This window comes from Zingiber officinale, chromosome 1A, assembly GCF_018446385.1.
Source record: "Zingiber officinale cultivar Zhangliang chromosome 1A, Zo_v1.1, whole genome shotgun sequence".
Taxonomy (NCBI): domain Eukaryota; kingdom Viridiplantae; phylum Streptophyta; class Magnoliopsida; order Zingiberales; family Zingiberaceae; genus Zingiber; species Zingiber officinale.
This window is the reverse complement of record NC_055987.1, coordinates 90,066,219-90,138,307: the sequence shown is the minus strand read 5'-3', so window position 1 is coordinate 90,138,307 and position 72,089 is coordinate 90,066,219. Positions and strand designations below refer to the sequence as shown.

The 72,089-nt window shown below is 38.7% G+C and overlaps 1 protein-coding gene across 1 annotated transcript; it reads left to right on the top strand.

The window, feature by feature from the left end:
• Nucleotides 1-41,264: 41,264 nt before the first annotated feature.
• On the top strand, nt 41,265-71,505 carry LOC122026825 (probable xyloglucan glycosyltransferase 6). Its single transcript, XM_042585535.1, has 6 exons — nt 41,265-42,083; nt 69,167-69,475; nt 69,829-70,119; nt 70,207-70,320; nt 70,409-71,035; nt 71,110-71,505. Exons 1-6 carry the CDS (start codon nt 41,340-41,342, stop codon nt 71,152-71,154), a joined length of 2,130 nt encoding a protein of 709 aa, XP_042441469.1. The 5' UTR covers nt 41,265-41,339; the 3' UTR covers nt 71,155-71,505.
• Nucleotides 71,506-72,089: the final 584 nt, after the last annotated feature.

Below are 72,089 nucleotides of genomic sequence, written 5' to 3'. Positions count from 1 at the left end.
CTTTCACTGATTTGTAACTACAACCAATACTATCTAGTATGCCTAGTGAGATCAAGTTCTTCCTTAGCTCTGGTATATATCTGACATCACATAGGGTTCTGAGCAAACATCTTGATTCTGGCATTCCCTATATCAATAACTTTGCATGACACATCATTTTCCATCAATACTAAACCAGAATCCACTATCCTATAGGTGTCAAACCAATTCTTATTTGGAGTCATGTGATATGAACATACAGAGTCTAAAATCCAAATATTTGTCAGCTGCTCTGAACTTGACATAACTAATAACATATCTCCATCACCGCTCTCTGAATTTTCCTCTTCAACTATGTTTACAAATTTTGCCGAACTACCTTTGTTCTCTATAACATGTTTCTTTATCTCTGGACAATCTCTCTTGATATAACCTTTGCCTCCATATTTATAGCACGTGATCACCTTCTTTCTTCTCGACTTAGAACAAGCCTTGTTGTTGTTACTCAATCCATATCGAGATTTGCTCCTACCACGCTCTTGGTTGATATTTACGACAAATTCTCCCTGAGAAACTTCATCGCTTGTTTTCTTCCTTTGGTGAAAACCTAGCAACGCACCTGTGATCTTCTCCAATTTAAGAGTTTTCTTACCCCACATCAAAGTAGTAACAAAATTATCGTATGTAGGAGATGAAGGTAGAGAATTTGACAGCATCAGTGCCTTATCTTCATCTTTGTTCTTCACATCAATCTGCCTTAGATCACTCACAATCAGGTTGAATACGTCGATGTGCTAGCTTAAATCGATTCTTTCTATCATCTTCAGCCCAAACAATTTCTACTTGAGAAAAAGCTTGTTTGTTAATGACTTTGATATGTACCAACTTTCTAACTTTAGTCAAACTACCACCGGTGACTCCTCATCCATGACATGGTATATCACATCATTCGTAAGACAAAGCCTGATTATTACCACTGCCTTCTCCTGAAATTCTTCCTAATCTAGTCTCTCCATGCTTTTTAATTTCCTTTCGACTAGCACCTTCACAATGTCTTGTTGCCCCAACAAGTCCTTGACCCTTCTTTACCATAATCTGAAGTTCCTAGTTCCATCAAACTTCACCATATTACACTGCGTAGAAGTCATCCCTAACATGTTAAAGAAATCTGTCAAAACCTGTAGCTCTAATATTAATTGTTGCTCAAAGAGAGGGGCAGCACCTCTCAATCTCTAATGCGGAAGAAGAGGAAGAGAGAAAGAGATCATGCGGAGCAACGAGGTAAAGATGCACAAGAAAGGAGCAAACACGAGGAAGGAGAAGAAGAAGAGGAAGAAGAGTTACCGTAGTTCGACAGCGTGCCTACTCCACAAAAAAGGCCAAAGCTTTATTAGAATTATCTCTACACAATTGAATCATATTCAATGATTCTTGTGATTATATAATAGGTTTACAATGATTCCTATAAATAGTGCCTAAATCCCAGACCCGATAAAATCATAACAGATTTCTATTATGAAAAATCACAATAGAATTTTGTTATGAAAAATTATAACAGAATTTTATTATGAAAAATCTTAATAGATTTTTCTTTCATGACATCCCTCACATTGGCCTTCATCTAAATATGAGTCACCCATCAACAAAAGCATACCTTTATGAATCCTGATTCATTATCGTTTCTCAGAGGTTCTTGGGTCCAGTGATCAGCTCCTTGATCTTTGCATGTAGTTGGGCTACTGTTTCCCCTTTTCCATCCAGAGGTTCATCATTTGATTTCTGAGCAAGTCTTGTCTCTCTAGCTTAGCTTATGAGGTCTCTTTGTGAAGCTCCGAGAACTTCACCCAGAACTCTTTAGCGGAATAGTAGGCATCAATCCGATTGACTTCTTATGAACGTAATATGGTTAGCAGATGAAATTCTACCTTTCCGTTAGCCATGAAGTTAGTCTACTCCTTTTTGCTCCACAGTTGTTCTTCTTTCTCTTCTCCATGCTAATCTCTAGGTGCAACGAAGCCATATTTAATAGTTAACAAAATTTTGAAATTAGTTTTAAAAAATACCTCTATTTTATTTTTTTTTAAATCATGAAATTTCCCTCGAACTTTAGTGGATGAATACTTGCGCTAGCCATCTCCTTATTGCTTTAGTTGGTGATTAGTCCTAAAGTGAACATGGCTCTAATATCAATTGTTGGTCGGCTAGAGGAGGAGTGAATAGCCTGCAATAAAAGTTAGCACCTTCTCTTGCTATTTGAACTTAGCAAGGACAAACATGCAATTAAATAAAAATAAATAACATAAAAAGAAATTAAGAGACTCGAAAGGTTTACTTGGTTACAACCGGAGAGGTTGTTAATCCAAAGTAGTTGAAAGGCTCCACTAGAATATCTCCTTTGACGAAGGTGGAGTGGCATCTTACAAACGTTGAAAGCATAGACTTAAAAACAAAAACAAATCCGAGTACAGAGTGTGTGTTGTAATGAACTTTGAATATCATGGCTCTATTTATAGTCCACTGGTTGTAACTAATGTTTGCTGATGTGGTACATTCCTTACACCTGAACCCTATTTAGGCGCCTAGACATAGTTGACTCAATCCACTCTACAACGACTCTTCGTCAATGACTTATCGGTTTCCTAGCGCCTGGACCCTATCCGAGCGTCTGGACCTTGTCCGGGCGCCTGAATCCTATCCGAGCACCTGGATGTAGCTAACGTGGACTCCAGTATCGATCCTCACTACAACGGCTCGATGATCTAGCTGAAACATCCCGGGCTCCTAGACTTGGTTCGGGTGCCTAGAGTTCAGACGCTAGACTCAGTCAACTTCCAAGTTGATCGATTTTCCATCTGGTCGCTTGGGTGATTCTCTGGCCTTCTAGAATTGAGCTCACCCGAACTCAACTTTGGCCTTCTTCTCTAGCAGTCTTCCTTCCCAACTTCTCATCTCTCGAAAGCGTTGTGCGCGTTCTTCTCATCCGTCAATGTACTCTTCTGCAGTTCCACGTCTCTCGGATGCACTGAGTTCGTCGACTCGCTTCCCGTGGCATCCTTCTAGCTCGTTGCATCTTTTGCTCGACTTCTTATATTCTTAAGTTCTTGTACATTTAGATACAAGGCATAAAATTATAGAACATAATTAACTCGATTAATCATATTAAAACTTACTTAAGATAATTATATTGATATGATTCATTATTTTTCTCAACCCCACCCTCACCCCACCACACATACAAAATAATAATAATAATAATAATAATAATAAATAAATAAATAAATAAATGCTTTAATGAGCAAAGTCAAACTTGAGTACCCAATATAAGTTGTGTTCAATCGAGTTAGCCAATATTGCTTTGATACCCACTTCTTACAGATTTGTTAGCCTTATCTTGTGAGATCTCTCTCCCTTTATCTCAAGCCCTTTTCATTAAATTTTGCTCATTTACTTTCAGTAATCATGTTTCATTGTCAAAGATACAAGGAGTATGGTTTAAATTAAAATTATAAATTAAATTAGACTTATAGCAATTTGAATTGATAATTTCATATAGTCAAATAGGGAAGGAAAAAATATTTGAGATGACTGAACTGATTGAAAATTGGAATACTTTGTATGGTTGAATGTCGACTATCTGCCAATTACTGAATGTACTGTTGAGTGCTGACTATAACTATTAAATTCAAGTGTCGACTATAAGTCGTCGATTGTCGAGTCATTGACTGTCGAGTCATCAACTGCTAAGTCGCTAATTGTCGAGTTCTTAACTACTAAATCGTCAAATACTGAGTCAGTAACTATCAAGTTGTCGAATGTCGAGTTGTTGACTGTCGAGTTAGAAGAAAGAGTTGTCGAGACATGCGTGGTACAACTTTCTTAAAATAGATTCATCTTCCTCTGATTATGCTTTGAGATTATGTTGGATGTCTATTTTCTATAATACAACGACAGAATCATGTACACAACAAAGTATTGATTGTTTATGGTGAACTAAGAGATACTTGATTGCTACCATAAAAAAAACGCCAAGCAAAAAATGCACAGAGAGAAGTTCAGGGGGAAAGAAGGTGGAGGACAATCTCTGCTTCTAGCTTTCTCTTTTGCTCTTGGTCACAACCTCCTTATATAAGAGTTTAGATTCTTGCAGTATTCAATAGTTAAATTAAAACCATTTACTATCCAGTAACTTGTCCATGTCAAACATCTAGAGGTTACAGATTCTTCATTAATCATTGATTAATATATCTGCTATATTTAAGTAATAAGCAAAAATATTTAAATGGTAAAATGTTAATTTATTCACTTAGGTAAATTTTATCTCAACTGGTTCGATATTCAATATGTATAGATTGTACTCATATACAAGTCAACTTAATTTAATGTAAATTCGGATTTTAAATTTGTACTCCTCTCCCCCAATTGATATTTTAATAGGAATTCTATTTATTTGAAATGGAAGATCAAGGTCATCAGAAGGTTTACATGATATAGTGGATTGAGTCAAGTGAAGTATTTGTTCTTCGTAAGGGTGTAATCGAGTCGAGCTGAACCGAACTCTTGGATGTTTGAGTTTGGCTCATTTATAATCGAGCCGAGCTCGAGCTTTAGTTAACGAATATATTCATGGCTCACAAGCTTATTCGAGCTTTTATCGAACCTAAACGAGCTTAATAAATATAAATTATAAATTTAAATATTCATTAAAAATTAAATTATATATTTATAAAAATTATAATATTCTTGTTAAAATTTATAATTTTATTCTAATAAATAAATTTAATATATTTGTCTATGTTTTTCAAAAGTAAAGTGTAAAATCTATAAATTCAATATCAAAACTATTATTCTTTTATTTAAAAGTTGATTCATGAGCTTAATGAACATGTTCACGAGCTAACGAGCCGAATATTGTGAAGCTTGAGCTTGGTTTGTTTATCTTAACGAGTCTCATTAAATAAGCTCAAACGAACTTTTATCAAATCAAGCTTCGAATAGCTCATGAGCGGCTTGATTCATTTACACTCCTAGTTTTTTTATAGAAAGATGATATAAGGATGAATTCAATCAATTATAAAATTTAGAGTTGACTGTTTTAGTGTAAAACAATTGATTTCATGTTAAAGTAAAGTTGAGTTAAAGGCTATAAATAGGGAAAGAGTTGGAGCTCGAGGAGACTACTGGAAGTATTTATACTCAACATCTAAAGCTCCATTTTTTATTTATTATAGTCTTTATTTTTTAAAGCTTCATATTTGTATTCTTTCGTCTGTGTGCTTATTATCTTTATCCTAGTAGGAAGATGTGTAAGAGATTTCTTGGACTCACCAAAGAATCATAGACTGTATAATAGGAATTAAAGGTTTCGAACATAGTAAAATTGAGCATTTGCTTTACTTGATTAGTTTTTATTATTGTTTTACATTTCTACGACATAGTTGATACGGTGAAAAATATGGATCCTTAAAATCGGGTCAAAATTAAGAAAATTAAGTAGCGTGACAGTTAAAATCAGAAAGAAATTGACACTTGGTGCCGACTCAGTCATATATATTATGATCGAGTGATCTAGCCAATCGAACATTGAGTCCCTTAGAGTCGACGAAACCCCCGAGCTATATCAATAATATTCAAAGCTTAGTCAGGTAAGTGCTCTAGCCAATTGGATCATATATCCAATCGAACATGCTGGACACATGACCTGACCGGATTAGACTCTTTACACAAATATAAGAGTCGAGCATAGGACAAATCCTTAAGAGTAACATCCATCCTTTATCCGACTTGATCGCGCCTGCAAATAAGAGCCGATCGGATTGCAAAAAGGACTTGGTCGACCTGACCTATCTATTAAGCAAATAGGTGGCCAACATACTCAACGGCTTAATATTCTTTCTTGGCATTTTGTATAATGACTATTAGGGAATCAAAGGAATATTCCTTGTATTATATTATTTATGTGAGGAAGCTAGGAAGCTTCTACATTGCAAACCACAAAAAATTATGGGCTCATTTTCAAAAAGTTATCAAGGTGACAGAAGGGTTTGTTGGATCGAAAGCGTTAGAGGGGGGTGAATAGCGCTCGTGGCTTTCACTTTTCGTTTGTTTCGAAAATCTCAAAGTAAATACGCAGCGGAATAGAAATAAAGACAAACGCAAAGAACAAAGGCACCAAGATTTTTTACTTGGTTCGGAGCCTGTGACAACTCCTATTCCAACGCCCGTACGTAAGAGTACTTTCGATGGGCAAATACTAATCAATCGAAAGATTACAAGGGATTACAATTGAAGTACAAAAGAAACTTGAAATGAAAACAATACCGATGACTCTTGAAAGAAATTCTTCTAAAAGGATTGGCATCATGGAGGCTTTTTCTGAGCAACTCGAAGAATCAAGAGTTGATCGTTGAGTTGTTCTGCAGCTTCTAGTCGAGGCTCCTTAAATAGGTTATTCCGGGTGCCCGGAACCCCTCCGAGCGCCTAGACCACATGGCTCGGCCACTCCACATGTGCCACGTCAGCTTCCCGATAGATTTTGGGTTCGGAGGCGCCCGGACCAACTCTGAGCGTCCGAACCAGCTGGTCGCGCCCGGACCAGCTGGGGGTGCCCGGACCCTGGGCGCTCAGATCCCTTCCGGGCGCCCGAACCTGCTTTCTCCAGCAACTTTATTTTCTACAAAACAAAGTTAGTCCAGACATAAAACAATATAGAATATAAGAAATGTGACAGCCTCCGACTGTCCGATTCTGACTTTGAATTTCGTAGAAACTTTAGGTCGAACCGACGCTTAATGTTCCCTCACCGGGGAACGTGTCCTCACCTACTCCACTCAGGAGAGTATACCTGTTGTCAGTCCAGTCCTCCAGACCGACTGGACTTTTGTTCAGCGCCCGAGTCTTCAGGTCTTTCTGTTGGACTCCCGCTCTGCGACCCGTCCAGTCTTTCACCTGGTTTGCGACACCAAGATTTTCCACCTAGAGTATCCGACTCTAGGACTTTTGCCCCAAGACCTCGATTCGCCAAGGCTTTCCGCCTAGGGTTACCACCCCCTAAGACCTAGGGTTACCACCCCCTAGGGTTTTCCTGCATACCTAACTACAGCTAGGACTTTTGCCTAAGTTACCTTAGGACTTTTCCTACAAGCTCATTCAGCATATTAGATCACAAATAATCTTAACTTTGAATCCTTTGTCATTATCAAAATTCAGATTCGATCGTCGGATGCTTCCCACACCAACAATCTCTCCCTTTTTGATTATGGCAACAAAAATTTAGAGTTAAGTAAAAAGACATAAAGAAATAAAGAAATAATGCTGTAAAGATTTTCAATGACAGTACAAGTAAAAATATGTAAAGTTTCCTCTGAATGCAAAACTCCCCCTTAATTAAAGCTAGAATTTTCATATTTGAATTAGAAAGAATAATTTCCAGATTTGAATTTTCATATACTCTCCCCCTTTGTCATACATCAAAAATTAGCAAAAAGAAGGTATAAAGAAGAATTTAGCTTTAAAAGTATATAGCTAATAACTAGTTTTTGAGAGATATTTTAGTTTAGCTTTTTAGAAGGTTTTGAAAGAACATAGCTTTTATAAATTTAGTTTTAAAAATTTAGCCTTAGAAAGAAAAAAAAAAGTTAGCTTTTAGAATACACAAAAACTGTTAATTAAAACTAAGAAGAATTTTAATAGAAGGTTGAACAAAAACATAAAATATTTTGATAAAACTTAACTTTTTAGAATAGTTTTTCTTGTAGACTTTTTAGCTAAGTGAATGAAACAAACTTTATCAAAAGTTGAGTAGGGCGCTTAGTTATTTAAAAAATAATTTGATTTTTGAGAAAAGAACTTTTCCTTAAAAAAAATTCAAGAACTAAGTTTGGAAAGAAGTTTTTAGCTAATTAAAAGTTACTTTGAGAATAAAAATTAGTGTAAAATTTTTGAGAAAAAAATTAGTCTTAGTGAAATTTGAAAAAAAAAACTTAGCTTAACAACTTGTAAAACTTTAGCTAAGGCCACTTTCACTTAGAATCAAAAAGAGTAAGTCAATTTTAAAGAAAAAATTGGTTCTCTTTTCCAAAAATCCTAAAGTCCAAGCATGAGAAAAATTAAAACTAAATACTTAATTTCTTTAGCCAAATGTCTAACCATTAGCTACTAGCTGTTTACCTAGAGGGCAACAACTTTCACTTGGTCAGTCAAGTTAAGTCAATGATCCAGTTAGACTTGACTGAGATAGGATAACTTAACTTGATTAATGTAAATTGGTATTTATTGCCCAGACTTATGTCGATGCACAGACATAAGCATTCTTAAGTTCAGGCAGTACCCTATGCATCTCACACCATTCTAAGTGTTTTCATACACAAGCAAGCTAAACTTAGTGTACTTGTGAGATGCTCTGGCTGAAATCTAGGGGTACATGATTTCTAGAGGGTAAATTCCTAGACTAAGTCTAAATTTTTGAAAACTAATAAAATTGGGATTTTGAAAACTATTTTTCCTAGAATTTTTAAGGACAACTTTAAAAGCAAACTGATTTAAAAACATAGTAAGCAGAAATAAGTTCTATTCTATACTAAGCACATCCCTATTTGTCTTCTAAGTGCACTGAACTCAAGTTCAAGTAAGGGCTTTATGAATATGTCAGCCAAGTTTGATTTGGACTCAACATAGTTAAGTACAACATCACCCTTAGCTACGTAATCCCTTACAAAATGATGTTTTACTTCTATATGTTTAGTTCTTGAGTGATGAATTGGGTTCTTGGTTAGATTAATTGAATTAAATAGTTACGTCAATTAATTAAATTAAGTTAATTAAATATTTAAGTTACTTAATTAGATTAAGTCAATTTGATCAAGTTAGTTAATTAAGTTAATTTGATTAAGTTAGCTAATTAAGTTAATTTGATAAGTTTAATTAAGTTAAAAATTAAGTTAAGTTTAATTTATTTGATAAGTTAATTAAATAGTTAAGTTAATTAATTACATTAAGTGAATTAAATAGTTATGTCAATTAATTTGAAAAGTTAATTAAATAGTTAAGTTAATTAATTAGATAAAGATAAATTACGTTGATTAAATTGAATTAAGATTTAAATTAGGTTTAATTAAATTCAACTAAGTTTAATCTAGATACATCTCATCCGATTCTAAGTTATCAATCAGGAAACCTTATGTATTTTTGTGAGATGGTTATCTTTAATTTAGATTATGTCTAAGGAATAATTTATATTTGAATTAGACTTAGGTTTTTCAATTAGTCAATTAAATAGACATTTCAAGGATCGGCTCCTAGGCTGTGGCGAGGCACTAGGCCTTCTTGGAGATGGGATCATCCACCACTTCTAAACAGAGTCTTTCAAAGAAATTATATATATTTGATTTTCTTTTTGAAATCCCTAGGTTTAACTAATCAAGTGTAAATTACGCCTAGGTCCTTAATCTAGCCTAATCTAAGCATGCATAAAAATAAAGCAGAAAATAACAATCATCAAATAATTCTATTTATTTATAAAGATAGTTTTTCTATTGGCTCCTCCTGGATCATAGCCTCGATATGGTCTATCAAGGTAATGTACTTAATCCTTAGGGACCCAATACTGACCAAGTCCAACTTGATTAACCAAGTTAGACTTAGGTACCCATACTTAGACTACCTTTCTATTTGGTCTGTTAACAAGTGACATATATGAACGGTATTTTCTTTTTATTCTGAATTCTAGTCCAGATCGATTGTATACGGCCTTCTGTTTTCCAAGAATCAAGTCAAGATTCTTAGAACCCAGTGTAAATCATTCCAACGCAATCTTCAAATCCTTGACTTGAGTTTTCAGGCTGGAATTCTCTTCCTCAAGCTTTTGGACTTGAGTTGAGGTTCCAGCCTGAATCGGGTCAGTCAAGGATTCAGAGATAGTCACTTCTTTAAGGGTTGTTACTGTTAGCTAGAGCCCTAGAGCCAATCATTTGATGATTGTATTTTGGACTTATTGTATCATATTCTATATAAATAAAGGCATTTGATTTTTGGTTATTATACTTACTTGTATTGGTGCCAAATAAACTAAGTATAATAACGTCCTTGAGTAGAAGGTTCTTACCTATATCAATCGATTGGTTGAATCGATAGTGAGATGATATAGAGAACACTACTCTTAATCATTCCTAGTCGAGTATTGACATTCAGGGACAATGTTAATGCAATAAGACTAGCATGTAGGTCAACTCGATGACTTGATCTCACAAGTCATGGATATAGAGATATCAAGTTGACACATAGATATACATTAGAGAATGTATACTGAATGACACGCCATGAGAAAGTATCATGGATCGTTATATGAGTGTCATATACTTTCTCATGTGGCTATTAGTATGACTACTAGTCCTTAGACCTAAAGTCACCATGGATCCCTACATAAGGAGTTATGTACTTTGGTTTCGTCAAACGTCACCCGTAACTGGGTGGACTATAAAGGTGATTACTGGGTATGTAATGAATTATGCAGAGGGATGTGAGTGATGTAGATGGGATCTATCCCTCCTATATGACGGGAGTGACATCGATATTCTTGATAGAGTGAGACCACGAAGTGCATGGCCATGCCCAAATGAGTCAATATAGGATATTGAGCTCATTTGATTTAGTGAGTCTACTTGGAGTTCAAGATTTAGATTGATTAGAGGATGACACGTTCTATGCCTCACATTGATCAATCTAGATGTCTAGGATAGAAGGACACTTGTCATATTTTGTGAGGAGTCACAATTAGTAGTCACAAGGTGAAGTTGGTGTAACAACCACCCTTCTTACTACTACTACTCTCTAAGGATGACCGTTACTTAACTACTAACTCTACTTAACCGGTATTATTAAAAATCACATGGAAACCCTATCGAAAAATTCCGGCAGAGTCTCCCCTGTAACGGTGACCTTAAACTGACATACATAACATAATATACACAGCCACAGGCGGCTGGAACACATATCAAACACACAAAAGGAATAACATCACCACACAGTTTAATGAAATCAAATCATGCAAGTAATAAATAGCGGAAACAAAATAAAAACATACAATTAACTAACAGCGGAAGACTAAATGATTTATCTAATACATTCTTAATAAATGGCAATCTTAATAAATTCTTAAACTAAGTCCCAAGGCTTCCATAGTCCTGGCATCACACACCATCTGCGCCACCTTGTCGCCTTCCTTGCTATAACTTTTCTTTTCCTTTATCTGCAGTAAGAGGAAGTGCAGTCTATAAGCAAAATTTGCTTAGTAAGCGCTTTCTAACTCACAAAATCACGAATGTGCATGTATACGAAAAGAACTAGAAACTATATGCTCTAAAAAGAAATAAAGCATAAACATAACTACTCATGTCAAACTAATAGCGAAGAAAAGCTAAGAAATCTACTCATGTAATTCTAATAGTTAATCATGCTACTCATCTAATAGGTAAACATGAAAACTACTCATCTACTAGATAAACATGGTAGAATAAAGAACTAAACTTACTGATTTTTAGAACCATATGAAACTTATTTCATTTGTTCTAACTTAATCTTTAATACTTTATGTTTATGTAAAACTCATTTTACTTGTTCAAAAACTTATACTTATAATACTTAGAAATAATAATCATCTTCTTCTTGGGCCCGGCAACTGTGCTTTTACTTTTGTAACGACCCGACCCATTTGGCGACCCTATGGTCGTCGACCGTCGACCGTCGGCCGAGCCATTACTACTAGGTTATCTAAACCTAGGGGCGACTATGGGAGCCCAGCCCAAGGACAGAGAGTCCAGTACAGTGCCACTGATAAAAGTAAAATACTTGTTATCTTTTAATACTTCTATATAATGCCTCGGCATTTTCCTTTGCACTTTATGTGCCAAAATCCCTAAAGTCTTGACTTTGGGATCCACTTAAGGCCTTGGCCTTTTTCTTTCTTTTTTTTATCTTTCTTATACTTGTTAATACTTCTAAAAGAATACTTCTTTAAAAGAAACTGAAATGTTTAAGCAAAATCTAACTTTGAAATGCTTAACCCAAAAATCTGCCTACTATGTTAATAAAATTCTGCATATTAAAATCTGCATACTATACTTATAAAAATCTGCATGCTATGCTTATAAAAAATCTGCACATGTTCAGCTAAGGGTAAATGAATTCTGCACACTAATACTTAATAAAAATCTGCACACTAAAATACTGCATATTAAGCTAACACAATTCTGCATATTAAGCTCTAAAGAAACTAGAAACTGATTGTATTAGAAGGAAGGCTACTCATGCACATCTAATAACATAAGAAACTAGAAATCTGCTCATGTTATTCCAATAGCAAAGGAACTAGAAATCTAAATCTGCACATGTTCATGTTATTTACTAAATCTAAATAGCAAAGGAACTGAATGAATATATAAATGCACACTTGAATGAATCTGTTCATGCCTACTTCTACTTGAATGAATGTAAATGCTCACTTGAATAAATCTGCTCATGTTATTCCAATAGCAAAGGAACTAGAAATCTAAATCTGCACATAAAATCCGAAGAGCACTACAAGAAAACACTACAATTCAGGAAGTTGCAATGCATCCTCAGCATCAAACGTGACAAAGCCAAATCCACGAGATCGACTCGAAAACTTATCAAGAACAATCTTGGCCTTAGTAAGATGGCCAAACTTCTGAAATGCTTCCTTCAAACTTCCATCAGTTGTTGACCATGAAAGTCTACCAACAAAGCAGCGATACTCATCTACTTCTGACATTTTCTCTAGAGCATAGGTACATTTGTAAAATCATTTAATTGAAACATAAATCCATTGATTCATCTTGGTTTCAAGGTTACCATCAATATATGTCGCTAGAAGATCAGACAATGGGGACAAGATTCAAGATCTTTATATCATTCTTGACACGAAGCATTAATTTATCTTAAGGCAGGAAAGATAATCAACAGAAATACACTGTGACAAAAGCAATCTTATCTATGGAGGCTATCCCAATTAAATAAAATCACTCCGTTGAAATACTAAACTAATCTGAAGCCATGTCTGATTATGAACAAAATAAAAAGATGAGTAACTTTTCTCCTACCAAAAACAAGTGAGAAAGAAGGAAACTTTTGGCTACATTGATACGCTTACAATGGGCACAAAACACATGTAGCCCAATCACCGGAAGGTACATCACAAGGGAAGTTAGTCAAGATTATCCATTTGATAGAAAACAAACAGAGCTATGATTATAATGGAAATATACAGAACTTGTTCTCCATCTTTGCATCCTAAAATTCGCTACGAGACTATGCAGGAAAACGCAGAACGGAGCAAGAACACCAAAAGAATCTAAATCGCGATACATTTAATCATACGACAATAAACCAGCAATTCGACCGGAGCTACTCTACTGTAGGTGAGGAAGCGCTTACCTATCCTTGGACTCAAAACCGGGAAGAGGAAGGGTTCTAGGGTTCGGATAACTCGATCTCTTGGTCTCTTCTTGTGCTCACAGCTTCCTTCTTGACAAGAGGAGCTCGATGGTGAGAAGACTTCACAAAGAGGGGCGCTTGCCGGCCGCCGGAGACGCCGGAGAAAACCCTAATCTCGGCTTCGGTTTCGCTCGGGCAAAAATCGCCGCGCACGCGAGAGGAGGAAGAGAAAAGCTAGGTTACGGGTAATTCGAATTATCCCACCCTAAGTTCCTCTTTTTATAACCTTAATATTCTGTTAATTAACTAATTCTTAAATAAATTTGCTACCAATTCTAAACAGAAAAATCTGTTTGCCCACCTGGTGAACCGGGTTTTGACCGAGTCAAAGGTCGTGGGTTCAATTTTTGGCTTGGATATTTTTTTGTCGAAACTTTCTTCGTTTAGTAAAAATACCAAACGACCTCCAAAAATTGCATAAAAATATTCTATAAATTCCTAAAAATCTCTAGAATTTTTCTAAAGTATTTCTAGATTTTATTAAGGTCTTTTAGGACTCCAAATCATGAAATTTGGGGTGTTACAATCCTCCCTGCCTTATAAAAAGTTCGTCCTCGAACTTAGACTAATTCTGGATATTTCTATCTTATACTATCCTTTACTTAGTGGTACTTCTTTGTGTCTTAATCTCTTAACTTCCCGGTCCTCTAGTATTCATCTCGCATCGTACCCATTAGTGGTCTTTGGAAGACTTGATATCTTCTCTATCCTTTCTAAACACACTTAGGTATATAGATAAAAGAGAAATAAAACTAAAATTATTTCTATTCTTTCTAAGCATATGTATCAAAACATAGAAAATTAAAACATAAATTTTCTTCTTTCCTAAGCACATATAAGCAGATACTCTATACTGCAAATAATAAAGAAAGCATAAAAGAAAATTAAATACTTTCTTACTTGAAGACGGCAATGATGGTGCTGATGTGTGATGCTGGAGAATGGGAACTGCTCTGATACCAACTGTAACAACCACCCTTCTTACTACTACTACTCTCTAAGGATGACCGTTATTTAACTACTAATTCTACTTAACCGGTATGATTAAAAATCACATGGAAACCCTACCGAAAAATTCCGGCAGATTCTCCCCTGTACCGGTGACCTTAAACTGACATACATAACATAATATACACAGCCACAGGCGGCTGGAACACATATCAAACACACAAAAGGAATAACATCACCACGCAGTTTAATGAAATCAAATCATGCAAGTAATAAATAGCGGAAACAAAATAAAAACATACAATTAACTAACAGCGGAAGACTAAATGATTTATCTAATACATTCTTAATAAATGGCAATCTTAATAAATTCTTAAACTAAGTCCCAAGGCTTCCATAGTCCTGGCATCACACACCATCTGCGCCACCTTGTCGCCTTCCTTGCTATAACTTTTCTTTTCCTTTATCTGCAGTAAGAGGAAGTGCAGTCTATAAGCAAAATTTGCTTAGTAAGCGCTTTCTAACTCACAAAATCACGAATGTGCATGTATACGAAAAGAACTAGAAACTATATGCTCTAAAAAGAAATAAAGCATAAACATAACTGCTCATGTCAAACTAATAGCGAAGAAAAGCTAAGGAATCTACTCATGTAATTCTAATAGTTAATCATGCTACTCATCTAATAGGTAAACATGAAAACTACTCATCTACTAGATAAACATGGTAGAATAAAGAACTAAACTTACTGATTTTTAGAACCATATGAAACTTATTTCATTTGTTCTAACTTAATCTTTAATACTTTATGTTTATGTAAAACTCGTTTTACTTATTCAAAAACTTATACTTATAATACTTTAAAATAATAATCATCTTCTTCTTGGGCCCGGCAACTGTGCTTTTACTTTTGTAACGACCCGACCCATTTGGCGGCCCATTTGGCGACCCTATGGTCGTCGACCGTCGACCGTTGGCCGAGCCGTTACTACTAGGTTATCTAAACCTAGGGACGACTATGGGAGCCCAGCCCAAGGACAGAGAGTCCAGTACAGTGCCACTGATAAAAGTAAAATACTTGTTATCTTTTAATACTTCTATATAATGCCTCGGCATTTTCTTTAGCACCTTGTGTGCCAAAATCCCTAAAGTCTTGACTTTGGGATCCACTTAAGGCCTTGTCCTTTTTCTTTCTTTTCTTTATCTTTCTTATACTTGTTAATACTTCTAAAAGAATACTTCTTTAAAAGAAACTGAAATGTTTAAGCAAAATCTAACTTTGAAATGCTTAACCCAAAAATCTGCCTACTATGCTAATAAAATTCTGCATATTCAAATCTGCATACTATACTTATAAAAATCTGCATGCTATGCTTATAAAAAATCTGCACATGTTCAGCTAAGGGTAAACGAATTCTGCACACTAATACTTAATAAAAATCTGCACACTAAAATGCTGCATATTAAGCTGACACAATTCTGCATATTAAGCTCTAAAGAAACTAGAAACTGATTGTATTAGAAGGAAGGCTACTCATGCACATCTAATAACATAAGAAACTAGAAATCTGCTCATGTTATTCCAATAGCAAAGGAACTAGAAATCTAAATCTGCACATGTTCATGTTATTTACTAAATCTAAATAGCAAAGGAACTGAATGAATATATAAATGCACACTTGAATGAATCTGTTCATGCCTACTTCTACTTGAATGAATGTAAATGCTCACTTGAATAAATCTGCTCATGTTATTCCAATAGCAAAGGAACTAGAAATCTAAATCTGCACATAAAATTCGAAGAGCACTACAAGAAAACACTACAATTCAGGAAGTTGCAATGCATCCTCAGCATCAAACGTGACAAAGCCAAACCCACGAGATCGACTCGAAAACTTATCAAGAACAATCTTGGCCTTAGTAAGATGGCCAAACTTCTGAAATGCTTCCTTCAAACTTCCATCAGTTGTTGACCATGAAAGTCTACCAACAAAGCAGCGATACTCATCTACTTCTGACATTTTCTCTAGAGCATAGGTACATTTGTAAAATCAGTTAATTGAAACATAAATCCATTGATTCATCTTGGTTTCAAGGTTACCATCAATATATGTCACTAGAAGATCAGACAATGGGGACAAGATTCAAGATCTTTATCTCATTCTTGACATGAAGCATTAATTTATCTTAAGGCAGGAAAGATAATCAACAGAAATACACTGTGACAAAAGCAATCTTATCTATGGAGGCTATCCCAATTAAATAAAATCACTCCGTTAAAATACTAAACTAATCTGAAGCCATGTCTGATTATGAACGAAATAAAAAGATGAGTAACTTTTCTCCTACCAAAAACAAGTGAGAAAGAAGGAAACTTTTGGCTACATTGATACGCTTACAATGGGCACAAAACACATGTAGCCCAATCACCGGAAGGTACATCACAAGGGAAGTTAATCAAGATTATCCATTTGATAGAAAACAAATAGAGCTATGATTATATTGGAAATATACAGAACTTGTTCTCCATCTTTGCATCATAAAATTCGCTACGAGACTATGCAAGAAAACGCAGAACGGAGCAAGAACACCAAAAGAATCTAAATCGCGATACATTTAATCATACGACAGTAAACCAGCAATTCGACCGGAGCTACTCTACTGCAGGTGAGGAAGCGCTTACCTATCCTTGGACTCAAAACCGGGAAGAGGAAGGGTTCTAGGGTTCGGATAACTCGATCTCTTGGTCTCTTCTTGTGCTCACAGCTTCCTTCTTGACAAGAGGAGCTCGATGGTGAGAAGACTTCACAAAGAGGGGCGCTCGCCGGCCGCCGGAGACGCCGGAGAAAACCCTAATCTCGGCTTCGGTTTCGCTCGGGCAAAAATCACCGCGCACGCGAGAGGAGGAAGAGAAAAGCTAGGTTACAGGTAATTCGAATTATCCCACCCTAAGTTCCTCTTTTTATAACCTTAATATTCTGTTAATTAACTAATTCTTAAATAAATTTGCTACCAATTCTAAACAGAAAAATCTGTTTGCCCACCTGGTGAATCGGGTTTTGACCGAGTCAAAGGTCGTGGGTTCAATTCTCTGCTTGGATATTTTTTTGTCGAAACTTTCTTCGTTTAGTAAAAATACCAAACGACCTCCAAAAATTGCATAAAAATATTCTATAAATTCCTAAAAATCTCTAGAATTTTTCTAAAGTATTTCTAGATTTTATTAAGGTCTTTTAGGACTCCAAATCATGAAATTTGGGGTGTTATAGTTGGATCTCAACATTCTTGTAACTTGGGTAGTAATGATGTGTTGCTAGATACCGCTCATTACTTATGCTCCTAAATAGGTTTAGGGGCATTGCCAACGTTACAAGAACCTATAGGGTCACACACTAAGGACAATTAGATGGAGATTAGGTTCATATGATGAACTAAGAGGATTAGATTCATTTGATGAATCATATTGGATTAAGAGTAATCCTAATTGGGCTAACTTGAGTTGGACTCAAGTTGATTCATGTGTTCAATGAGTCTAATTTAGATTATGACTCATTGAATCAATTTAATTAAATGAATTAGATTCATTATATTAAATTGGCTTGAATTAAATGGTTGGATTAGATCAATCATGAGAGAGATTAAGTCAAGTTTGACTTGACTTGAGAGGAAGAGAAAGAGTCAAGTTTGACTTGACTTTTTGCCACATCATTAGTGAGTTGGCAAGATGTGAACCAATGATGATGCTCCACATCATCATGATTAATTAAGTGAGATGCCACCTCATGGAGTTACATTCTTCACTTTGATGGCTACACATTAATTTCACTTAATGAAAAATGGGAGTTACATTCTTTTGAATGTGGCCGGCCACTATGGTGTGGTGTGGAATGAATTTTTCATTCATGTGTGCATTCACTCTCTCTTCTTCCTCTCAAGCTCTCCCTCTCCCTCTTCTCCTCCCTTGCCGTGACCAATCAAGGTGCTAGCACACCTTCGTTTAGGTTTTTCTCCACCTAATTAGTTCGTGTGGATACTTCTAGAGGAGTATCTATTTTGATACTCTTGAGATCCGGCACCGTTTGGACGAGCGGGAACGCGAAGGGCTTCGCTTCAAAGGTATAACCCTTTTTACATGTAGATCTAGGAGTAGATCTCGGTAGAAACTCGTATTCGTAGTTTTCGAAATTTTTCTTTGCACGGATCCGTTGGCTTTGGGGCTTTCGGGGTTTTCGCGACGCGAAAAAGCGGTTTTCGCGGCCCAAAAAAACCTAACAGTGGTATCAGAGCCACGTGCAAAGACGAATACGAGTTTATTTTGTATTTTATGAAAACTTTTTAGTTCTGTAATATTCTGTAAATTTAGGTTTATTATAGTTTTTATGGGTAATTTTCTCGTAGAAGCGAAGCACAAGTGTTTCAGCGCTTGTAGGCTTCCGCTACCGGGAAGATTTTTCCAAAACGGCCAAGTTTCGCCCCAAAATCTTTTGGGACAGCGGGTTAAGGCGCTGTTAGACCGCAATGGAACCCTCGCGATGGTTAGATCGCGGGTAGGGGCGCTGCCCCTGGCCCCGCAAGGGGATTCGTTCCGCGATTGCGCCCGAAAACCGCTAAACGGAACCGCCCAGAAATTATACTCATAAAAATTGTAAAAATTATAGAAAAATTACAAAAAATTATAGAAATATATAATTTTGAATTATATATTATTTTTGTGATAGTCATGGCCCAAAGACCCAATTTGATTGGATAATTTGTGTTTTAATTCATAATACGGCCTGCGTGTCGTGATGTGATGTGCGTGTTGTATTTTATTTTTTTCGCGACCTGCACGTCGTGCCTTTCTTTTTATTCTTGTTGTAAATTAAATTTAGACTCGAATGTAACTCAAGTTTCAAAATGTAATGTAAATTTTGAAGCGGTGGAAGGTCCACTCGAGACGGAGTTACGAGGAGGGCGCCAGCAACACGAGGTGGTCAAAGGAAGGAGCTTGAGAAGCTGTTGACCTTAGGTTGACCATCCGATCTTCTCATTAGCTTGAGAAGATCGTAGTAGGGCCATGACATAATCACAAAATTATTTAATTAATTGCTTTTGTGTGTATGTGATGCATGCTAGTTAATTAAGTAATTAATTAGCGTCTAACGATTAGATTAGATCTAAGTCGTGCACATGATGCACCCTTCGATTAGATTAGATCTATCGAGTATATGATACGCATCATCGTTTAGATTAGATCTAAATTGCGTCAACTCATAATGCCTACCATGTCGTGATACCTACCACTACCTCGATCGCATGTTGTTGTTGAATCTGCCAAAGCAGAGCAACACATACTATCTTGGTAGGGTACGGAGGGACAATTTTGGTCCCGCCTATCAACGCATGGGTGAGTACAACTCAATTAGATTGAGTAACTAGTTAACTCAATTGGATCGAGTTTAACTATAGGCATTATCCAATGGTTGGTAGATAGGTCAAAATCATGTTTATATTAACTCTTGGGCGTATTAGCCAAAGCTAACTCGAGTTTTAATATAAATGCGGATTTTGATCTTATAAACAAGAGTTGCATAGAGATGTAATTGGTAATCGTTACCTACCGATCATACTAAGTCTTGGGCGTATTAGCCAAAGCTAACTCAAGGGTTAGTATGATGTGGATCTTGTCCCACATGAATTATAGAATTCAGTGGGAGCATCATTTAGTTAAAGGCCTAATTAAATGATTAAGAATATGATACTTATTTCTGCATTTATTTCTGTTGTAGATTACCATGACGTCGAATACGAACACCTTCTCCCTGCGATCTGTCCTCGAGAAGGACAAGCTCAACGGAGCAAACTTCCTGGACTGGTACAGGAACCTGAGAATAGTTCTCACCCAAGAACGTAAACTGTACGTTCTTGAGCAGCCCATTCCGGAGGCTCCTCCTGCCACTGCCCCGCGAGCTGACCGAGATGCTTTCAAGAAGCATCAAGATGACGCATTAGATGTGTCTTATCTAATGCTCGCGACCATGAACTCTGAGCTTCAGAAGCAGCATGAGTTAATGGGCACTTACGATATGGTTGAACATCTTCATCAACTGTATTAAGATCAAGCGAGGCATGAGAGATTTGAGATCTCAAGGGCACTGTTTCAGTGCAAGATGTCAGACGGGGCTCCTGTAGGCCCATATGTACTCAAAATGATTGGGTACATAGAGAACCTACAAAGGTTGGGGTTCCCACTTGGCCAAGAGCTGGCCACTGACCTGATCTTGCAATCCTTGCCGGATAGCTACAGTCAATTCGTTCTAAACTACAATATGAACGAAATTGACAAGCCACTGCCCGAGCTGCTCAGCATGTTAAGAACTACTGAGCTGAACCTTAAGAAGGTAAAGCCCAACACTGTTCTGATGGTTCAGAAACATAAGGGCAAGGGCAAGCCCAAAGGCAAGGGAAAATCCTAAGCCAAGGGCAAAGGCAAGGCACTGAAGCCTAAAGGAGGGGTCGCCAAGGATGTTACCTACTTCCACTACGGTCAGACCGGGCACTGGAAGAGGAACTGCAAGGTATACTTGGAGAATCTTAAGAAGAAGCGAAGTGAGACTTCCACTTCAGGTATATATGTTATAGAAGTCAATCTATCTATTTCTACATCATGGGTATTAGATACTGGATGTGCTTCTCACATTTGTACTGATGTGCAGGCGCTGAGAAATAGCAGGGCATTGACAAAGAGCGAGGTGGACCTACAAGTAGGCAATGGAGCACGGGTTGCTGCTATTACTGTAGGGACTTACTTTCTATCTCTGTCCTCTGGGCTTGTATTAGAGTTAGTCAATTGTTGTTATGTGTCTGCATTAACTAAGAACATTATATCAGTTTCTTGTTTGGACAAGAAAGGTTTCTCGTTTACAATAAAGAACAAATATTGTTCCGTCTATTTAAACGATATGTTCTATTGTAGTGCACCTCTGATAAACGAACTCTATATTCTAGACCTTGAGAGCCCTATCTATAACATAAATACCAAGAGGTTCAAGTCAAATGACATGAACCAAACCTACCTCTGGCACTGTCACTTAGGTCATATAAATGACAAGCGCTTATCCCAGCTCCATAAGGATGGTTTGCTGGACTCATTTGATTTTGAATCATATGAGATGTGTGAGTCATGCCTACGAGGCAAGATGACCAAGACTCCCTTTAGTGGGCACAGCGAAAGAGCGACTGATTTGTTAGGACTCATACATAGTGATGCATGTGGCCCTTTCAATGTCGCTGCTAGAGGCGGTTATAGATACTTCATCACATTTACTGATGACTTCAGTAGATATGGTTATATGTACTTGATGACACATAAGTCTGAATCCTTTGAAAAGTTCAAAGAATTCAAAAATGAAGTACAGAACCAGCTTGGCAAGAGTATTAAGATACTTCGATCAGATCGAGGTGGAGAATACCTTAGCCATGAGTTTCGTGACTACCTAGCTGAGTGTGGGATTCTATCCCAACTCACTCCTCCTGGAACACTACAGTGGAATGGTGTATCCAAAAGGAGGAATCGTACCTTATTAGATATGGTACGATCTATGATGAGTCATACAGATCTTCCGACATACCTTTGGGGCTATGCTCTAGACACGGCAGCTTTTATACTCAACCGAGTTCCATCCAAGGCCGTGATAAAGATACCATATAGGATATGGACTGGGAGAGATGCCCAGGTGTCTTTCATGAGGATTTGGGGTTGTGAGGCTTACGTTCGACGTCAAGTCTCAGACAAGTTAGGACCCAAATCCGACAAGTGCTACTTTATTGGATATCCCAAGGAAACTAAGGGATATTACTTCTACATTCCCAGTCAGCACAAGGTAGTTGTGGCAAAGACTGGGGTCTTTCTAGAAAGGGACTTTGTTTCTAGAAAGACTAGTGGGAGCACGTTCGATCTTGAAGAAGTTCAAGATGCGAACAATAACACTGATGCCTCGATGGAAGTTGAACTGGAACCACAAAGTGTTGTGGATGATATTGTTCCACAAGGAGTTGAGGAACAACAACCAGTTCAAGTAAACATACCTCTTCGCAGGTCTGATAGGGTACGTCGTCAGCCTGAGAGATATTCATTTCTCTTGTCTGACCATGATGACGTTGTTCTCATAGAGGATGAGCCTACCACCTATCAGGAAGTTGTGATGAGACCAGATTCTGAGAAATGGCTGGAAGCCATGAGATCCGAAAAGGATTCCATGTACACCAACCAAGTATGGACTTTGGTTGATCCACCTGAAGGGGTAAAACCCATAGGGTGTAAGTGGGTCTTTAAGCGAAAGACTGACATGTCTGGACTTATCTATAAGGGTCGCTTGGTAGCTAAAGGTTTCAAGCAGATTCATGGTATTGACTATGATGAAACCTTTTCTCCAGTAGCGATGTTTAAGTCCATTCAGATCATGCTTGCTATTGCAGCTTACCACGATTACGAAATCTGGCAGATGGACGTCAAAACCACGTTTCTGAATGGAAACCTACTCGAGGATGTGTACATGACACAACCTAAGGGTTTTGTATATCCACAGCATACTAGCAGAGTATGCAAGTTGCATAGGTCCACTTATGGACTAAAGCAAGCTTCTCGGAGCTGGAATCTTCGATTCGATGATGCAATCAAACAGTTTGGTTTCATCAAGAACGAAGATGAGTCTTGTGTCTACAAGAAAGTTGTAGAGAACACAGTTGTCTTCCTCATAGTATATGTGGATGACATACTGCTCATTGGGAAAGACATCCCTTTGCTACAGTCTGTCAAGACTTGGCTAAGGACTTATTTCTCAATGAAAGACTTAGGTGAGGCATCCCGCATTTTAAGGATACAGATCTATAGAGATAGATCTAAGAGATTGCTTGGCCTAAGTCAGAGTACATACATTGATAAGGTACTCCTTCGGTTTGCCATGCAGAACTCCAAGAAGGGATTTCTGCCCATGTCACATGGTGTGAGTCTTTCGAAGACTCAATGTCCCTCTTCTAGAGAGGAGAGAGACCGCATGGATCAGATCCCTTATGCCTCAGCCATAGGATCGATCATGTACGCCATGTTATGTACTCGACCTGATGTCTCGTATGCTTTGAGCATGACGAGCAGATACCAGTCATATCCAAGTGAAAGTCACTGGATAGCGGTCAAGAATATTCTTAAGTACTTAAGAAGGACTAAAAAATATTTCTTGATATATGGAGGCAATGATGAGCTAGCTGTAAAGGGTTACAGTGATGCCAGACCAGGATGACTATAGATCGCAGTCGGGGTTCGTATTTTGCATTAATGGTGGTGCTGTCAGCTGGAAGAGTTCGAAGCAGGACACAGTAGCTGATTTTACAATAGAAGCCGAGTACATTGCTGCATCAGAGGCAGCAAAGGAGGTAGTTTGGATTCGCAAGTTCATCACTGAACTTAGGGTGGTTCCTAGCATTGCTGACCCCATTGAGCTCTATTGTGACAACAATGGAGCTATAGCACAGGCGAAGGAACCTCGCTCACACCAGCGGACCAAACACATACTACGGCGCTTCCATCTCATTTGAGAGATCATCGAGAGAGGAGATGTGAAGATTTGCAGAGTACCTACAGAGGCTAACATCGCAGATTCCTTGACCAAGGCTTTGGCACAGAGGAAGCATGAAGGTCACACTAGGTCATTGGTGCTTAGAGCTTATACTGATTGACACTAGTGCTAGTGGGAGATTGTTAGCTATAGCCCTAGAGCCAATCATTTGATGATTGTATTTTGGACTTGTTGTATCATATTCTATATAAATAAAGGCATTTGATTTTTGGTTATTATACTTATTTGTATTGGTGCCAAATAAACTAAGTATAATAACGTCCTTGAGTAGAAGGTTCTTACCTATATCAATCGATTGGTTGAATCGATAGTGAGATGATATAGAGAACACTACTCTTAATCATTCCTAGTCGAGTATTGACATTCAGGGACAATGTTAATGCAATAAGACTAGCATGTAGGTCAACTCGATGACTTGATCTCACAAGTCATGGATATAGAGATATCAAGTTGACACATAGATATACATTAGAGAATGTATACTGAATGACACGTCATGAGAAAGTATCATGGATCGTTATATGAGTGTCATATACTTTCTCATGTGGCTATTAGTATGACTACTAGTCCTTAGACCTAAAGTCACCATGGATCCCTACATAAGGAGTTATGTACTTTGGTTTCGTCAAACGTCACCCGTAACTGGGTGGACTATAAAGGTGATTACTGGGTATGTAATGAATTATGCAGAGGGATGTGAGTGATGTAGATGGGATCTATCCCTCCTATATGACGGGAGTGACATCGATATTCTTGATAGAGTGAGACCACGAAGTGCATGGTCATGCCCAAATGAGTCAATATAGGATATTGAGCTCATTTGATTTAGTGAGTCTACTTGGAGTTCAAGATTTAGATTGATTAGAGGATGACACGTTCTATGCCTCACATTGATCAATCTAGATGTCTAGGATAGAAGGACACTTGTCATATTTTGTGAGGAGTCACAATTAGTAGTCACAAGATGATGTTGGATCTCAACATTCTTGTAACTTGAGTAGTAATGATGTGTTGCTAGATACCGCTCATTACTTATGCTCCTAAATAGGTTTAGGGGCATTGCCAACGTTACAAGAACCTATAGGGTCAAACACTAAGGACAATTAGATGGAGACTAGGTTCATATGGACCAAGAGGATTAGATTCATTTGATGAATTAAATTGGATTAAGAGTAATCCTAATTGGGCTAACTTGAGTTAGACTCAAGTTGATTCATGTGTTCAATGAGTCTAATTTAGATTATAACTCATTGAATCAATTTAATTAAATGAATTAGATTCATTATATTAAATTGGCTTGAATTAAATGGTTGGATTAGATCAACCATGAGAGAGATTAAGTCAAGTTTGACTTGACTTTTTGCCACATCATTAGTGAGTTGGCAAGATGTGAACCAATGATGATGCTCCACATCATCATGATTAATTAAGTGAGATGCCACCTCATGGAGTTACATTCTTCACTTTGATGGCTACACATTAATTTCACTTAATGAAAAATGGGAGTTACATTCTTTTGAATGTGGCCGGCCACTATGGTGTGGTGTGGAATGAATTTTTCATTCATGTGTGCATTCACTCTCTCTTCTTCCTCTCAAGCTCTCCCTCTCCCTCTTCTCCTCCCTTGCCGTGACCAATCAAGGTGCTAGCACACCTTCGTTTAGGTTTTTCTCCACCTAATTAGTTCGTGTGGATACTTCTAGAGGAGTATCTATTTTGATACTCTTGAGATCCGGCACCGTTTGGACGAGCGAGAACGCGAAGGGCTTCGCTTCAAAGGTATAACCCTTTTTACATGTAGATCTAGGAGTAGATCTCGGTAGAAACTCGTATTCGTAGTTTTCGAAATTTTTCTTTGCACGGATTCGTTGGCTTTGGGGCTTTCGGGGTTTCCGCGACGCAAAAAAGCGGTTTTCACGGCCCGAAAAACCCAATAGATGATCACTTCTTTAAGCCTGAATCGGGTCAGTCAAGGATTCAGAGATAATCACTTCTTTAAGGGTTGTTACCTCCTTTAGAAGTGATTTGATCCGAATGTTAGATTTAGCTAATTTATGCATCAGATAATTAACTAAGTTATATAACTGAGAAGTACTTATAGAGGGGTTAGACCCTTCATAAACGGATACAGATCCGTGGCTTCTCTCAGACTCAGCTTCTGATTCGTTCTCGCTTTTGGATTCGTTGACTTGGTCCTGCGCCGTCAGTGCAAGGTAGCTCGTCTGTTCGAGATCTTCATCATCGAATTCTTCTGAAGAAGACTTATCCCAAGTCACATTCAGAGCTTTCTTCTTTCTTTGCTTCTTCGCATCCTTTTGATTCGGAGAATTTGCTTTGATATGTCCCTTTTGATTGCAACCGTAGCAGATTACTTCGAACTTCATCTTTGATCTTGGTTAGGCCTCTTTGAACTGGATCACCTTCTTGATTTCCTTCTTGTTGAAGCCCTTCTTCTTTTTGTAGAGTTTTCTCACCAAGTTGACAAGTTCAGTCGTGAGTTCATCGTCGTCATCTTTTGAATCCGGTTCTTCTTCTAACTCCGGTTCGATTTTACGTCTTGCTTTTGGTTTGCTTATACCTATAATCAAAGCTATACCATTCTCGGTCGATCGAGCGTTACCTTATTCATATAATTCAAATTCAGCAAATAACTTGTCTAGTTTAATTAAAGAGAGATCCTTGTGTTGGGTCAATTTTCCTAGGTCAAGTTTGACTAGTTTGACTAAGCTTGAGTTGAGTCAAGCTTGAGTCGAGATTTGAGTTTTGATGTTTAACAATATATGGAGATTGCTAGGGTAATCGTCCGGTTGTGGAGATGGTCAAAGGGTTGACCAGGTTGAGAAGAAGACAAGTCAAGTAGGTCAGAGATAACAGGAGACTTGACTGGGTAAGTCCTAACTGGAGGTTAGGTGTCTGGAAGTCCTAACTGGAGGTTAGGCAGTGGAGAAGTCCTAACTAGAGTTTAGGCAATAGGAAATTCCTAACTAGAGTTTAGGTATCTGGGAAAGTCCTAACTGGAGGTTAGGCAAGAGAGAAGTTAAGTAGGTCAGTGTTGACTAGACTTGGTGGTGAAAGTCCTGATAAGTGAGATTAAGCAATTGGGAAAGTCCAAGTGTGATCTTGGTAAAGGGAGAAAGTCCTGGTGAGGAACCAAGCAATTGGGAAAGTCCAAGTGTGATCTTGGCAAAGGTTGAAAGTCCAAGCATGTGGTCTTGGCAAGGTAAGTCCTAGTGTGACTTAGCAAAGAGAACTCGATAACTAGGATGAGGCCGAAGGAAGCTCCTGAAGGCAAGGCGTGAAGGATGGGAGATATCCAAGGGGCGCAAGGCTGATGGAGGAGGCTAGAAGGCTAGTTCGAGGTTGATCGAGTGTGGTGTATAATCCGACAACTAGGATGAGGCCGAAGGAAGCTTCTGAAGACAAGGCATGAAGGATGGGAGATATCCGAGGGACGTAAGGCTGATGGAGAAGGCTAGTTCGAGGTTGGTCGGGTGTTGGCCAAATGCTAGGCATGGATACCTAATAGGTCATGGTTGACCAGGAGTTGGGTTTAGGACCTTGAACTTGAGTTTGAGGTAAGTTCAGGATGTTCAATTGATCGGTCGATCAATTGAACCAATGTCCAATCGATCAGTCGATCGATTGAACCAGTGTCCAATCGATCGGTCGATCGATTGGAGTGTGCTGCGAGTGTGGGACGACTCCAATCGATCGATCGATCGATTGGGAGCATTACTCATAAGCACAGAAGCTTTCCCAATCGATCGGGTGATCGATTGGGATCTACCAATCGATCGATCGATCGATTGGGGAGGAGAAGCTCTCGCGCAGACGCGAGAGCACAGAATGGTTTTGAATCGATCGGTCGATCGATTCAGATGATCCCAATCGATCGGTCGATCGATTGGGAAGTGACCATTGAGCAGGAAACGAGCAATGGACGGCTGAGATTGTGCAGATGTGACGTGGTAATCGATTAGGACTAATTTGGATCGATTGGGAGCACTATATAAAGCCTGGGCGGAGCGTTTTCTTCGCCAGAACTTTGCATTCTTCTTCCTGTCAGATCTTTGCGATTTCTCTTGCGATTTTTCTGTGATTCTTCACGTGAGCTTTCAGATCTTCACTGCCAGTTCTTGAAGGCTGTTGGGGTGCATCTCCAAGGTTCAAGAGGCAACCTACATCAGCAAGATCAAGTAAGGAGAGGTTTTATTTTATACACTTGTGTATTTTCTTCTTGTTTGAGTAACTCTTGCAGTGAGGTGTTGGTGTAAGGCTTCTCCACCTTCGGCTACAACTGAGAAGGAGTGTTTCATAGTGGAGGTGTGTGCTCAGTGTGTGGATCCTTGGATTAGTCACCTCTTCTTGAGGTGGATACCAAGTAAATCCTTGAGTTAGCGTTGGTTGTGTTTGTATTAGTATTCCGCTGCATATTATCAAGAAAAAGCAACCGACGAAGCGATGAAACGCTATTCACCCCCCCCCCCCTCTAGCGGGCATATCGGTCTTAACAATTGGTATCAAAGCGAGGTCGCTCTTCTACGGACTAACCGCCAAGAGAGCAAGAAGCTAGAGGAAGAAGAAGATGGACTTGGGAGGTCCACTTGGATGGGACATCTGGATTCCTCCGCCATACGACAAGGAAGACTTCGCCTTTTGGAGGAATCAGCTGGAGACATGGTTCCAAATGGATTGGAACCAATGGGTTGTCTTGAGTGACTCATTTGAAGCTCCTACGGACAAGAAGGGTAAACACCTCCGACCTCGGCATTGGACCGAAGAGTAACGAAAGCAATCGGAGGCGGACAAGGAGGTAACGAGAATTTTACATAATTTACTACCTTCTAATATTTTGTTGAGTGTAAGTGAAACCACAAATGTAAGTGATCTTTGGAAAAAGATCATTGCCTATCATAAAGACCCTACACAAGTCCAAGGAGTGGAAGAGCCCAAGGAGAAGGGCTCATTGGTCCAAGAAGAGAAGGACCAATCCGATGTTGACACAAGGTCAACATTCGAGGAGAAGAAGGAAGAGGAGGAGAAGGAAGAAGATGAGAGATCCTCTACATCTTCAAGAGAGAAAGAGGTGGAAGCATCCACAACCTCGAGAGTTGAAGAGGTGGAAGCACCCACACCTCCAAGTAGAGAAGAAGAATTGGAAGATGATGCTACCTCCACAACTCAAGCTACATCAAATGGAGAATCGAGCATCATCCCTACAAGCAAAGGTATAGAAATTTCAATTGAAAATAATAAAAACCATATTATTTGCTTTGAGTGTAGGGAGCATGGGCACTACAAGAGTAAATGTCCAAAATTAGCCAAGAAGAAGAGCCAAGTAGTATCCAAGGGCAAGGAGAAGCCCAAAGAGACAATTCCCACTACAAAGAAGAGCAAGGAACACATTATGTGTTTCTTGTGCAATCAAAGAGGACATTATAGAAGTCAATGTCCTAAAGGGAAGAAGACAACCAAAGTGATAAGAGGAAGCACAAACCATGGGGGAGCTTGGAAGAGCAAACCCAAGGTAATATTTAACAGTGCAATTCCTCCTAGTAATGGTAAAAAGCATGCTAGTTACAAGATAAATCATTCAAATGCTATTTACAATGAAAATAGAAAGCATGATCAAACTAGGGATAAATATATACCTCCTCATGCTAGAACTACCATGTCTAAGGTTAGGAAGGTAGATAATTGCTTAGGAAATAACTCTAAGGACTTTAGATATAAGTCCCAAAATAGAAATGCTCAAGGTTTCAATGAGAACCCAAAATCTAGGGATTTGATAAGAGAAAACCAAGTCTTAAGGTCAAGACTTGATAATTTAGAAAGGACCCTAGCAAGAATGGAAAATATTTTTAAGGGTCAAAATGAGTAAAAACTAGGGAGAACTAGGCAAGAGTCATTCAATGGCCATAGAGGTTTGGGATACAAGCCTAAGGCTAAGGAGGATGTGACCTCCTTTCATAAGGTTCCATATAGTTATGTGACCAATCCTAAATTTAGAGGTCAAGTTAAAGAGACTAGGGAAGGAATCCCTAAAAGTACTTCTAGCAAGACCAATGTGATTAAGACTTCTAAGAAGTCTAACCAAGCCACAAAGAAGGTCACAAGGGAGGTCATCCCTAAAGTTGACCTAGTACGGGTGGCTAAGACTCCAAAAAGGTCAAACAAAGTCACAAAGAATGTTACAAGGGAAGTTATCCCTAGAAGTGACCTAGTAGAAGTGACCAAGGCTTCTAAGAAGCCTAGAAAGGTCCTTAGAATGGTATCTAGGGAAGTCATCCCTAGTGAATACCTAGAGCATCCAAGGAGCACCAATAGGTTTTGGGTTCCTAGGAGTATATTCTCTACATCCTAGATGGGTTTAGAGAGTGTCAACTTCAATTGGGAGGGTAGGTCACTCAACCTTGGTGAAGTTGACACTTGAGAGCATTTTCAAGATTATTGTTAACCTTTGAAAATGAAATGGATTATTAGTGTTACTCTTTGAAAGAGTAAAATGTGTCAAAGAGTTAAGGAGTTGATTTTAATTTAAATTGACACACTTGAGAGAAACAAAAGAAATGTCAAATGAGAATTTGACATTTTCTTATGAAATTAAGGGAAATGTAAACCTTAATCCAAGTTGTCACTCTTAGAAAGAGTAAAGTGTGCCAAAGCTTGAGGGTGATTTTGATTTTAATTGGCACAAACATAAAAAAGAAATACCAAGTTAGAAATGTAGTATTCTCTTAAGGGGTTAAGGGAAAATTTAAACCTTAATCAAATTAATTACTCCTTTGAAGAGTAAGTTGTGCCAAACTTTGAAGAATCACATCTAATGTAAGTTGACACACTTGGAAACAGGATAAGGAATTATCTAGTTGAGATATTAGTATGTTATTAAGGGATTAAGGGCAAACTTAAGTCTCAATCTAAACATTTAATCCTTAAAAGGAGTAATATGTGCCAAACAAATACTTGAGTATTGAAGTCTTAATTTCAATTGGCACAAATAGAATAAAGGCAAAAGAAATGCCAAGTTGGTTTTGGCATTCTCTTAAGGAAGGCATAGGCAATCTAGGATTAAGTTTAAGGCTTGGCTAAGGTTTAAGGATACTTAGATAAATTATCTAGGTATATTTTATTTATGCTAAAATGTCATGATTACTTGCTCTTCATATGTCATGACATCATGTGTTGCATTCATGTTTATTATGAAAAATACAAAAATACCATGTCATGCCATACATACATCATGTAGTTATAGCATTTTTTTTCTTTTGAAAATTACTTATTTTGATGTATGCCATGTAGTATCATGCATTAAGTTAATTTCCTTGTGATTAAGAACAAAGACATTTATTATGAATGGTGAATATCCCAACAAGTGGGATTCTACTAAAATGACATCCTAGGTGAATGATCATAAGTCTCATAATGCCTAGATAGATATGCATGATCCCTTAGTTTAGGGCAAAACCAAATTTACATCTCACAAAGAATCATAAGGTGACTTGTATGTGTTTTAGTACATATTAGATATAAGTGAGATGTTAGGATGGTGAACAAAACTCAAGATGTTGATTTAGTGCATCTTGTTGAGTTTTAGGTTCATCAAAACACATAGTTATGTGTTTTCCAATCATTAGGAAAGCTAATGTACAAGTTATGTGCATTGAGCCCAAAGAACATGGTTGGATATTGGTTTTGAAAATGATTTTAAATGTACTTTGGAAAACCTTGATAAAGGCTATCTTTTAATAGTAATCATCATTGAATGTTGAGTACAAACTTGGAAGAAAACACTAGAGTTTTTACAAGTTTCAAAGTTTGTATCAATCTTTGAAAATAGGAAGTATTTTCATAGAAAACTATTTTTTCTTAATAGTATATACCCTAAGTAGTGTCTACATGAATTTTCATGATTTTTAAATTTTTATAGAATTTTTGGAGAGTTTCTGAAGTTCGCTGAAATTGAATTTCAAGAAATCAAAAACTCAATCGATCAGCCGATCGATTGGATTGGGTTCAATCGATCAATTGATCGATTGGGAAGTCAATTCCCGCGAACAGAAGGGTAGTGAATCGATCAGCCGATCGATTGACCCAATCTGGATCAATCAGTCGATCGATTTAGAGGGAATTTCTACGAGCAGTAGCTTGCAGAATCGATCAATGGATCGGTTGAAGTGATTTCAATCGATTGAGTCTCAACTTCAATCGATTGGGAAGTCTGATTTTGGTTGGAAAAGCCTGATTTCAACACTTCAAGTCACTTCGAGTCCCGTTAACCATTCCAAACCCCTTGGAATACATTTTTATACATTTAGGGGGAGTTTTCATGTGAAAACAAGTATGGATTGGTTAAGAAATACCAAAGTGAAGTTTAGGATAAGATTTAGTTTCAATTCTGAATTTTGGAACCTTAAAACTTCAAGTTTTGGTTTTCAAGGGTCATTAACCATTCCTAACCCTTTTATATACACTTAGGGGGAGTTTTCATGATGAAAATAAGCATGGTTTGGTTAATGTCGACTTAGGTGAAGTTTAGGTTGAGGTTAGTTTCATTATTGAATTTTGAACCTCAAAACTTCGAGTTTTGGTTTTCCTAATTATTTAGGAACCCCAAGTTGGTGCAATGATAGAAGTTTGACCATGTTTTTAGGGGGAGTTACTCTTTGAAAACATAAAAATATTTTCAAAGACCTTGGAAGGTGGGTTAAACCTTCGTGATGAATTAATAGTCAAGGTCGAGTATTGTAGAGCAATGGAAGGTTGGTTATCTTCATTACTAGGATGTTAAATGCTCTTGGATGAGCATTTTGGAGTAGATGTTTGCTCAAGGGGGAGCATTGGGTTCAATGAGAGGGATCGGACCTTCATTGGTAAAGTGAAAAATGCTCTTGGATGAGCATTGAGAAGAAGATTACTGCTCAAGGGGGAGTATTGGATACAATGAATGAGATTTTCATTGGTCAAATAGGGAATGCTCTAGGTTGAGCATTGTGGAGTCAAGTAGAGCTCAAGGGGGAGCTTTGGAGACAATGAAGGGTATGTGATCTTCATTATGAGGTTAACTCTTATGGGAAAGAGTTGTTTTCTATTTTTGATGTGTGACAAAGGGGGAGAATTGAAGGTTAAGTTAGGCCTTCATTCATACTTTGTCATGGAAAGATTAAGGCTATGGGATTTAGCTTTGTGATAAAGAAGAAGTTAAGGCTATGGGATTTAGCCTAACTTAGAGGTATTAACTAAGAAGGATTGTCAAACATCAAAAAGGGGGAGATTGTTGGGGTAATTTTCCTAGGTCAAGTTTGACCAATTTGACTAAGCTTAAGTTGTGTCAAGCTTGAGTCGAGATTTGAGTTTTGATATTTGACAATATATGGAGATTGCTAGGGCAATCGTCTGATTATGGAGATGGTTAAAGGGTTGACCAGGTTGAGAAGAAGACAAGTCAAGTAGGTCAGGGATGATAGGAGACTTGACTGGGTAAGTCCTAACTGGAGGTTAGGTGTATGGAAGTCCTAACTGGAGGTTAGGCAGTGGAGAAGTCCTAACTGGAGTTTAGGCAATGGGAAAATCCTAACTGGAGTTTAGGCATCTGGGCAAGTCCTAACTGGAGGCTAGGCAAGAGAGAAGTCAAGTAGGTCAGTGTTGACTAGACTTGGTGGTGAAATTCCAAGTGTGATCTTGACAAAGGGAGAAAGTCCTGGTGAGGAACTAGGCAATTGGGAAAGTCCAAGTGTGATCTTGACAAAGGTTGAAAGTCCAAGCATGTGGTCTTGGCTGTTAGGATCTCTTCGTACGGCTAGAGAGGGGGGGGTGTGAATAGCCGACCCCAATTGCTCGCGTTTCTTTCTACAAACTAGGGTTAGCACAGCGGAAACTAAATGCAGAAAGAAAACAGGAGAAGAAATCAAACCTCTACGCAAGGATGTAACGAGGTTCGGAGATGAAACTCCTACTCCTCGGCGTGTCCGTAAGGTGGACGAACCCAATCAATCCGTCGGTGGATGAGTCCCCGGAAAACCGACTAATAAAAACACTCCTTCTGGGTGGAGAAACCTCGCCACAGAAACTTCTTGCAACAGCAAGAAAAGAGTACAAGGAAAACAAGAAATAAAGTACAATACAAATGTAAACTTTCTTGCCTTCTCTTCGACTGGAAGAAGCAGCCGCTTCCAAGTGAGCTCACACGAAGCTCACGAAGAAGAGCTCAACAAAGCTCAAGAAGCAAAGACTTCAGCACAGAAGAAGGAATAAGAAGATAGAGGCTCGCAGCAGCCTCCTTTATAACCCGATAAGAAAACGAAGAAACAGAAGAAATCTAGCCGCTATGGCAACGGTTAGTGCCTCGGATCGGGGACCGATCAGTTTACGTGGATCGGTCCACACCGATCCATTCCTCCTCCTTCGCTTTCCTCGATCGGTCCATGGACCGATCAGAACCTCTGATCGGTCCGGACCGATCAGCCAGGCCGACGGTCCCCGCATCGATCCCTCTTGCGCCCGCCCTGTTCGGCTCGATCGACTCGACGGTCACGACCGACCGTTAACACACAATATGCTATCGATATGCATCGATCGGCCACCGACCGATCGTAATATTCTCAGATCACCGGATCGATCACCGATCGATCCACTCATGGTTTTCGCCAAACCAAGTCCAAACCAACATCCGTCAATCTTGACCTATTGGTACATTGCCTAGCATCCGGCCACCCTTGACTGCTAGGACTCCCGCTAAGTGTCCGGTCAATCCTTTGACCCACTTAGACTTTTCTCTCCATAAGTATCCGGCCACTCCTATGACCTACTTGGACTTCCCATCACCGGATGTCCGATCACCCTTGATCCATCCGGATTTTCCCTTGCCCGGCTTCACTCACCGTGACTTTCACCTAGCTTCACTCACTAGGGTTTTCACCGCTTCACTCACCAGGATTTCCACAACCGCTCGGCTTCACTCACCAGGACTTTTCAACTGCCTAACATCCCAGTTAGGACTTTCTCATTCACCTAGCTTCACTCACTAGGATTTTCACCTGGCTTCACTCACCAGGATTTTCCCGAATGCCTGGCTTCACTCACCAGGACTTTTCCCCGTGCCAAACTCCCTGTTTGGACTTTCCCCGTGCCAAGCTTCCATACTTGGACTTTCCGCGTGCCAAGCTCCTGCTTGGACTTTTCCCCGTGCCAAGTCTCCGTACTTGGACTTTTCGCGTGCCAAGCTCCCTGCTTGGACTTTTCCCGAATCAGGTCAACCAAGTCAACCTTGACTTACGGTTGCACCAATAATCTCCCAAACATCTATTCTTGTCCCATATCAAGAATAGAACTCTCTCACGAGTGTCAAACATCAACATGCAACTCAACTAGGTCAACCTTGACCTAAGGTTGCACCAACAATCTTCCCAAGTCAAACATCAAAATACAACTCGAGTCAAGTCACTTCGAGTCGGGTCAACCAGGTCAACCTTGACCTAAGGTTGCACCAACATTGGCAAGGTAAGTCCTAGTGTGACTTGGCAAGGAGAACTCGATAACTAGGATGTGGCTGAAGGAAGCTCCTAAAGGCAAAGCGTGAATGATGGGAGATATCCGAGGGACGCAAGGCTGATGGAGGAGGCTAGAAAGCTAGTTCGAGGTTGATCGAGTGTGGTGTATAATCCGACAACTAGGATGAGGCCGAAGGAAGCTCCTGAAGGCAATGCGTGAAGGATGGGAGATATCCGAGGGACGCAAGGCTGATGGAGAAAGCTAGAAGGCTAGTTCGAGGATGATCGAGTGTGGTGTATAATCCGACAACTAGGATAAGGCCGACGGAAGCTCCTGAAGGCAAGGTGTGAAGGATGGGAGATATCCGAGGGACGTAAGGCTGATGGAGGAGGCTAGAAGGCTAGTTCGAGGTCGGTCGGGTGTTGGCCAAACGCTAGGCATGGATACCCAATAGGTCATGGTTGACCGGGAGTTGGGTTTGGGACCTTGAACTTGAGTTTAAGGCAAGTTCAGGGTGTTCAATTGATCGATCGATCAATTGAACCAGTGTCTAATCGATCGGTCGATCGATTGGAGTGTGCTGCGATTGTGGGACGACTCCAATCGATCAGTCGATCGATTAGGAGCATTACTCGCAAGCACAGAAGCTTTCCCAATCGATTGGGCGATTGATTGGGATCTACCAATCGATCGGTCGATCGATTGGGGAGGGGAAGCTCTTGCGCGGACATGAGAGCACAGAATGGGTTTGAATCGATCGGTCGATCGATTCAGATGGTCCCAATCGATCAGTCGATCGATTGGGAAGTGACCGTTGAGCAGGAAACGAGCAATAGACGTCTGGGATTGTACAGATGTGACGTGGCAATCGATTGGGACTAATTTGGATCGATTGGGAGCACTGTATAAAGCCTGGGCGGAGCGTTTTCTTCGCCAGAACTTTACGGTCTTCTTCCTGCCAGATCATTGCGATTTCTCTTGCGATTTTTCTGTGATTCTTTATGCGAGCTTTCAGATCTTCACTGCAGTTCTTGAATGCTCTTGGGGTGCATCTCCAAGATTCAAGAGGCAACCTACATCAATAAGATCAAGTAAGGAGAGGTTTTATTTTATACGCTTGTGTATTTTCTTCTTGTTTGAGTGACTCTTGTTGTGAGGTGTTGGTGTAAGGCTTCTCCGCCTTCAGCTACAACCAATAAGGAGTGTTTCATAGTGGAGGTGTGTGCTCGGTGTGTGGATCCTTGAATTAGTCACCTCTTCTTGAGGTGGATATCAAGTAAATTCTTGAGTTAGCGTTGGTTGTGTTTGTATTAGTATTCCGCTGCATATTATCAAGAAAAAGCAACCGACGAAGCGACGAAACGCTATTCACCCCCCCCCTCTAGCAGGCATATCGGTCCTAACACCTTGGATACCTTGTAAGCATCTATCATGGATGCCCACAAAGTAGTCCTCGGAAAAGCATTAAGTGAGTACCTAATTATGTCTCTATTTTCTACCTTTTGTCCTATTGTGTAGAGACCGTTGAGAAGGTCTTGAATGCGTGCATGCAATTGGCTCGCTGTTTTACCTTCCTATAATTTTATATTATATAATTTGTTAAGGATGAGATCCCTCTTACTTACCTTGGTGTCAGATATTCCTTCATGTAATTCAATCAGCTTCTCCCATAGTTCTTTAGCGCTCGAGAACGGGTTGACGCGGTTCAACTCCTCTTTCCTCAGTCCACATTAGAGGGTGCATGTCGTCTTAGCGTTGGCTTCTATTTTCTTTATCAAAGTTGCATCCCAGTTCTCGTATGGTATTGGCTTTCCGGCACCGTCAGTTGGGAGTTCCAGACCAGTTTTGACAATCATCTATACTTCGAAATGAGTCTGAAGATATGGATCCATTCGGCCCTTCCAGTAGCCGAAGTCTTCTCCGGTGAAGAGAGGAGGTCGGGTTGTACTGTAGCCTTCTTGAAGAGCCATAGAAACTTGTACAAGGAAAACAACAAAAAAAACTTGTCCCAGGAGTTGATCCTGGATTAGTAGTGCGGGTTAAAAGAAAGACTAACACGCGATCTCGAGTGGTGTTGCACCAACTTCGAGAAAAATTCGATTACGAAAAAAGTCAGAGGGTGGCAAGAATACTAATTTCGATCGATTCCGAAAAACTAAAAATCACCACGAAAAATATGCTTACTTGGTGGTTGCACCAAATCGAAGCGACCCCGCTTTGATACCAATTCTTGGATCGAAAGCGCTAGAGGGGGGATAGCGCTCATGACTTTCACTTTTCGTTCGTTTCAAAAATCTTAAAGTAAATACATAGCGGAATGGAAATAAAGACAAACACAAAGAACGAAGGCACCAAGATTTTTTACTTGGTTTGGAGCCTGTGGCAACTCCTACTCCAAGGCCCACACGTAAGAGTGCTTTATATGGGCAAATACTAATCAATCGAAAGATTACAAGGGATTATAATTGAAGTACAAAAGAAACTTGAAATGAAAACAATACCGACGACTCTTGAAAGAAATTCTTCTAAAAGGATTGTCGTCGGAATTTTTGGATGTTGTGGAGGCATTTTCTGAGCAACTCGAAGAAGCAAGAGTTGATTGTTGAATTGTTCTATAACTTCTGGTCGCTGCTCCTTAAATAGGCTATTTCGGGCGCCCGGAACCCCTCCGGGCGCCTAGACCACATGACTCAGCCACTCCGCACACGCCACGTCAACTTCCCGATAGATTTTGGGTTCGGGGCGCCCGGGCCAACTCCTAGCGCTCGGATCAGTTCTAGGCGCCCGGATCCCTTCCGGGCGCCTGGATCCCTTCCAGGCGCTCGGACCTGCTTTCTCCAGCAACTTTATTTTCTGCAAAACAAAATTAGTCCAAGCATAAAACAATATAGAATAAAAGAAATGTTACAGCCTCCGACTGCCCGATTTCTGATTTTGAGTTTCATAGAAACTCTAGGTCGAACCGATGCTTAATATTCCCTCACCGAGGAACACGTCCTCACCTACTCAACTCAGGAGAGTATACTTGTTGTCAGTTCAGTCCTCCAGACCGACTGGACTTTTGCTCAGCGCCCGAGTCTTCAGGTCTTTCTGCTGGACGTCCGCTCCACGACCCATCAGTCTTTCACCTGGTTCGTGACACCATGACTTTTCACCTAGAGTACCCGACTCTAGGACTTTTGCCCGAAGACCTCGATCCGCAAGGCTTTCCGCCTAAGGTTATCACCCACTACAACCTAGGGTTACCACCCCCTAGGGTTTTCCTGCCTGCCTAACCACAGCTAGGACTTTTGTCTAAGTTATCTTAGGACTTTTCCTGCAAGCTAATTCAGCACATTAGATCACAAATAATCTTAACTTTGAATCCTTTACCATTATCAAAATTTAGATTCGATCGTCGGATGTTTCTCACACCAACAGGGTTGGTCCTTTTTAGGAAATACATCAAGACTTATGTAGAGAGTAAAAGTAATACTATAAAAGCGAGTCTCTATCTACAAGCGCAAGTACATTACATGTTTAATAAAAATAGAAGATTTTAAATAAGGAACTTCCTAAACCTTAAAAGTAATTTCATTGATACTTTCTTGTGTTTTGGGTATCACGATCGGATTCGGAATTTGCATTGTTTTATCATCGGTAGATTGAATGTTCGAGTTCACTATTTCCTTGCCCCTCCGATATCAAGATGATGAAGATGAACTTCCTTGCCCTCGGCCTCCTTCCTGCCCTCAGTCTCCTTCCATTGTAGTCGGAACTCAGAAGAGGAAGTCAAAAGTGTATAGAATTGGAGTCGAAAGCATGTAGAGATTACGAAATTGAGAATAAGTAGAGAAAATGTGAGTAAAAATAATAAAATGAGTTCTTTATTTATAGAGTTTGGAGAGTAATGAACACTAAATCGTAGTCATTAATTAAAAAAATGGTCAAATAATTTTAACCGTAAAAAAAATATAAAAAAAAATCATTTTTTCATTCCAATGACTAATTCCAACGATCGTAACCACGGGTTCCAATGGTCCAATACTAAAAAAAATATATGATTGAACCACTAGTTCAAATCGACAATTAACCACCAATTGATAATTTTTAGAGAGGTGGAACCATAACGGGCTCGACACCTAGCCGAGGCGGTTATGGTTTTTGAACCAGAATTGGGTCAACGGGTACTCAACCCGTTGACCCAGTTCGGGATCCGGGCCAGGTGCGATTCAGATCACGGGCAGGGGTCAAGTCTAAATTCTATATATTTTCTCAACTCTCATCTTTCAATTATGAAATTTTAATCACTTTCAACGTCAATTCTCCAATTATAATGAAGGAGGAGGTTTATCGTCTTGATCTCGGAGAAGTATGGAAATAATCAAACTAAATGAGGATTATGATATTCAATTTACCAATGGTAAATTTCAAAAAAGTTTTAATACCCGAGATATAAGGAAATACTTATAGCGATATTTCTAAGGTTCATATATATATATATATATATATATTCAAATTTTAATATTTTTAAATAATAATATTTTTGAATGATGATAATCTTGAATTGACGGTTCTAAATTCAATCGTAATAGTCTCCTTTCGAAAATAATTAAGATATAAGTTATTATCATATAAAATTTTAGATCAAAATTTAACACATCTGAATATATCTTCTTTTATATCTAATTATCTTAGAAACAGAGATATCAAATAATCGAATCATCTTTTACCATATAAATCCAATTTTAATCGTGTTGCACGGTTAAATTAAGGATCGGCCGGTTCGGAATTGGGTCAATGCCGAATCGAAGCTACGGTGGTCAGGTCTAGGCCGCCTTCGGCGTGCCACAGATCAGGATCCCGTCCAAACCAACTTTTACGACGCCGACGGAGGCAAGGGACGTCGCCGTTCATCGGAGAAGCTTTGCTTTTAGCAAGCTCATACTCCTGCAGCTAGATGGAATCCGTCCATTAATGAACATGCTGCCGCCATCGGTGACCGCGGCGACCACGTGCGGTGCTTCTTCCTCCTCTAATATTTAGCAACGCTCCCATAGTTACCACGTGATTCAGATTCAATGCAATTCATGATTCCAAACACAAGGAATTCGAGACCTGTCCTTCCACGGTTAGAATGGGGCCCAAGAATTTAAGAATAAGATAATCTTCGGATCCTCTGTCTCGAACTTTCTCTATCTCTATGTCTTACTGTCGATCGAACGGTCCAGATTGTATCTCAAAGATGCATGATATCTTTAAGATGTGTGCAATATCCTTGTGAAGTGTAAGGCATCCTTGAGATACAATCTGGACCGTTCGATCGATAGTGGGACATGAGGACAGAGAAAGTTCGGGACAGAGGATCCGAACTAGTTCATGTCAGAGAAAGTTCGGGACAGAGGATCCGAACTACAACTAGTTCGGATCCTCTGCCCCGAACTTTCTCTGTCTCCATGTCCCACTGTCGATCGAACGGTCTAGATTATATCTCAAGGATGTATGGTATCTTTAAGATGTGTATAGTATTTTTGTGATATGTAAGATATCTTTGAAATATAATCTAAATCGTCCGATCAATAATAGAATATGAGAATAGAGAAAATTTAGGACAGAGGATCTGAATTATCTCTGTTGGACATTTACATGTATTTCGTCATGAGGCTTACATTTAATCCATACCTCTAAAGTCGTCTATCCCCTGACTAAATAAATAAAAGTACATTTACCATTTCACCCCTCGCCGCTGTTGCCCCAATTAGGGCGAGAAGAGTGTGAGGCAGCAGAGGGAAGAACGAGAGCGGGAGAGATCCCATCGCCTTTATGTCTCCTCCACCGCCTAACTACGAGTTGCAAGAATGGTGGAACAAGGACCGGCTCAAGGCCCATGGCTTCCTCTCGCCTTCCACCCCTCAATCGCCGCTGCCGGCGACCACGCCCGGGGACGCCTCCTCCCAATACGCTGCCGTCGAGGTCGGTACACCCACTACCCCCGTTGGCGCCGGGAAGTCCCGCGGCCGAAGCCCCCGTCAGATGTCCTGGTTCCTCCTCCTCCGCCTCCTCGGCTCGGCTTTCCTCCTCGCCTCCCTCCCGTCCCGTATCTTTGGCCTCTTCCGCACAGCAGCCCGGCGGATCGCCACACCCACACACCGCCCCGCTCCCGACTCTCGCCTCTACGGCCTCATCCGAGGTTTCCTCGTCATCGCCATCCTCCTCCTTGTCCTCGAGCTGGCCGCTTATTTCAAGGGCTGGCACTTCAGCCCTCCGTCCTACGCCTCCTCCGCCGAGGTCCTGGAGTTCATCTACGCCAACTGGCTCATGATCAGGGTGACCTACCTCGCGCCTCCGGTACAGGCGTTGGCCAACATGTGCATTGTGTTATTTCTTGTGCAGTCGGTGGATCGGCTCGTGTTGACGCTTGGCTGCTTCTATATTAGACTCCGAGGCATGAAGCCGGTTGCATTGGTCGAGTATGGAAGTGCGGGAGATTTGGAAAGCAGAAACAGAATGAATGTTGACGAGTATCCGATGGTTCTGCTTCAGATCCCAATGTGCAACGAGCGAGAGGTAAGCTGATATAGGTTCCTTCCTCCGTCACCCTTATTATCAACTGATTTGTAGATGTTGCCCATTTATTTTTAATTTTTTTTTACCAATACCCAATTGTTACGATTAGGAGCATAACTAGGTCCTAGCATTATGCTTAACATATTTTCCGTGAACAAACTATAGCTACTCTGAAATGTTTTGCTTGAATGAAAGACAACCAATCCTCCCATCAGAGGAATTTTTCCTACCGAGAGGACAATTTGTGATAGAAGTTTGCAAGTGGACTAGATATATTAGATACAGTGCGATTCATTCAAGTCAAAACTTAATTATGAAATCCGCTTGGTTAATCCTTTATTTAGGCTCCAAGTATATTTTGCTGAATTTTTATAACTCGAATTTAAAATTTCTTATTAAAAATTAACCATCGTCTATAGGTATATTACTACATATTAACATGTCTGATCACAGTAGATTAATAGTTGATCTTGTTTTAGATTTTTCCATTTTTTACTTGCATTTTTTATTATATTCCTTTCTTGTCCTTTTAGCTCTCTTTCTTGGATGAAAATTTCATGTATATACTAAAATTTATAGTGCATAGAAATTGCCAACAATCTATAAGGTTTCAGTACGAATGAAGAAATATTCTCTTTTTGATTATCACACAACTACTTATTACCACAGCTAGCAATGGATCTATATTGAGGAATGGTAGGGAACATGCCCTACCATAAATCCTAGGGGGAAAAACTGATTTGCAAAGTTAAAGGTGGCCTATCCGAAATTTAGAGGTTTTTAGTAAAAATAAAAAAAAAAATCATTCTTCTACTAAAAATTTAAAGAAGTGAAGTGTTTTGGAAGCTCATTTCACTGGTCGTAGTGATTTAATTTTTTTCTTATGCTTTTAAATCCATGTTTTTATTAAACATGAAACTAATAATAAAAGTTACAATCCTCGGTATTATAGGACAAGAAGATTAAGTTCTCTAGTTCGAATTATAAACATGTGAATAGTTCCTTTTTTATTTTCTACTTGTTTAAAAGTGATAAACAAATTCCTTTTAGATTTCAAGTTATCATTAAAACTTTTTGGCATAATATATAAGGTTAATGTAGTTTAAAGAGGGGAAAAGTCCTATATGTGTTTTCGACAATTTTTTAAATCAAGTTGTTATAGTATCTTAATTTGATAAATTTTAAGTTACTTTTCTTTATTGGTAATTTGACTCTATTAACCATATATATTGTGCTGTCTTTTGAATTATATATATTTATAAACTGTGTTGGAAAATTATAGTAATGTTTATTTAGTATTCAACCTAAGAAGAAGTCCCAGTTCTGCTACTGACTATAGCTCAAGCAGCGAAAAAATTATGGTATTCATTTCATACTAAAAAATTTGTAGAGTACTAAATGATGATCCTTTCTTTATTCAACAATTGCTAAGATCACTTACCAAAAGGACAAAAGTTTGGAAACATTGTATTGAACACAGGTACATTCTTTTCAGTTGCTTAAATAAAATGAAAATTACCACTTTACTCGAGATATGTATTTTTAAAATAATTTTATGTTCTAGAGTGTATTCATTTTAATACGTTTGATTAAATCAAATTTTCCCATCCTATATTGCTCTTATTTTATTATACTAGACAACTTCATTTTCATTTAGCCAGTAAGATATCTGCTCATGATTAATCCACCTTGATGTTTAGAGTGTAGTTATAAAACAAACCTTTCAAATCATTTTGATGAGATATAATTTTTTATTTTTCATTACTATATTTTCTTTCAAGTAATGAATTTCTAACTGTTGCTTAAAGCTTTATGCATCATATGGTAGTTTTTCTTGTTAACGCTGTACTGACTTCTCTTTCACATCTTTTAATTTTGGCATCAATTTAGTTGCCTTGCCTAGAGTATTTGGTTCCTTCTTCAAGTCTTGTTTAGCTGGATATGTTTTGTGATTTTCATTAGCGTTTCACATGCTGACTAACCACTTCTAGTAGTAAGAAAGAATTCAGAAGCCTGCTTATAGATTGCAGAAAGATTTGTAGCGAAGCATGTGTGGACATTATCTTATTGAATGTAGATATTTAGCCAATATGTTGTCTGTAAATTCTAAATACATGTTATGCACAAATATTCTCTGATTCTGATGGTAATATTTCTGGAAGATATCCGTAAGCATCCAAAATTCTACTTAATGCTTCTAAAACTTGTAGGACTTAATTAAACTTTTGGAACTAATTTTAGCTTCAATTAAAAAAACAATTGAGCATAAAATAGGTCCATATTTTGGAGCTTTTAGGCCTATGAAACATAGGAAAATTTACTGGCATTTTGGCCATTTATTCAGCATATGAACTACAAAATAGAATACCACATACAAATTTTTTTTAAAGTTATCATTCTGTTATGTGACAATTGGATAATTGGTTAGTATATCTTATGAGCCTTTTAAATTTGTGTCTAAATCATGGTTTTAAAAATAGTTCTCTGTTGGTCGGTTAACAAGCTCAAGATGGCAATCTTCATAGAAGGCTTGTGTGAGCAAGATGCGACATCTATGAGGGCTAGGGTGTCTCTGGCTTGAAATGAGGCTTTTGCCCATTGAAACTTCAATGATGAGGTGACAAGGAATCTTCTATAATTCAGTATCTCTTCTTCCTTATCCTCTAGATCCTTTCCATCTTTTCTTCTCATCCTTTGTATCATTTTCATCTTTTCTTCTTCCTTCTCCTTTAGATCTTTTCATCTTCTCTTCTTCCTTCTCCCCAATTTCTATCTCCTTCTCAATGCCTCCAATATAGTATGCTAATATGCTAACATGAATCATTCTAGTTAAGCACTGACATTCAACTTGGTCTAAATATTAAGATTAAAAGTTTTTGAAGAAATTATTGTTGCTTCTTTTGTGCATCTAACTATCTAAGTATATGCCTTCTGAAATTTTCTTTGGTATATTATGTTGGTGACAAATTAGTCCATTGGATCATAGTAGTGTGTCATATTTTAACCATGAATCTTAGGTATAAAGTATTAAATTGTGTTGTCCGACACAATTGAAAAATTTTATTCATGTGAGAGGTTGACGTACGAAATATGTTGGCATAGGAGCCACGCAAACTCCACAAATATTCTTGTGGTTGGGAATGTGTGATTTGGTCTAACATGTGTGCTTGTAGTTGGCACATAACACGATGGGTGGTGGGAGAAGATCAAATTATAAATAAAGGGTTATAAGAGACTAATAGGTTGTTGTGGTGTGAGCAATAAGCAAAGGCATGGAAGCTTCATGCATCAGAATTAGAGGGAATCAAAGGGCTAAGACTACATATAAGATTTAGATGATGAGGAAGCAACAGTTGGAGGTTAGCATAATGGCCAAGGTGGAATTATGGTCGAGGCGGGGAATAATGGTCTTCATGTTGTGATTGCAAGAAATTGTGTTTTGAGAATGTTACAAACGAATTGGGATTGTTATAGATAGATTTTATATAACACTAATATATATTATCATCAACATTAGAGAGGAGTACAAGTGTTACTATTACTTCATCATGAGACAATATTAGTTATTTCTTTACTTGCATACGATGAAGGCATGCACTTACTATAGTTGATATTGATATGGTTACCTTCCCTGATCATCTAGTAGCAAACACATTCGGATTGGTGATGCCTATAGAAGGACAAAGTAGAACTCGATCAACTAAAGTATTGTAAAAAATTTCATTTCGATCGAATTCCTTTTAATGTAGCAAATACTATACACTATCATAGCATAGTGTCCAACATCTAGAAGTTTAGTCCCGATATCCATCTTTTGATTGTGTAAAATTGTTAGTCTATCTACCTGGAGAAGTGCAGGTGATTATGTCACATGGATTTTATCATGTAAGAAGCAATGAGGTCTACATGGAGTTATGTTGACATGCGATAGCTAGACAAAACCTTCATGAATGAGCATTATTGACTTTTTACGTGCAATAGAAAGATGATATTTCACAAATATATTGATGCAACTGCATAATATTATAATTTATATTGGCTAATAAATATTGTAGTTTAGCAGATGGGTGTAGAACTTATAGTTAGTGTAGGATATCACACATAATGGAGTCAATTTCAAGAGGGGTAGATAGTTGTTGGTGCAAGTCGCCCAACATTGTTTCGGACACTATATGCACTACGCACATCAATTTGATGATAGTGGACATTAATAAACTCAATATAGTGAAAATAGTAGTGAAAATGAGGCAATTCTTTATAAAAAAGAAATTATATTCATTATTGGATTCCGAAATAGCCTTTTGCAAAGTAGGATAAGGCTGTGTACAATAGATCTTTTTCTGGGACTCTGCATTGGCGGAAGCTTCGTGCATCGGACTGCCCTTTTTATTAGATTCATGGATCAATAAAATTTATTGACAAAATTCCAAAAGCAACTAGGATTATAATTCACTTCCCTTCTTTTTAAAGTCATTGCACTAAAAATAAGTTAAATTGAAGGTGATCTTCATTTTTGAGGATTGGGAAGCCTCTCAATATTATAACACTACTGAAGGTAGAGACACAAAAGATTGTTATATCTTCTAGATTTTAGAACTACATTTCAAAGATTTTTATAACAATAAAATCCTTGTGCCTTGTTTTGTACAAGGTTGACATGGGCAAGTAGCAAATGGCAGCTTCTCCCACTTAGTTCATGAAGCAAAAGTGGAAACCAAGAGGCATCTATTGTTGCCAACTAAGTATTAATATTATGTTAATATAATTATTTCAAGATAAGACTTTCAAGTAGGAAGAAAAGATGTTCATATGGTAGTTACATAAGTTTTTTTTTTTTAAAAAAAAAATAGTATTGATTATTGATAAAATATTTGTTTGCTTAATTTAGGTTTTATCTATGCATACAGAACACTATTTTAATTTTATTCATTTATTTATCTTTCAGTTGAGTGGTGGTTATAAAAAAATTAGTCAAGTTTTTCTCTTTTTCATACGAAAGTGCGAAAATGGGTTATATTCTCTATACTATGTGTCTTTAATTGAGGGGCATAACAGAAGACAAAGAAGAATAAGAGTCCGGTGATGTAAAACCTTTTAATATTGAATTAATCCAGAACAAAGATGATTTGACAATGGATTGGTGGAGCTATTGAAATTGAAAATCCATTACTTGATGAAGTAGGAAGTTCATTACAACTATCTCAATTCTTCACTCAGCATATTGAAAAAGTGCAACCTAAAGGAGATATTGGTGTGAAAGATGATAACGAAGCTTTTGATCAAGAATTTATTTCGTCTGGATCTCAACTAGATGTTCTAAAACATCTCAACCCCAAAGACAATCAAAGGTCATAGAGAATAAAGAAAGGGATTGATAAAGCTCCTACAATTCCCTATGTTGTTAAAGGCGCGCTAGGCGCACAAGGCGCTGGGAAAACCGCCTCTTCCCACGCGAGGCGGGTGCTATTCGTCAGGCGCGCCTCGTGCGCCTTTGCACCTCAACGAAGGCGCGATCGAGGCGCTGCGATCGTGAGCAAATTTGGATTTTAAACAAAAAAAAAACATTCCAAATCAACTTTGTTTGGAATTTGGGCACGGGAAACAGGAGCAGAAAAGAATCGCAGGAAGGGAGGAAGAGAATGCAAGAAGAAGAAGAAACCTGAATCCGTTTCCGTCCGCCGCCGCCATCGCTGAGTCGTGCCATCGCTGAGTCACGGCATCACTGAGTTGCGTCGTCGCCCAAGTATGTTTTCCTTCTTTTTTCTGTTTTTTTTGTTCTTCACTTCTTCTTCTCTTATTTTTCGTCTGTTATCATCTTCTTCTTCTCTTCTACTCTTCGCTTCTTCTTCTTTTTCTCTTCTTCGTTTTCACTTTTCAGTTTTTTTTCGTTTCGTTTTTAGTTTTTCTTCGTTTTGTTTTCTTCTTCTTTTCTGTATCTTCTTTTCTTCTGTAGTTCTGCTTGTTTTTTTTTCTTTTAGTTGCTGGTTCGTGTTCTTGCTGTGTTGCTGTTCGGTTTTGTTTTGTTTTGGTTTCCTGTTTTTTAATTTTTGCAGGTTGTGTTTTTCTTCGTACTGCTGTTCGATTTTGGATTTTTTGGTACTATTTTTCTGTTTTTATTGGTTCGTATTGGTGCTCCTGTCCGATATTTCATTTTTTTACTGTTTTCATTTTTGTTTGTCTTGTTTTGCTTTTTGTTTTTTTACTTTTGCTATTGCTGGTACAGATTGTACAGTGTTTTTTTATTCCTGGTACTGTATTGATTTTTTTTTTTTTCAGACTATTTTCTTATTCAATTATCATGGAAGGTAGTAGTGATACTCCAATATATATATCAAAAGATTGGAGATGGAATTATTTTCAAAGAGTTAATTCGGATAATAAAAATGATTTAATTTGTAACTTTTGCCAAAAAGTTACAAAAGGAGATATCTATTGTGCAAAACAATATCTTGTTGGGGGTTTCGAAATACTACAACTTGCAAAAATGTCTTCCTCATGCAGGGGGGGATTTACGTTAGGGCCCGAGGGGGCCACGACCCCCCCAAAATTTTTTAAATAATATTATTTTTATATAAATTTTTTAAATTTATTAATATATATATTATTTAGCCCACTATATTTAGGGGGCGTTTGGTTTAGGGGAATAGGAGTGGGGAATGGGAATGAGAATCATTGATTGTCATTGTTAATGTTTGGATTATAGGAATAGGAATACAAATAAGGGAATGAATCCTTGAAATTGGGTAATAACTCATTCTCATATACCTCTCCTTTAATGAGTCATTACCTTATTTTCATCAATCAAAATATTCTCTTATTCCAAAAATACTCTTGACCTAAAACTAAAATTTTCTCCCTTAATATCAAATATCAAAATATATTTATTTATTTTTTCTTTCATATCACTTCTCTCTCCTTGTTTTCTCTCATCATATTTTCTCTCTCATCATTTTATCACACACTTCCTCTCTCCTTATCTCTCTTATCACACTCTCTTTCCTCTTTTTCTCATTACACTTTCTCTCTCATCATACTTTCTCTCTCCTCAATCTCTTCCATCGCACTCTCTTTCTTCTTTTTTCTCATCATACTTTCTCTCTCTTCAATCTCTTCCATCACACTCTCTTTTCTCTTTTTTTTTTCTTATCACACTTTCTCTCTCCTCAATCTCTCTTATCACACTCCCTCCTTTTTTTTTTTCCTTAACACACTTTCTCTCTCATCATACTTTCTCCCTCATCATACTTTTTCTCTCCTCAATCTCTCCCATCACACTCACTGTTCTCTTTTTTTTCATTACACTCTCTCACCATACTTTCTTTCTCTTCACACTCTCCCTCCTCATTTTTTCTCATTACATTTTCTCTCTCTTCATCCTCTCCTATCATACTTTCTCTCACATCATATTTTCTCTCTCATCTTCTCTCATCATGATCTCTCTTATCACACCCTTTTTTCTCATTTTCTCTCGTCACACTTTCTCTCTCTTCATTCTCTCTCATCATACTCTCTCTCTCTTTATTCTCTCTCATCACACTGTCTTTCTCATCATACTTTCTCTCTCATCATTCTCTTTCATCATATTTTTCTCTCACATTCATTTTTCTCTCACATCTAATTTTTCTCTTATTTTCTTTTAAGGGTAAAAAAGAAAATTTTGATTTATTCCGATAGAAAATATGCAACTAACCAAACATTGTTTTTAAGAGTGATATCCATGCTCATATCCATTCCCATTCCATAATACAATGATTCTCATTCCGATTCCTATTCCTAGGAAAGAACCAAACACACCCTTAGTTGTGTATGGTTGGTCTAATAGTAAGATTATGTTTCCTTTAAACATGCTTCTCAAGTTCGAATTTGGATTGAATTTTAATTTTTTTCTCTTTTATATTCCACATTCTAATATTTATGCTTCTCAAGTTCGAATTTGGATTGAATTTTAATTTTTTTCTCTTTTATATTCCACATTCTAACTAAATATGTATTTCACATTCTAACTAAATATTTTTTTTTTCCTTTATATTTCACATTCTAACTAAATATTTTTTTTTTCCTTTATATTTCACATTCTAACTAAATATATATTTCACATTATAACTAAATATATAGTAAGTTTGAAAAGATCATTATAATATAATATATTTAACTTAATATATAATATTCATGAAAATTTGAAGAGATTATTATAATATAATATGTTTAATAATTATTTTCATTATTTAATATTCGGCCTCGTCATTTAATATACGACATCGTCATTTAATATATGGCCTCCCCAGATCTAAAATCCTGGATCCGTCCCTGTCATGTACGTGAAGAAATTAAAAATTTCATGGAGAAAAAGATAGAGAAAAGTAATCTTTCTAAACTTGCGACATTGGACTTTGAGGATGTAGACCCTCTTAGTGATGATATTGATATGGATGATATTGGAACTATAAGTACAAGTATAAATTCTAAATCAATGAATATGCAAAAAAGACCCAGACAAATTGGTTCAATGGATACGTATTTTGTTCCTAATGTACAAAAAAAAATTTTGAAAGTAGAAAGGGTAAAGAAAGACAAACTACAATAAATGAGACATACAAGAAATAATTGAGGGAAAAAGCTTATATGGCCATAACTGAGTGGATGTATGATGCAGCAATTCCTTTTAATGTCGTTAACTATTCAAGCTCCAAAAGAATGTGACTTGGTTGGCTAATATGGTATAGGTCTAAAAGGACCTAGTTATCATGAGGTGCGGGTTCCTTTTCTAAAAAAGGTTGTTGATAGTGTGACAAATGATTACATTAAGTCGTGTGAAACAGAATGGGCCAAATATGGTTGTAGTTTGATGGCAGATGGGTGGACAGACGAAAGGCAGAGAACATTGATTAATTTTTTAGTAAATTCTCCTAAAGGTTCAGTTTTCATCGTATCGATTGATGCTTCTGATTATGCAAAGACTGGAGAGAAAATATTTCAGTTGCTTGATCGATTTGTGGAGCGTGTAGGAGAAGTAAATATTGTTCAAGTTGTTACGGATAGTGCAAGTAACAATGTGCTTGCTGGTAAGAATCTATTTAATTATTTTTTATCAATATGCTTTTCTTATATATGTTAAACTTATCTACTTTTCTAACTTCTTTTGTAGGGAAATTATTAGAAGCAAAAAGGTCACACTTGTATTGGACTCCTCATACGCTATCATACGACTGATCTTGAAGATATCGAAATCGCACGATTTTAAAGCAACATCAAGAAAGCAAACGAAAGTGAATGCTTACATTTATGTTCATCCCGTATGGTAAATATGTTGAGGTAATTCATAAGACAAAAGAGCTTTATTTGACAGTGTGTCACAAGATTTCACGCTTTTCTCACTCAAAGGATGTATCTACTGTATAAAATTTAAGAACAATGTTCATTTTAAAGGATTGGACAGAGAGTAAATGGGCAAAAGAAGCGGCGGGGAAGAAGGTAGCTAAAATCATCATGACACTTAGATTTTGGAGCAGTATTGTGCATATTTAAAAATATATGGCCCTTTAGTCCGTGTTTTGAGACTGGTTGATGGCAAAAGAAAACCTGTAATGGGCTATATTTATGAGGCTATGGATATGGCAAAAGAAACAATTATGAAGACCTTTAAGGAGAAAGAAGAGAAATACAAAGAAGTGTTTGAGATCATTGATGCGAGATGGGAATGTCAACTTCATTGGCCTCTGCATGCTGCAGGACATTATTTGAATCCAAAATATTTTTATTCATACACAGATTCAAATATCTGTGGAGAAGTGGTGAATGGTTTGTTTGAAACTATGGAGAGATTGGTTTCAAGCGCTGTCGAGCAAGATAAAATCACTACCCAGCTCTCTAAATATCGAAAGACAGAAGGGCTATTTGCGAGGCCGCCTAGGCGGGGACTAGGTGCCGCTGGGCGGATTCCTCGGTATCCCTTGTTTCATGTGGACTGTGGACAATGTCATATGCAAATCTAAATGTTTTCTTAAACAATTTCATAGCAATGAAGATCTAACTATGTATGCTAAAATAAATACATACTTTCCAATACCAAAAAATGAAAAACTATAAAAGAAATAGTTAAACAATAGAACATGCAGTAAGTTATCATAATCATATAGTAAACAGTAGAACATTGGAAAATAGTATTAATAGTTCAATTCAAGATTATAATGCATTATGAACTAGTAACCACTAAGCAAAATATAATTGTTAAATAACATAAATCATGTCTTAACAAAATGAGTTCAAAATTACACAACTAATATATCATTGACTCCTCTTCTTCTTCTCCATAATTTTCAATAACTTGTTCTTCATCGGACACAAACTCAATATCATTATTGTGATCCTCGTCTTTTTCTTCGGATTCAAAATCATCTTCATGGAGTTCTCTCACTCTAGAGCTTCTTCGGGGTTGTAGATTTTCATCTGCTCCACTTGCTTCATCAACCATTTGCCAAGTGAGCCCGGAACCTAGTTCAACTTCATCATCTTCCCCACCATCCACAATCCAACCTTGTGCATTTGAAGCATCTTTTGCAAGAAGGGCATCAACATTTCTTTCTTTTTCTCTTTTTTGTTTGTTCAATAATCTAGCATTAAATTAGACAAATACTAGATTGTTCAACCTGTTGGCATCCAACCTATTTCTTTTCTTTGTATGAATTTAAAACAAACAGAGAAAGTAAATACTACAGTTAGTACCTGAATATAGAGTATAGACGTTAAAAATTATAACTAATTTAATTAAAGAGTAGACTGAAAGTTTAAAACTTATTCCTTCAAATGTACTCCAATTTCTTTCACACCCAGATGAACTTGTAGTTAATGAAAGTATCCTCAATGCCACCCTTAGCAAGTTAGGTGTGTGAGCACCGTATGTACTCCACCATGCACATGGATCAAATGTATCATCATTTTTTTCACATGCTTTTGCTGCCAATGTTTTTTCAGATAACCCAGTCTTATTTCTATATTTTGAAAATTCCTTGTTAATAATTGTATCTTGTAGATCTAACTCATTGGCATGCAAAGTTTCCAAAATCCCCATCGCGACCTCCTCATAAAGAGCAATAGAACTATCTTTGTAGTAAAAATAAGGATTCAACAAAAATGCAGTGGTATGCAATGATGTATCAAGTCTATCCTTCATTTTTGACTCAATAATGACTATGATAGGCTGATAATTTGATTTCACGTTATTCAGAGCCACCTTGATATCTTCTTTAGCTTGAAGAAGCTCCCCATATAGAAACCCCATTGATGGCTTTCTATCTCCATCTACCAATCGAAGAATTCTTACCAAAGGAGCAAATATTTTCAAATAAAGTGTCACACCATTCCAAAAACTCATGCTCATCTGTAGAGTAAGTCAATTTTCCTTTGTTTGTTTTTGACCATTTACATTTCTCCCACATATCACTTGTAAACATGACCCTTAAACTAGCTTTTTTTTCAATCAAACTTTGCAATGTGAGGAAATTTGATGCAAACCTGGTAACTCCTGGTCGGACTATGTCTCTTTTCTTCTTGAAACTTCTCATCAATGATAAAGTCTTATGGTGAGCATAGATGAAAATGGTAAAAGCCTTGGATTGCTCAATCACCTTTTTATATCGTGGAAGTTTGCCAATACTTTCAAGCATGAGATTAATAGTGTGAGTTGCACATGAACTCCAAAAGATCCCGGGTCGTTTTTCTCTCATCAATTTAGCTGCAGTCATATTGTTGGTGGCATTGTCTGTTACAATCTGAACAATATTCTGAGCTCCTACTTGTTCAACACATTTGTCAACATACTCAAAAATAAGTTCAGCTGTATGCGCCTCCTCTGAAGACTCCTTAGACTCTAAAAATGTAGTACCCTCCTTGCAATTAACACACAAATTTAAGATGCTTTTTCTTTTTCTATTACTCCATGCATCTGTCATGATTGAGCACCCATTCTTCTTCATGTTTCTTCAATAATTGTTTTGTTCTTTCAACTTCGGCTTTCAATAGTGGCTCCCTAAGTTGATATTGAGTTGGAGGCTTGAATCCTGGTCCAAATTGACCCACTGCTTCCATTAGTTGTTTGAAACTATCATTATCAACAGCATTGAATGAGATTCCATTTTCATAAATCCATCTCCCAACATATTGTTGAACTTATTGAGTTCTCTCTTTGAAAAGTGCCTCATTTATATTTTTTTGGCGAAGCACTTTACTTCCACTGGAGCCTGCATTTTCTGGAGCAATTGCCGATGCATATCTATCCATGGGGCCAAGTGGAAGAGGTTTCTTAATTCCATGCATCCCTTCAATTTCAAGACCTTCTTCTTCATCTAGAGAAATAGTCACCTCTGCTCTATAACTTTGTTCTTCCATTATTTTGTTCTTCTTTCTGTTCCTCCCTTCTAAAATAGTCTGTTTGCACTTATTTTTATCTTCTTGAGATGCTTTTCGACAACCAGATACATTTCCAAGTATATTTCCAATGTGCTCCTTTATCCTATACACTCCTCCTGACATGGTTTTTCCACATAGGTTGCATTTAATTTTGTCGAGATTTTTAGGATCAATCAATATCCCAAACTCCCATTCGATATCGTTTGACTTTCTTCTAAGTATTCCAGATTCGGGTTGAGTGACAGATGCTGTCGAAGATGTATTGCTTGTTATTATGATAACAGATAACCTGAAAAAATTATATATAACAACTTAACAAGTTAACAACATAACATGATAATAAAATTTAATTATACATTTTTACTATACCAAACGATACAAAATAATGAAATATAACATTAACAAGTCTAAGAATATTTTTTATATATCATTATATCTTAATCTAAGTATCTAACTAATAAAATTTATTAGATAATAGATATTTGTTTAAAAAAATTAAATTTAAAATATATTTTTTATATTTTTAAATCTGTTTTATACTTTTATATATAAATTAATAATATTTATTGGAATTTTTAAAAATTTAATTTAATTTTCATATTTTTAAAACTGATTTATATAAATTAATAATATTTATTAGAATTTTTAAAATTTTAATATAATTTTAATATTTATAAATCTGATTAATATAAATTAATAATATATAAAATTTATAAATATGATTTATATAAATTAATAATATATTAATATGTATTATGATTTTTAAATTTTTTTTTATATTTTTAAATCTGTTTTATACTTTTATATATAAATTAATAATATTTATTGGAATTTTTAAAAGTTTAACTTAATTTTCATATTTTTAAAACTGATTTATATAAATTAATAATATTTATTAGAATTTTTAAAATTTTAATATTTATAAATCTGATTAATATAAATTAATAATATATAAAATTTATAAATACGATTTATATAAATTAATAATATGTATTATGATTTTTTAAATTTTATTTATTTTTATATTTTTAAATCTGATAAATGATAATTGAAAATATTTATAATGATTTTTATTTTTTTTAAATCTGTTATACAAATTAATATTTAATAATATTTATTAAAAAAATAAATCTATTAGTATTATTATTGAATCCTATATTCCTATTAGGCTTTATGAACCGAACCATAAACCCTACCCTATTATTGAAATTATCCTCGTTAGGAATTGTTTTAATTTATTAATTATTAAATAAAATAAATACAAAATATCGAAGAAAAAAACGCCGCGATGCCGCGAAGTCGCGACGCCACTTGACGCCACCGGCGCCTCGCGGGAGGCCTCCGGCGCCGCCGGAAGCGTCGCCGGACGAGTCCGGTGGTCCAGCGAAGTCCGGCGTTGCTTCCAGCGGCGTTGGTAGCATCGCTTAAAGCTTTTGGCGCATCGCGATGCTACCGGTGCTGCTGGAAGCAACGGCAGACTTCGCCGGACGCGTCCGGCAACGCTTCCGGTGGCGTCTGATGCCCTGCGACTCGTCCGGTGTTGCCAGAGAGTTGCCGCGACGACGAAGAAACAAAAAAAAAATGAACAGAACAAGAAAATAATAAAAACTCACCGGAAGTTGCAGGCCGCGATGAGAGAAGACACAAGTCGACGATGAAAGAAAGAAGACGAAGCGCCAGCCTCTCCGCAAATCTGATTTAGTGATTAAAAACGTACCTAAAATACCTAAGCCCGTCGAAGCCCGCATTGGCCGCCGAAGCCCGTAAGATAAAATCACTGCCCAGCTCTATATATCGAAAGGCAGAAGGGCTATTTGGGAGGAATGTGACAATTAGACATAGAAGAACATTATCTCCGGCAGAATGGTGAGAATGCTATGAAGCAAATACCCCAAAATTGCAAAAGTTTGCTATTAAAGTGTTTAGCCTCACTTGTAGTGCTTTTGGTTGTGAGCGCAATTTGAGTGTATTTGTGCAGATATGTAATAAATATAAATGTTTAATGCTATTAGTATGCTACTTTTATAAGTAGAAAATATTCTTTGCTATTTTATTATACTTATTATGATTTTTGACATTTTGTAGATTCACAGCAAAAAAAGGAATAGGCTAGCTAGCAACGCTTAAATGATTTGGTATTTGTGAAATACTGTAACACCCCACCCTCCTCACTACTGGTCTGTGAGGGCGGAGCGCTACTGGTCTACTAACTTATCTTAACTAACATTGCACACATGTTGAAAGAAATTCCTAAAACTCTCAGAGAACTCAAAATATACAATTAACTAGCAGCGGAAGACTAAATGATTCATCTAATACATTCTACTCAACTCTTTGTTAATAAATTCTTATGCTAAATCCCAAGGCTTCTATAGTCCAGGCATCATACATCCATCCGCACCTCCTTGTCGCCTTCCTTTGCTATAACTTTTCCTTTTCTTTATCTGCAGTAAGAGGAAATGTAACTATAAGCAAAATTGCTTAGTACTCACAAAACTTGTGAATAAAATAAATCTAAAATTGATTTGTGAAGTTTTGAAAACTATTTTCATAATAGATAAAAATAATAATCAAACTGCTGATGGGTCCAGCAACTGTACTTGCTATGCGCGCATCCCTAATTAGACCCGAGATAGCTGGTCTCGAATCTAGTAGGGTTTACTAGGTTATCTAAACCTAGGGACGACTATAGGAGTCCAACCCAAGGACAACTAAGAGTTCAGCATAGTGCCACTGATAAAAGTAAAATACTGATTTATCTTAATTACTTCTTCTTTAAATGCCTTGACATTTTAATGAGCACCTTGTGTGCCAAAATCCCTAAAATATCGACTTTGGGATCTACTTAAGGCCTTGGCCTTTTTCTTTCTTTTCTTTATCTTTCTTATACTTGTTAATACCTCTAATAAAAGAATGCTTCTTTAAAAACTGAAATGTTTAAACAAATTCTAACTTTGAAATGCATAAACAAAAATCTGCATACTATGCTAATCAAAATTCTGCATACTATACTAATCAAGATTCTGCATTCTATGCTACACTATTTCTGCATACTATGCAAACATAAATTCTGCACTATAATACTTAACTAAACTGCACTATAATCTTTTTCTTTAAAAACTGCACTATAAGTTCCACAAAAAATCTGCACTACAAGTTCCACAAAAAATCTGTACTATAAATTCCACCAAAAATCTGCACTACAAGTTCCACCAAAAATCTGTACTATAAACTTTAAAGAAATCTACACCATAAGCTCTTAAGAAATCTGCACTACAAGCTCTAAAGAAATCTGTTCTAAAGAAATCTGCATTTTAAGCTTTAAGAAATCTGCACTATAAGCTTACATAAAAATCTGCACTATAGGCTTAATTAAAATCTGCACTATAAGCCTACATAAAAATATGCACTATAAGCTTAATTAAAATCTGCTCTATAGGCTTAATTAAAATCTGCACTATAAGCCTAATTAAAAATCTGCACTATAAGTTTAATTAAAATCTGCACTATAGGCTTAATTAAAATCTGCACTATAAGCCTACATAAAAATCTGCACTATAAGCTTAATTAAAATTTACACTATAGGCTTAATTAAAAATCTGCACTATAAACACTTCTCATGCTTCGAATTCAAGAAGAACAAAGGTCCGAAACTATTCCTACTGCAGGTGAGAAGCACTTACCTTGCTTCTTGGACTCACAACCAAACAAAAAGGGCTTCTAGGACCTTGGCCGACCGCTGGAGATGATGCCCTAACTCCCTTTCGTTTTCTGCCCGAGCTCCGTCATCGTACGCAGAAGAGAAGGAGAGAATGGTTTAAGTCACGGGAAAACAGAGCATCAACTTATCCCTTTTTATAAGTTAATATTTCTGTTAACTCCTTAAATAAATTCGCTATCTTTTCTAAACAAACAAATCCAACATCAACTTATCCCTTTTATAATCCAATATTCTGTTAACTATCTTAAATAAATTCGCTACCTTTTCTAAACAGACAAATCCAACATCAACTTATCCCTTTTATAATATTCTGTTAACTATCTTAAATAAATTCGCTACCTTTTCTAAACAGACAAATCCAAGATCAACTTATCTCTTTTATAATCCAATATTCTGTTAACTATCTTAAATAAATTCGCTACATTTTCTAAACAGAAAAATCCGTTTGCACACCTGGTCAGCCGGGTTTTGACTGAGTCAAAGGTCGTGGGTTCAATTCTCGGCTTGGACATTTTTTTGTCGAAACTTCCTTCGTTTAGTAAAAATACCAAACGACCTCCAAAAATTACATAAAAATACTCTAAAAATTTCTAAAAATCTCTAGTATTTTTCTAAAGTATTTCTAAATATTTTTAAGAACTTTTAGAACTCATAATGAGGAAAATTGGGTCGTTACAGGATAACCCTTTCTCTAAGATCGATGATAGTAATGAATGGTTGATGGGTAGAATGGATGGAGAAAGTGATAATGAAGAAGATGAGTTGGTTTTTGAAGGTGATGACTTGACATGAGATGTCGTTGCAAGAGCTAGTGGAGCTGAAAAACCTGAATATTATATTAGAGGAAAAAATATTGCATCCATGACCTCTAGTTCACATGCTAGGCCTAAACAAGTCGAGAAAGGAAATACATCTTCCTGTATGAGACACTCATCTCTAAGACTTAGAGATGAAGAAGAAATTGAATTTGAAGAAGATGAAGATAAAGAAGAAGAATACAATGAGGATGATCTTGAGTTTGATGATTAATTTGACTTATTACGCTTGTTTTGATGAACTTTGTTAGTTTAAATTAGAAAGTTGAAACTTGAAAGTTTGAAATTTTTATTAATTTTATCATGGTGTTATTTTGCTTATCATATTTGATATTGATGTGTGTGGAATATTAATAGTTATCATATTTGACATATTATATGAGTGTGTCAATATTTTAGTAGTCATCAACCTCATGTTTAAGAGACGCGCGCCTCGGGCTCTAGGAGCCCTTTGCGTCTCGGTGCGCCTCACGCCTCTAACACAGACAATTCCTAATAATAATAAAAAAAGTAAAGTGCCTCCGTTCAAAGGACTAAGCCAATTAATGATGGGTCGAAATTCATTCTATGCAATCAATTAGTAAAAATATGATGAAATTGAGTGTAATAAAACATTATCACCTTCTAACATTGCAGTGATGATAGCTGATCCTGTCTGAATCGCCGAACCAAAGGACGCTGGGCACGTGGCGCTCTCCTAGTCGATGACGCAGGCCTCCGAAGCTCCGGCGATCCTGCACAGAAGTCGGGCCGGGAAGGAGTTCCCCATGCACCGACGCTCAAGTCGTAAGTGGCATGAAAAGGAGCTCCAAGTCAGAACGCTGCATCCGCCAAGTCCACTCTTTATATAGGGTGATGAAAAGCCCTACACGCCTATCGAGGCACGCACGTCCGCGCCCCACGCCTGTGCACTGCTGAGAGCTTACCCGACGCCATACCGCGATCCCATCAAGGCTGGATGGACAACAGACACCCGCTGTCGACCAGGAGTACGGCTCACCATGATTTGAGGGTCGCCGTAAGACGTTCCCTCTTATCGCTCATAATCCGGGCGTCCGACCGGCCGGATAGAGTCCGCCGACCTTCCTCCTTACGCTGGACCAAGACTCACCTCGCCCGCCCGCCGACATCGTGTGCCGGGAAATTTTCGAGGCGCCATGAGAAGGTTATTGATTCTCGGTTCTTCCGCCGGCTTTAACCATCGCTTCGACAGAAGGCCGTAACTCGACCCTGGCCAGCCTTTTACTACCGTCAAGTCACCGATCGGTCTAGTCCATTTCTTCCAAGTCCGGCCGGCTCACCCTTCTTCGACGCTAGGTTTAACCTTTCTAAGGAGTTTGAGAGCTCCTGTTTCACCGGGCTTCCCTTCGAGTCTAGTCGGCGAGGCGAAGTCCGATCGATCGATCGCCGATCCGATGAACAACGATCATCGATTGGGCCGCTCGCCAGCCTAATGATGCTTGTTTGTTCGGCAGATCCGATCCGTGCTCGGGTCTCGACCCACGTCCGACGCCTCCCTACTATTCATCACGCACCGCGACGGCAGGGAGCTCATTAACGCGGCCAGATCCCGACGACACGTGGCGATCAGACGGCGGTGGCTACTCGATGGGACACCGCCATTCAAAACGGACTACGGACGACGACTCGTTATCGACGACTGATCGGACGGTGGAGGTCGCTCCCGGCGATATAAAGCCCGCAACTCCGCTTCCGCCTTGTTGCTTCATCCTCCTCCGTCATTGCTTTTTTCTCCCATGACCGCCTCCATTCTTCTAAGAAACCCTGCACTCGCCGATCATCTTTCGTCAGAAGACCTCTTCGCTCCCAACGCTTCATACTCGCCTTCACCGGTTTCCTCCATTCCTTGCTCAACCTTCTTTCGGTCCCGATTCTCGCCTTCGCCTACGACTAGCACTCGCAATGACCGGCGCCCGGTCACGGTACGCCGACCACGGAGAGTCACGAGGAAGACGATCAAGGCCTCGCTCGACTTACGACCGCCGACCGACCACCAAAAAGTTAGCTACATCACTGATCGGCCACGAACCGCCTAAGACAGCTTCTTTTCTTCCGAGACCAATTTCTAGCCGGACTGCGTTTTCCACCCCACAAGTTTTTCTTAGAAGTTTGCAATTATTTTCGTATTCCGCTCAGCCAGGTAGTTCCCAACTCTATTAGGCTGCTGAGCGGAGTGATAGTTTTGTTCAAACTGAACGGCATCCCCTTAGACCCAAAAATTTTCCACTACTTCTACTATCCCAAGCAGGCCGAGTGGGGTACTTTTGTTTTTCAATCTAGGATAGGTTTCGTACTCTTCGATAACATGCCGAGCTCCAACAAACATTGGAAGGAGCATTTTTTCTATATACGTTTTCCCGAGCGGCCAACTTTTCGGACCAAGTGGTAGACGGCGATGCCGGCGCAACCGGAGCTCGGCAAATTTAGAGGCGACGCGGCCTACCTTCATGCAGCCGAACGGCTAGTTGGCCAGCGCTATCATATTGACAAGCTACCTCCCGGAGTAACGCACATATTCTACTGTCTCTCACTACACCGACCGCCCGGCAGCACGAGTAAGTTCCCTATCTTCCCGCTTGTTTTGCTCTAACCGATTTATTTTTCGCTCGCAAGTCACGTGGTGCGCCAAAGCTACCGAGAAGCTCAATCAAGGCCGCCGACGAGGCGGTGATTTAACAAGGAGGTCACGAACGGGCCTTCCCCACCGATCCCCGGCGAAGAAGGCGAGGGACACCAATCGTCCCTCGACGCCCGCCTCACGACGAGGCCGCGGCGACATGTAACCTCCCACCGGCCGAGGTGGAGGGTCGCTCGCCGACGACGCGCCACGCACTCTAAGCGCCGACGACCGAATCCGCATCCGCCTCAACTACACTGATGAGTCACAGCGGGCGAGGACGACCGCAGTTATCCGGACGGCTCGAGAGTACTCCGACCGTGGTTCTCTCGAGGGCCAGGTGTCGCGCCTTCAAGAACTTTCGTCAGACGCGCCATGAAGCTTCCTCGCCCACCGGTCCAGAAGGCCGACGCTTCCAAGAGCGAGCCGAGCGCCGTAATTTAATTAAAACTGCTTCGCGCTTTCCTTCGAGGCGATACGGCCGCTGCCGATCGCCCGGGTCCCCAAAAGAATTACCTCGACAGCCCTCCGCCTTGCGGACGCGGCCGAATAGCCAGTCGACCGGCAACGGCGACAAGAATCTACAACAAAGCCACCGGTACGCCTGCTTTGTTTCAGATATTTAAATTATGTTTTAACCCGTCCACATTTCATAGCGAATCAGGAGCAGATCGCCATTAGCGATCGATCGTCGAACCGGAGGACGAGTCGAAAACAAAAGTCATGGGCGTCTGAAAGGCCGACGCCCGAGAAGGCCAAAACCACCGACGAACGAAAGGGCTTTGATTTAGCGAGCAAGGTCGCTCTCAAACGACGATCAAGCAACGAGATAAGAAGATCAAACGTGACCACTTAAGCAACAGCCATCAACGATATGGACCGCATGAAGGTGGAGATCAGTGGGAACAACGATCAAAGATTTGACGCCCGCTAGCCACCGAGAAAGAGAGCCGCCTACCGATCTCCAAAGATTCACGGAGATTAAGGATCTTCAGCCGCCAATGACGCCGCCACGCTACCAAAGAATATCAAGAGGGGAGTCGCCTGCTCGACGGCTGAGGAAGCGCCTCCGCCCTAAGACTTCGGAGAAAAGTTTACCGACAAGATATCCTCACTTCGAGGAGGCGATCAAGGCGACTTTAGGCTATCTCAAGACCAAAGGCCACCGCCCGCCGAACCGACCATCCCCGAGGATCTCGCGAGCCACGGACTCCATCCCGACGCCTTTCGATTTCGCGAGAAGCGCTTTATGAACTTTTTGATTCCACTGCTCGACCCAACTTATTCCCCGTAATAACTTGTTTGACGACCTAACGAGTAATACGACCTTCCGCCCTTTCACTGCTTTAGAAGGCATTTTCCCCGCCACGCCAAAGTGTTCTTTATATCCTTCCGCCTAAGACCACGCTCTCGTCCCCACTCGACTGCCTTAACGACATCTATCACGCGACCAGCACCGCTAGGTTTCTAACATACCGCCAAGATTTATACGCTAATATCTCTAACTCCACCGACGAACTTTTTCAGGCTTACCCCAAAGGGTTTTCCAGACATTTTCGAGCCGCCACCGTAACTGTGCCATCGCCGATCAGATCACGCGACCGCTATCCGCCGGGCGCTTATGACACCGCCTGCCTCGATATTTAACGCCGAGCTCGACGGTCTTCCGCCGGACGCTTATATACGCCCTCGCTCTCGATATTTAACGCCTGAGCTCGACGGTCTCCGCTCGACGCTTATAGACGCCGGCCTCTCGATATTTAACGCCTGAGCTCGACGGCCTTCCGCCGGACGCTTACAGGCTCGTCTCTCGATATTTAACGCCCGAGCTCGACGGCCTTCCGCCGGATGTTTATGCCGGCCCGCTCTCGATATTCGACGCCGGAGCTCGACGGCCTTCTCGCCGGACGCTTATGACGCCGCCTCGCCTCGATATTTAACGCCTGAGCTCGACGGCCTCCGCCGACGCTTATGCACGCCTGCCCTCGATATTTAACGCCTGAGCTCGACGGCCTTCCGCCGGACGCTTATAGACGCCGCTGCCTCGACATTTAACGCCGAGCTCGACGCCTTCCGCCGAACGCTTATGACGCCGCCTCGACATTTAACGCCTGAGCTCGACGGCCCGCCGGACGCTTATGACGCCTGCCTTCGATATTTAACGCCTGAGCTCGACGGCCTTCCGCCGGACGCTTATGACGCCTGCCTTTCGATATTTAACGCCTGAGCTCGACGACCTTCCGCCGGACGCTTATGACGCCATTGCCTCTCTACTTTACGCTAATCTCGACATCGCCGATCGGCGGAACCTCGCCATCCTTTCAATTAATTTTGCTTCCTCGACATCAAGGACATAGCGATCGAAATGTATATAATTTACATTTAAGCAGACCTTTCACCCAACTCGGATAACGCATTCCTACCGAATCCGCTGGGTCTTCCTCGCAAGCGCCGCTCGAATAACATACCCTACCGAACGGCTCGAGGTCTCTTTATCACCGGGCTCGACATCGATTCCTGGCCGAACGGCGCGGGGTCTTCCTCTTCAAGCGTTTGGCTTGAATACTATACCTCCGGCCGAACGGCTCGGGGACTTCATCGTCGAGTGCTTGGCTCGGATAATATACTCCCGACCGAACGGCGCGGGATCTTTGACCTCGATCGTGCTTCGAATAATATACACCACGCTCGAACGGTGCGGGGTCTTATCGATCAGCATAAGATCTGACTCAATTTCTCAACTCCCGAATACCCGTGGAGTGAGGTGGATACAATGTACTCGTCGAAATTTATCAAGGTCAGGAGGATGGCGAAACTTCCCGGTCGGTCCTTCATGGCCGCTCGGCCCACCCAGAGGTGGAGGTGGCCTGCTGCGTTATCCTTTTACTTGAGCCTTCTGCTCCCGTTGCTCCACGAGCCTTCGTCATCGAGCGCTTGGCTCGGATACTTTACCTCCAGCCGAACGGCTCGAGGCCTTCTTCATCGAGCGCCTGACTCAGATATTATACCTCCGGTTGAATGGCTCGGGGCCTTCGGCCTCGAGCGCTTGGCTCGGATCTTATACACCATGAAGACAGGCCGCTCGGCCGATAGTGCCCATTGTGCACATTATAACATTTTGCCTTCTACATTTCAAATATACAACCAAACGGAAAATATACAGCACATATCCTATTGATGCACCTTTCACCCTGCCCCGGATAGGCTGGAGATAATTGGCGCTTCATGGTGGATCCAAGTGTCAATCCATCTTCATCCGCTCGGCAGCTCGTCCATCCCACTCCCTCGTATGCGGTCGATTCATCGCCTGACATCAAACTCCCGCTCTTGAGGTTCCAGAAGGAGGGGCTTGCTATAAGTTGAATTCGGGAGGGACTGTGGCAGTCGGTGCTTCCGCTCGGGAGAAGCGTCCGCTCGGAGGGCCTTGCTTTTTCTGTTGTCCCGTATTGGTATTTCATCTGACGAAGATCCCTGATTGCGATTCACTGCTACAGCATCAGGAGGCGTCCGGAATAGGGCCCGACGGAATAGATCGACAATGGGGTGTCTCCGCCGACCACCAGACCGACGCTGCTTGCTTCTCGTGCCGCCTACTGTTGCTTCGCTTGCTCCACAAGCGCGGGCGGCCTCCACTCGATCGTAGCGCCGAGTTCCTCCGTGAAAGCGCCACCGTGTTGTCGCCCGCCCGCCCATTGTTTCCGCTCGACGCAGAGCTGCCTACGACGGCCAAATCGATCATGTCCGAATCGCCAACCAAAGGACGCCGGGCACGTGGCGCCTCCCAGTCAACGACGCAGCCTCCAAGCTCCGCGATCCCGCATGGGTCGCCGGAAGGAGTTCTCATGCGCACCTCCGACGCCAAGTCGGTAAGTGGCGAAAAGGAGCCCCAAGTCAGAGAATGCATCTCCCGAAATCCACTACTTTTTATATAGGGTGATGAAAGCTCCTACACGCCTATCGAGGCGCTGCGTGTCCGCAGCCCCATGCTTCGTGTGTACCGCCGAGAGCTTACCGACGCTATACCGACAAATCCCATCAAGGCTCGATGGGACAACAGACACCCCTGCTGTCGACTAGGAGTACGGCCTAGCCATATGATTTGACTGCTGTCAAAGATGTTTCCTCTCGCTTCCGTCCGACCGGCTGGACAAGGAGTCCGGCCGGCCGGCCCTTCCTCCTTTTACGCGTTGGCCGGACGGCACTCACCTCGCGTCCGGCCCGCCGTTGACATTGGTGTGCTGGGGAAATTTCCAGTAGGCGCTATGTAGAGACTGTTAGCAGTGTCATTGTTTCCTGGTTCTTCTGCTCGGCTCTTAACTACTGTTTCGACAGAGCGTCGGAACCCCGACCCGGTCAGGGCGTCTTTTACTACCGAATGTCCCTTAGTCAGCCGATCGGTCTGGTCCATTTCTTCCAAGTCCGGTCGGCTCACCCTTCTTCGGCGAGCTGCTTGGCCATTTGACCTCTACGTGACGTTGACCCCTCGTTAGGGGGTCCCGGGCTCTTACCACCGGATCAATAGCAATGTCGACAACAATGCAATTATGCAAATAATGATAATAAAATTGCATTTGATGATAGTAAAACTTATATTCCTTACACTCTAGGATCTGAGCCTTGGATGTGTAAGCCAGGTTACTCTTTACAATTCGAGATGATATTCATGATACTAGAGCTATTAAGAATCACAATCAACGTCGAAATAAGGGAAACAAAGAAAATGAAGCTCATGATGAGATATATGGGAGAGTTTAGCTAAGATTGATTCCAATTATGGTGGATTATACCCTTAGCTTTATTATCATACCTCTGATGCATTATATGATTTATCATTTCTAAGGGAGATATGTTATCCTTATCTTTGCCCTATGTCTCTTCCAAGGTATATATATATACCATTATTGATTCCAAATTGAAACATGATGAACATGTGGAGAAATGAATATCAATACATGTCTTTGCTTTGGATGATTATTTGATTGTGGTCTTGAAAAACTATGAGCTATTCTTCAAAGGATTTACAAAGATGTCGCAAGAACTGATGCTTTCATTTGATACACAATATTCTGTTTGGTATTAGTAAGGTGACATATTATGGTCTTTACTAAATTTTAAGGTGGTATATCAAATATATTTGTATGCCTTTACCTAACATTCTCAAATTGTCCAATATCTGAAACCTTACATAAAACCATGTTGAATGATGTTTTTAAAATAAGAAAACAAAAAAAAAAACATATAGAATGAACACTTATTCATCCAATAATTATTGTATACATGGTTATTGTAATAGTATATCAATAAGCCAGAGCCACTGCCCCCTCATTATACAGAAATTTTCATCTGCATTCTAAACCAAATTTAGCTAGCACTTTTGAGTATTCTTAAAACATAAAAATTAAATTAAATTCTATGAATAATGTGAAGTTGAAAATTCCAAATAAATGTAACATAAGCAAATGTTCATACTCATCAAAACTCCGAACTTATGGCAATTTGAATTCCTTATATATCTATATATCTATGAAGATGTTGAATTTCTAGACCAATTTCCATGACCATATTAGATGCAAGATTTCATATTCAAAATAAAAGTAGTAGAATAGTTCGAGGAAGAAGTTGTCATTGCAATAAATCATCAAGTGATCAAAACTTGAATTATTTTGAATTTTATTATGTGCAAAATGATAAAAGTATAAATTTCAATTTATACCTCACTTATAGTTGTTGCAGAAGATTTAATGGGCACCAAATATCTTACAGGCTAATATTGAAATATAAAATGAACAGTCAACACTGACTGAAACATAAACTCAACAGTCCATCTATTACAACTAAATATTAATGAAATGTTATTTTTAATTGTACTATTTCTCATTTCATTATGTAAACTAATAATAATAATAATAATAATAATAATAATAATAATCTATATTTTAATTGCAGCAGATTTAACAGAAACCAAACATCTTGTAGGGTAAGGGGTAGTGTCGAAAAATAATAAACTCAGCTGTTAACACTCGAAGCATAAACTTGACATCTATTGCAATCAAATATTTCACTTATATATAAAAGTAAAAAATACCAAAAGAGCATCAGAGCAGCATGATATAATATCAAAATTTTGTTATTCAAATGAGAGATTAAAACTCTAATGGGGCTCTAAATTTTAATACAAATTCTTTAATTGAACATTCCATTGATCTAAAAATGGCATACTCTTTACATTGGTGGTATGACATGACCTACCTATTGTGTGGGTCAACCACATAACACACACTATTATGCTAAGCCATACTGCAAATTCAGATGCGAAGGCACATGTGCGCTACAAAAGATTTCTCTGTTGACTAATAAAATTGGCATGCGATCACAAAGAAATAATTCTGGTGGCATTTCATGCCCCGATCTCAATTTTGTCTTTGAGCTTATACTCAGCTCCTATTTTACAGTTTTTATTAGAATGGTTTAGTAGTAATAATCAACCATCCTTACACTAAACCTCTACAATACTGCATGTAGAAAGAAATCTCAGGGTCCAGAAGTTATAATATTAGCATCTTATCGTAAAAAGTGATCTGTATTACAACGTTTTAATGCTTGCAATCAACCTACTCTTAATGCTTACAATTATAAATTCAACCTATTCTAGAATGCCAAATAAAATAATGAAGATTATAATTCCTGCTTTGTCTTTTTGTTATAGTGAAACATTCTTCGCTTTGTGCGTCTCTCGAGACTTATTCTAGTTGTATTAAATGCAAATCTTTCATATTTTTATTTTTCTTTTGTTGTGCCATTTGCAAGCCCTTCTAACATCAACAACAAATGAGCCTTTATCCCACTAAGAGAAATCGGCTATATGGATCCTCCTACTTCATTGGAATCGATCCCCTACTATATTCTCATATTTAAATAAATTTTATCATGTTTTAGCATTATTAATCAAGTCTTCTTTGATCTCTCTTCCATGTGCATATTTGTCATAGCCTCACATCGCCTAGTTGGGACATTTATTAGTTGTCTAACTGTCTCTCTTCAATAGGCACAATGATTTTCTTTCTATTATTCTCATTTTTTATCTTATTTATGCTTGTATATTTGCATTTTCACTTTAACATCCTCATCTTTGCGACTCTCATCTTCTACTATGCTTGCTCGATTCATAGCCCTTGTAATATAGAATGTCACTTCTAATTTAACTTGTTTTATGCAAAACATGCTTCCTTGGCGAATGTTCATAATTTGACATCTAGTATTGAGATATTGTAAACTTTTGTTCCAAATTGTTTGGCTGCTAGTTCTCTTTTATAATCTCAAATTGTTATAATCATTAGCTATATTTTGGGTTGGGTGCTTGAATATTATTCATTTATTCTACATTTGAATTGTATGTAAGATTGCATCACTAGTAATATTCAGAATATTTATTACTTAAGTTCAGGGAAGTACCAGCTATTTTCTTGGTGGATATTCTATTTGTTTACCATAAATCCTGAAACAGGTTTACCAACAATCAATAGCAGCAGTCTGCATCCAGGATTGGCCAAGGGAGAGAATGCTAGTTCAAGTATTAGATGACTCTGATGATGTGGAAGTGCAGCACATTATAAATGCTGAAGTGCAAAAATGGCAGCAGAAAGGAGTACATATAATATACAGGCATCGCCTAATTCGTACAGGCTACAAAGCTGGGAACCTAAAATCTGCCATGAGCTGTGATTATGTGAAAGATTATGAATTTGTCGCAATATTTGATGCAGATTTTCAGCCAGCACCTGATTTCTTAAGGAAGACAATTCCACATTTTAAGGTATCTCTTTTCTTTTCATCTAAGTAGAAGGCAACATTTCTGCTAAGTTGGACAGTATCAAGATTGAGAAGTAAAAGACATGATTTATCCTGATTGATGCTCTGAGATGAGAGCATGATTTTATTTTTATTATGCTTTTCATGGCCATGGAAAAAGTGTAGAATGTGATTATTATTGTCACAAATTGACATGCACCTTGATGTACTTGGAATAATTTTCAGACATACAAAAGGTTTTTTTGGTATCTTGAAGACTTTTTGAAGAACTTTTTAGAAAAGTGCATATAGCCTTAGTGGTACGTGTTTGTATTCTGTCCTGATTTTCTTTTTTTTTTTCTTGGATTATTTCTGTAGGGGCATGATGATGTAGCATTAGTACAAGCTAGATGGTCCTTTGTAAACAAGGATGAAAACCTTCTCACAAGGCTGCAGAACATAAATTTGACTTTCCATTTTGAGGTTGAACAGCAAGTCAATGGCATATTTATCAATTTCTTTGGTTTCAATGGAACAGCTGGAGTATGGAGAATAAAAGCTCTTGAAGAGTCTGGTGGCTGGTTGGAAAGAACCACTGTTGAGGACATGGATATTGCTGTTCGAGCTCACCTTTGTGGTTGGAAATTCATATTTCTTAATGATGTCAAGGTAAAATGAAAGTTCATTTTTTTCCTATTTGTTTTAATTTATACAAATTCTTCTTGACAATGTATTCCAATGTATTTGTGTGTGCAGTGTCAATGTGAACTGCCAGAATCTTATGAGGCCTATAAGAAACAGCAACACAGATGGCATTCAGGTCCAATGCAGCTGTTTCGCTTGTGTTTTTTTGGCATCCTTCATGCGAAGGTCAGTTCTTCTCCAGTATCTATACAAAGGATTTGAATTGACCAATTACTTGAAATTTTGGATTGATGCACTTCTTACTATATGACAGGTAAGTTTCTTTAAGAAGGCTAACTTGATATTTCTTTTCTTCCTGTTGAGGAAGCTGATCTTGCCATTCTACTCGTTTACTCTGTTCTGTATCATACTCCCTTTGTCAATGTTCCTGCCGGAAGCTCATTTGCCAGCTTGGGTTGTCTGTTATGTCCCTGGTGTTATGTCTGTTATGAGCATACTTCCGGCACCAAGGTCATTCCCTTTTATAGTACCATACCTTCTTTTTGAAAACACAATGTCTGTGACCAAATTCCATGCTATGATATCTGGACTTTTTAAATTGGGAAGTTCATATGAGTGGATAGTTACTAAGAAGTTGGGAAGGTCATCAGAGGCAGATTTGGTTTCATATGTCAAAGAAGTCCCTGAACCACGTGTAGAAATTAATATTCACAGGTCATCCTCCGAGTCTGGTCTTGCCGAGTTAAATAAATTGGATGTAACTAAGAAGGCAGGGAAAGCCAAGATGAATCGTCTATACCGGAAAGAGCTTGCCCTTTCTATTATTTTGTTAACTGCCTCTGTGAGAAGCCTATTATCTGCACAGGGGATTCATTTCTATTTCTTATTGTTTCAAGGAGTCACTTTCCTTGCTGTTGGGTTAGATCTCATCGGGGAGCAGGTAAGCTAATCCTTGTTGTTGACTTACGTGATATATGCCAAAGGATTCCAGGCAACCAACTTGTATCATTACAGCTGCCCAGGCAACCAACCTGTATCATTACAGCTGCCCCGTTTTGAAGTGGCTTACTCAGAATCTCTCTCGACCACCATGGAATCAATTAGTTTAGGCAATCAATTCATTCTTTCAAATCTTCATTTTGTATATATCGCTTCAGAATCCCTGACTGACGCTAAAGGTAGACCAGAATCCCTCCTGTGCTTTGTTAGGAAGGTTGTATAATGCCCAGCATATTTATTAGTTTTTCTTTCTTTCCATCCTCTTGTTTGTTATTTATGATTCAGATAGAGATGTGGAGTAGTCAATTCTTTGGGTGTGGCTTATGTTTATTCATATGACAGAATAATCAGACTTAGCAAGATAGAATCATTTGTGACGTCTAGCTGTAATTGGTCCTAAACTTGTAAGAATTAAGAGATTGGCATTTAAAAAAAAAAATCCTGTTCATTTTGTTTGATATTCCTGTTCATTTTGTTTGATATTCCTGTTCTTTGGTATTAGTAAGTTTGTAAGGATTAAGGGATTTACTTGACATTCCTCTTCACTTGTGCTTACTGAAGTGGCCATTTTACTATTCGGTTGCCCAAGAATATTTATGTTGCTTTTGCATTTGTCTAGTGTGTGTGTATATATATATATATATATATATATATAGTGATTCTCATAAAATTTTAGGTGCCCTGTACACTCATCGGGGATCGGAGTCGGGAAGGATAAAAATTTCTTATATATATAGGAGTGAAATGCTCCTTGACTACTCTTCTATGTTGCTCGTCTCACAATTGAGTGGTCAAAGCGTCTGAATCATATCCTCCATATATATAGTTGTGATATCCTATCCGACTCTCCGTGCGCACTTTTGTGGGTGACTCAAAATTTTGAGCACCAATCACTTTCAGGTGCCTTGCACGTTCATCGGGTAGAGTGTGTGTGTTTATATAGGGAAATGATATCCTGCACACCTGTTTGGTGCACACTCTTGGGCAACGCTCAT

Excerpts from the sequence above, each read along its gene's own strand:
- LOC122026825 (XM_042585535.1), top strand. The coding sequence starts at position 41,340 with ATGTCTCCTCCACCGCCTAACTACGAGTTGCAAGAATGGTGGAACAAG. Across the intron at positions 42,084-69,166 it reads CAATGTGCAACGAGCGAGAG|GTTTACCAACAATCAATAGC; the intron begins GTAAGCTGATAT and ends ATCCTGAAACAG. Across the intron at positions 70,321-70,408 it reads TTGGCATCCTTCATGCGAAG|GTAAGTTTCTTTAAGAAGGC; the intron begins GTCAGTTCTTCT and ends ACTATATGACAG.